The sequence below is a fragment of the Miscanthus floridulus genome, chromosome 18 (assembly GCF_019320115.1).
Source record: "Miscanthus floridulus cultivar M001 chromosome 18, ASM1932011v1, whole genome shotgun sequence".
NCBI lineage: Eukaryota > Viridiplantae > Streptophyta > Magnoliopsida > Poales > Poaceae > Miscanthus > Miscanthus floridulus.
The window spans coordinates 111,739,227-111,811,315 of NC_089597.1; the positions used below are offsets into that span (position 1 = coordinate 111,739,227).

The window sequence follows — 72,089 nt, forward strand, 5'->3', positions numbered from 1 at the left end:
AGCACTCTTTTCTCAACGCCACTCGAACCTAACACGTATGCAAAGTTAGATCGCTCAAGTGACACTAGATGACCGATATGCAAACAAGTTTACCCCTCTTGATAGTACGACCATCTATCGTAAACCTAGTCATAAACTTCTCTACACAACCTTTGAACGGTGAAATGAAATGCCCTAGGTTATACCTTTGCCTTGCACATTCCATTCCATCTCCTCCATTGTTGATGCAACACATGCACCAACCAATCACCAAATGATATGATCCACTTCATATCATCCCATGACCGTATTGGTTCATCAATCTTGACTTCACTTGTTCTTCATAATTGCCTTCATCCATCGGCACCAAGTCTTGCTCAAGCTTCATCGCCATGTGGTCCATCGCTCCAAAGCCTTCAACTTGCCCTTCACGCTTGCAATCGGTCCATCAAGCCAAGTCTTGTCTTGATCTTCTCCACCTTGGTCACTTGACTCCATGTCATGTCTCATATGCAATGAGCTCCTTCATCATATGTGTGAGCTTTTCAACATCTCCGAGCCATTTTAACCTTTACGGCATATGTTGCTCACACACATGTACTTGAGGACTAATCACCTGTATATCTCACTCAAACATATATTAGTCCACCTAGGTTGTCACTCAATCACCAAAACCAAACAAGGACCTTTCACCGTGCCCGTCCCTCTCCCCCAATAGTGGTGGGACATCCTCCCTGTGGCACGCGGAGCCTGGCTCCTCCTCCAACGACAGTGGCACATGGGGAGGTCAGCTCCTCATCCAACGGCGGGGCGGCGCATGGAGCCAGCTCCCTCTTCTCCCTCCCTAACCAGCGGCAACCGCACATGGGGAGGCTGGATCCAGTGGCAGTGAGGCTAGATTTGGCTCCGCTGCCTCTTCTCCATCCCTAAGTGATGCGGAACTAGCGGTGGCGGCATGTGGGGAGGCCAAATTTGGCGGTGGCGGCGCTTCAGGAGGCTGGATCCGGTGGTGGCTCCCTCTCTCCCTCCTAAATGACGTGGATCCGGGTGTGGCTCGATGGTGGTGACGGTCTATGGATGGGCTCGGCAGGCCTATGGATGGGTTTTCCTTTTTTCCTTTTTTTATTTGATTTACTAAGGTGGGCGACCAACTGGCTTGATTAGGTCTGGATTTACTGTGACCTTTCGGTGGAGGCGGTTGGCATGTCCGCCTCGATTAAGCCTTTTTGCTCGCCTCAGTTAAGATTCATGTAGTAGTGTCGGATTCTAAATTGAATTGCAACCTACAATGTATTCATGGTGCATAGTCTAATCCCAAATCAAATTGAAATGGATGATGCGTCGTTGAATAAATCTTTAAGCCACAAATCATCTAATTAACTGGTCAGCAAACTATATATCTTGTTGCAAACTACAGACATGTTTGCTAGTGTTTTTAAAAAAATAGCAACCCGTTCTTCAATAAGCTTGTGTCGGCAAGTAGTACGTGCTAGTTTTTTTTTCAAAAAAAAATCACACCACCATCTGAGATGACATATATGGAAAAGTTGTTTCAATATACTCTCGGCGATGAGGCTGCATGTGGCCCAGTTTGGTGGCATGGCTAATTCTAACCCAGCACCAGCAAGCCGCTGCTCGCAAACTAGCCCAAAACACCGCGCCATCCCTATCGATCGAGCCGACGCCCGCCTCCACCACTCAGGGTGGGCACATTTAAACCGTCAACCAATCACCGAACTGAACCAAACCAAAACTGAACCGAAGTGTTGGCTTTTTGGTTCGGCTTCAGTTTTCATATCTGCTGACTTCGGTTATCGGCTCGATGATCGGTTTCTGCCTCAAATCGAATCAAGAAGCTGACTTAACCGAAGTACACGAAGCGTCAAAGCCATCCGCAATATGCAGACCCCTCCAAACTCCCCCCTCACAGCCTAGCTACAGCCCACTCGACGTTGGCCCACCTAAACAGCCAACACCACCGGCCCATAGGTCGAGATGGCAGACTAGAGGGAGGGTGAATAGTCTTTTCTAAAATTAAACAAGTCGGCTAACCAAAACAAATGTGGAATTAAAACCATCGGTCTAGCCAAGACTACACGCCTTTATCTAAGTTATCAAGCACCTTACAAAGATCCTAATTAGGCAATAAAGGTGTCGGGCTAGCTAGAGCTCACCTAAACAAATCTAGCTTGCAAGGTCACACAAACCTATGCAACTAATACTTCAAGCAACCGGGAGAACTCCTACACAACTAGTGAGCAAAAGCACAAAGCTCCTAAGCTCACTAGCAATGCTCAATAACAAGGCAACTAATGCCAAATTAGAGAGCGCAAATTAGTTAGCTACACAAACTAAGCAAAGTAACTAACAAGGTTACTAAAACCAAATTAGTTACTTCTATGCTAGACAAGCAAGAAGGTAACTAGCAAGCTACACAAGCTAAATAATTACAAGAGCAGCTACACAAGCACAATATATATGAAAGTAAATACAAGCTTGTGTATAGGGGTTGTAAACCAATGGGAAGAGGATGACACGGTGATTTTTATCCCAAGGTTTACTTGGTTGCCACCAATCTAGCCCCGTTGTGTCGACCGCTCACTTGGTGGTTCACGTGGCTAATTGGCATCAGTAGCCAAGCCCGCACGTCGGGCACCGTAAGAACCTACCCTAAAAGTGAGGGTAGCTCAATAACATGCTCTACTAGAGTTGCTCTTCACGATCCCTATGGGGTGAGCACAATCTGCCTCACAAATCCTCTTTTGGAGCACCGCAAAATCTTCACTCGTGCTTCAATGGAGTCACAACCCACCAAGTCGTCTAGGAGGTGGCAACCTCCAAGAGTAATAAGCACCTGTAATACCCTTGGTGTTACACTATAAATCATTTGCTAAAACATGTCATGAGCATCATGTTTATGTGTTAATGCATGTAATAAAGAGTGTAGATCAATTTCCCTAACTCAAAATGATCAACCGAAGTGCAAAACGAAAGTTAATTCCATAGTCATGTTATATCACTTAGGGTTTAAAACCAATTTTTATTAAGCAACAATGCTATAGAACATGTATGTGACACTTAAATAAAGTTGAAGTTACAAACTTTGTAGATGGCAATGAAATACTTGTTGTTAGATAGTATTTCTAATAGCTTAGAGATGGAACTTGGATTAAAATTCAGCCCAAGACTTAACAAATTTTCAAAGTTGAAAACGGTGTGACAATGCTATATTAGCGAATTAATTCTGAAAAATTTAGCTAAAGGCTTGTGCTATATTTTTGCTTGGTGGGTTGCATCCAAGTAAGTACTTGTCAATGGTATAGGGGTTGGTTTAGTTAGTATGTGCTTTGGCCATCAATTAATTGCTACAAAAAGTTCAAAAATGTTGTTTGGGCGTCGATTGACAGCACCAACTTGGCATGCTCATATTTTCTTCTCTAGCCTACCATGGTCCATGTATATTGCTCCATTCAGTAGCCCTAGGTACCATCTTTAGCTCGGCCAGGTTGGTTGGGTCATAACCAAGTTAGACGGTCGTGGTTGATGCTTTAAAAACCGTGCACAACACGTACTCGACCGGTTTTCCAGTGTGGGCACGGTCACCGTGCCTCGGGGGCACGACGTCCAAGCATCAGTGTGTCCAATGCACGAATGCACACATGCGTGACACCGCGCTCGCTGGGTCGCTAAGGGCCAATTGGCCTGGCCGCACGGTGCCGTTGCCGTCGTAGGCCCGACGCCCTGGCCGATCTGCTGTCGTCTGGCCGCCCTACCACGTCATGTCGTTGCTGCTGTCGTTGCATCACATCACATTGTGCCTACATGCCTGCACTGCGCTGCCTCTCCCTAGCCGGGTGGATGCCTTCCGCACGTGGCCATGCACGCCGTCGCTATGCCATTAATTGCGCTGCAGTGCGCGGGCCATGGCCTGTCGCCGATGCACGTGCTCATCCCCTACTCTTGGACGAGGGTCCTTCGGCCATGGCAACTGCAACCTGCCAAGGCGCGCACCAGTTGAACCACTGATTGAGCCCCCGTGCGCCCCTGCTTTTCCCCCGCTGCCACTACTACGCCAAGACAGCGCCCGGATGCGAGAGACGCCTCTCATCAATTCCACACGTCTGCACCTGCGCTCTCTTGTCCTCTCACCGCCTGTGCCACCCACAACCTTGATGATGGCTGATCGGGCACCAATTTGGCATTTCCGCCCCTGACGAGATGTTAAGGCCATGCTTAGCCGTGGACACGGACAGCTCGCTCATGATTCACCCACTGTCCAATTCGCCATACCACTACCTTCGCCTAGCTCTTTCCTTCGCCCCACGTACCTCGGCCCAATCATTACTGGCTCGCCTTCATCACTGACGCAACCTTGTCACTGTGGTGCACCACCGCCTCCCACCGGCATACGTGGTCAGCTTCCCACCGTCACCCTTCGCTTCAACAATTGCCTCGGCCATCTTCGCTGTAAGCCTCTAATGCTCATATGACAGCTCATTAGCACCATAGCCTCTTTAGTTCGTCGGAATAGCTACGTCGCCATCATGGAAAGCCGCTCACCGGTGCAGCTCCTCCCAGTATACCCCACAACCCCTAACAACCACTCATCATCATTGTTTCAGCCTGAGGTGGAGGTCGGCCCCTTGGATCGATCGGCGTGAGTCCCGAGTGGCCGGCATAGCCGTGTTATGCCGACAGATGCCGCGCCATCGTGTGCTCGGTTGTCGGGAAGGTCATGGGGAGAATTAGAAAAGACTAGGGGGGTTAAGTGGGGGAGTCAGTGAGAGGTAGGAATAGTAGAGAGGAACGTGGGTGAGTTTGATAGGAAGCCGAGGGGTCTATTGCAAAAGCGCTAGCGCATGGGCCTTCCCCATTGTGGGCCGCGCCAGCAGGCCATGCTCACGCGTGTGTTGTGCCACGTGGGCCACGCATTGCGGGTCGCGCAGAGAAATTGGTTTTCCTTTTTCCAGGGAATTAGTAAATGCTTTTCCAATTTAGTGTTGGGCTGATCTTTAGTAAATTATATAAAATCAGGTAGGTGTCCAAAAATTATGTAATAAATTTTGTTAGATTCCTAAATTTGTGATCTACCTGTTAGTATATTTAGTTCATATAGTTCTATGGTATTTTTAGGGTTACTTTATTTATTTTAGAATGCTTGTTAGTATTATGATTACTTAAAGAATGAATTTTTATGATGAAATGGTAGAAATGCTAGCTTTGAAATTTTTATAGTAGGTTCATTAGATTATTATGTGCTCATTGTAATTTTTGTAGCCTTGGAATAGGTTGAGAAATGGGGTAGCTAAGTACTCTTTGTTTCAGTATATATATTAGATCGGTAATAAGAACAAGGATGCCTTTAGTTGCTAAGATAATACGTGAAATGTTTCATACCTGTTTAGTGGAAATAATAGGTAACTTAGCATCTTAGTCATTAGAGCTAGCTTAGTAGCTTGATAGATGTATTCTTATTTTTGGAGTTGCTGTTGCCGTATTACGAAGTGTTGCATCATCATTTTATGCATGTAGATAACGAGTTGGTAGAGTTTATGACCGCAGGCGAGCCAGAGTATGAGGAGATAATTGAGGAGTACAAGGAGGAGATCCTCGTCCAGGAGGGAGCCTTGGAGCCACCAGCTGTTGACTTTGATGACACCCCGCCTGCTCAAGGCAAGGCCCGATGCATAACCCTTATTTTGAATAATCACTAGATATATATGTGATGTGCATTTATGCTACAGGCATTTTATGGAAACTACATGCATATATAACCTACCTAGGAGTCCTACTAGCATAGGTCGAGTAGCTGCTATGCTTAGGATTTTCGGTAGGTGATTATTATTATCACTCTTATGATAAAATGGTGAAAGAAAATGGAGACTGGGTAGGGATATGGTTTGGGTATTGGTGGGTGTAAGAGGTTGTATCCCGCTACCAATGGGGCATAGCTTGGTTACACTGTTTTCTCTATCCGTGTCAATTAAGGACCGGCCGTTGCATTGAATTCTAGTCAGGTTACAAACTTATTATCCTGAGCACATACATGTTTATGGAAGCAGGGAAGGCTCGTTGCTCTCTTGTCGTGGGTTCTAGCTCTTTCTAGACTGACTAATTGGAGGCAGGGATGGTGGAGGTCTAAGCACCACACTAAGTCCAGAACTCAGGTGTGGGGGCTTGGAGTCTAAGTTTGGACGAGGACCTGGACCCCATGATAGGAGAGTGATGGGTTAGTCCTGCTTGTGCCTAGGGTACAAGCGGGGTGTGTGTTTCGGGGTACCCAGCTAGGCATATTGATTCACGAATCACCGGGTAATCCGGTACGACTTGCTTACAATCTAGCACCATAGTAAGAACTAGAAGATGAAAGATGGTAAATGGATATGTTTGCTCAACTCTTTCTTGAAAGTAGAATAGGTGCTTACCTAGAATGGTTAGATAATGAACTAATCATGACTGCTAATAAGAAAGATACATAAGGATTCACTACTAGTATTGCTTTCCGCAAAAAGGAAACCCAACAAACCATAAAGCTTATCATATCCTTTGGAGTCAGGAAATTATTCCCACTAGTTAGGTAAGTCTTGTGAGTACATTGTGTACTCAAGGTTTATTTACCCATGTTGCAGGTGCAGCTTGAGGAGTAGCTGTTGTGTGAAGGATTCTTCTAGTGGGCACAGACGGATCCTTGTATATCATCGACATACGTTTATTTTAATTCCACTATTTAAATTCTGCACTCTGAACTTGGTACTATAATAATGTATTCATAAGAACTCTGATTGTATAAACTGGACTAAGTATTGTAAACTCGTTCTCATTATTGGATCCTTGGGGAAAACGAGGATTATTCGAGTTCCCCCTAGGGGTGTACTCGATGGAACTGCTCGAAGTATCTCGCTCTCAGGGTGCTTAGTGTCTAGTGGAAGATGAGGTCTTCCAAAGGTGTGTTATTTTAGGTGGTTCTACCATAGCACCACTAGTTTGCAACATGATCACCTAGTGCCATTCAATGTGACCTCATGATGCAATCGCACTAGAATCGCTCTCTCACTCGATTGGATGAACACTACCAAGCATGAGTTAGTTAGAGGGCTCCCAAGCACCACCACATAAGCCACAAAGGCTCTAGTGTGCTCAGTAACCAGCCCAAGGCTGGCCAAGTGCTCTATTTATAACCCCACGAACAAATAGAGCCGTTACCCCTTCACTGGGCTTACTACACACTGACCGGACACGTTCGGTGTGGCGACCGGACGTGTCCGGTCGCTGTGTCCGGTCATAGCCCTACTGCCACGTGTCTCGTTCAAACCAGTATAGCCGTTGGCACCCAATGGCTCTTTCTACACCCATTATTAGACATGATCGGACGTGACGCTAGAAATAGATCGGACGTAGGTGAGGCAGCGTTAGGTCGAGTCTAGAGAGCTCCCAGAGCGCCTTAGGACCGATCGAATGCGTTCGGTCCTCCTAACCGGATGCCCCCTGTGTTAGGTCACACACAAATGTGTGTTTCACCTCCTCTAACAGGAAGCGACGCGTCAGGTCAAAAAACTACACCGAAAGGTCCTGACTATGATCTAACGCATCAGGTCATAGTCGATCGGACACTCTCGTGAGTCTGGTCACAACTATAGCCACTTCTCAAGACTAGGCTAAATACCGAACATGTCCGGTCGCAATACCAGACGTGTCTAGTCATGTCTGCTTGTCCACACCTAGGTAAATACTCGACGTGTCCGGTCGCTATGTCGGACACGTCCGATCACCCCATGACGAGTGCTTTCAACTCCTTTTGTTCACCAACTTCTTCTCCTTTACAAAGGTGCTAACACCACAAAGTGATCACCATCTTGTGCAAGTGTGTAAGCTTTTCACAAACATTTTTCAAAGGAGTTAATCACTCAATTCACCACGCCACTCGATCCTAGCAATGATGCAAAGTTATATCACTTGAGTGGCACTAGATGACCGATATGCAAACAAGTTTGCCCCTCTTGATAGTATGGCCATCTATCCTAAACCTGATCATAAACTTCTCTACACACCTATGACCGGTGAAATAAAATGCCCTATAGGTTATACCTTTGCCTTGCGCATTCCATTCCATCTCCTCTGATGTTGATGCAACACATGCACCAACCAATCACAAATTATATGATCTACTTCATATCATCATGTGACCATATTGGTTCATCGATCTTGGCTTCACTTGCTCTTCACCATTGCTTCGGTCCATCGGTGCCAAGTCATCACTCAAGTTGCCCTTCACACTTGCAACCGGTCCATCAAGCCAAGTCTTGTCTTGATCTTCTTCACCTTAGTCACATGACTCAATGTCATGTCTCATATGCAATGAGCTCCTTCATTATCACATGTGTAAGCTTTGAAACAAGTCCAAGCCATTTCACCTCCATGGCATATGTTGCTCACACATATGTACCTATGGACTAATTACATATGTATCTCACATTAAACAAAATTAGTCCACCTAGGTTGTCACTTAATTACCAAAACCAAACAAGGACCTTTCAATCTCCCCCTTTTTGGTAATTGATGACAACTTCTACAAAGATATGAAAATTAAGCTATTTTGGATTCATGTTGCTTGCCCAAACAATTTTACCATGTGTAAATGATTTTGGACAAGTACCACAAACCCGAATTGGTAGTATTAGCTCCCCCTACATATGTGTTAGTGTGTTTGGTTTAAAGGTTGCACATATGTATAGATTGGAATTATGGGAGAGTAATTACTACCAATGATGCTAAGGTGTAAAGAATTAACCTTTGAAACATGGTACCAATCGGAGTTGCACTTTTAACACCATCCTTAGCACCATGAGTAGCTAGACAACAAAAATACTAGAAACCCCGTGAGATCAACATTATCAACAAGGTTCTAGTACCATGTGTAGCAACAAGTCTAGCTACCATCCTATGCATGCTAGTTATCAAGTCATCAACCAAGTTCTATAACACACAAGCATGCATATCAAATTTAAAAACTTATGCAATGCATGCAAGCACATGAATATGCACATATCAAATGCAACCAATCAAAGTTCATGAGCGTGCTCCCCCTACTTGTGTACTTCTCTTATCCAAGAATTTTGATCCTTCTCAATTCCTCAATGTTGCTCTCTCTTTGTCCATTGTCCATGTCCAAATCCCCATTTGTAACATCTTTGTCTCAATCTCTCCCCCATTGTCATCAATTTCCATAAAAGGTATGTCTCTTTTGATACAAAAGGTTGCATTGGGGTAGGTGGTTGACACTTGAATCTTGCATTTTTTATGGACACCACTTAATTGTTGGAATGACACCACATGTAGGATCTTGTGACCTTGATACCAATTGTAGAGGGGCTCCTCCCCCTATGTCCAAGCATGGGTCATATCACTTAATAATCTTGAGCTCTTGTGTATGAGGGAACTTTCTTCACTTGATCACTTAAAGTTGAGGATCACTTGTGGAACCACCATCTTGTCTGATTGATATCACGTGTAGAAAGCCACGTGAAAGAATTTTTCTAGCATGGAACCACTTGTTGGTTTCGTCAATGAAAACCATTTCTTGAACATTTTCTATCTTCATGAGTACCACTTGTAGGATATCAGTCGTAAGTTGATCTAGACACCACTTGTGAATACCACTTGATAAATCAATTAAGTCTAAATACCACTTGAAATAACCAAACTAGATATCCATTTACATTGTTGTCTTGTGCTTGTACTCTTGTCACTTATCATGAGCTTCTAAGTTGACTTGAACTAAATTAATTTGCCTAAGCTTCCAAGTCCGGTTTGAACCAATGACAATCTTCTTCACATGTCTTGCAAGGGTTGTCTTGCCAATGTTGTACTTGTCACTTGTTAGCAATCCAAATTAAATCAAGTACTTGTGTTCACTAGCTTATGAACAAACTCATACACTACCACTAGATTCAATTAATCATTCAAGAAATAGTGGTAGGCTATAAATTTTAAAATTTCATTTGTAATGCATGATCCTAGTAGGCATGTACTATATGCACTAACTGCATACTAGTAAGGGATGAAATGATCATGCATATTACAATGATACCTTTGCTATGTTGGAGTAGAGGATAGTCACATAGATTCCAATTCATTACTCCAATAGCAATGTGAAGTCTAATTATAAGCTTGGTGAAGACCAATCATCAATAATGAAATCCATTCTTCACCCATATGATTTGAGAACCACTTAAGATCAAGTGCACTAGCTCTTGTTGTGGTTGGCTTGCTTCTTCTTTTGATCAATGCTTGCTCGAGAGAACTATTTGGAATATCACTTGAATTATTATGACTAGCTTTTTTTGGGTGTTGCTTGCTCTCTATATCAATCCTATTGATTGCTTCAACTAAGCATCTCAAATGTCCCTTAGATCACCACTTTCATGTTAGCCTTCCAAGTACCACACTTGGTTTACCTACAAAAGGCGGTAAGCCCCTATACTAGGGAGAAGTGACCTCTCTCCAAAGAACCATTCTTGATACTCACTTAAAATAACTTAATTGATTGATCCAAGTGATGGACTTAATTTGATGAGTAACCTTTAATTCTTCTTTAAGTCCTTTTATTTCTACCAAATGATCTTCAATTGTCACTATAACTTAAACTTCATCTTCATCTTGAGTTTGATCTTGATCTTCCAATTTGAGTACCAAATGTGTGCCAAATACACTCCACACTTAAATAGCCTTGTAATCTTTGCTTGTCATACTTCTATATCAATCCAAAACCAAACTTAGGTACCTCAACCACTTATAATCATGTTTCCAACTTGAGGACCTTTCAATAAAAGTGACTCTTGATCAATTCAATAATTGCCACTTTTCTAGCAGATTCTGTACTCTCCAAAGAGAAATCCATAACTTGCAATGTACATATCCAAATACCATGAAATTTGGTGGAGATGTGCCTCACTAAGTCAAATAGCAGCTGTAAAAATTTGAGCTTCATTTTACTTCATATGAACTGTCAGCAATCAAATCTTCCACCATTGCTCCATGCTGAAAATTGCTGCATTATATCTGACAAGATCCACTCCAAAACCAAAGCATCGCTTACCAAATTCTCATGAAATTTGTACAGCACTTGATATCATAAGTCTAGAGCATGTATACCAAATTTTAAGCTAATCCAAATAGATTTGATCACTCAACTCAGACTTGATCTCAGCTAGCTCAGATTTTCAATAATGGACAGATTTCAATACTTGAGCTATACTTCATCAAAGGTGAATCAAACTTGAAATCAACTTGTTTGAATACTTTTACAAGACATATATCCATTTAATTCGCTTACTAAAAGTGATCTTATGAACTTATCCAACTCAAATCAATCCAAACTTGATTACTAATCAATTAATCCATTTAATCATCTCATAGCAAGTAACATATAAATATATATCCAATTCAATCAACTCATATGCACCCAAATGAATGAGATCAACTAGAGATATACATTAGTTAGCTCATGATCATCCAATAGCAAGCTTCAACTCAAATATACAAACCACCAAATAATTTCAAACAATCACCACAACTTGATAAATTACACTTGCATGTTGTAGCACTTGGACTTCACTCATTTTGACTTGGCATTAGGTTTGGATTAGCACTAGGCTTCAATGCTTAACTCAACATATGATGAACAACAAGAATTCAATTGAATCAAGCCTTTAATGCCAATGGTACCTACACACATTCATCCACTTTTTGATGGTACCCAACTTGTTTAGGCCCTCTCAAGTTAGGTGCAACATACTTAGGCATAGCCTTAGTATGAATAGCGGAATGTTTTACAATTGCAACCAATGAGGTACCATTACCATCCTTCCTAAGCATAGAATCATCATTAATTAAAATATGCTTAGGAGTGTTACCTAGGGGACATGAATATGCCATGTGTCCCTTCCCAGCAAGAGTAGCACTTTCTCTTTAACCGAGCCTTCTCTTTCTTGCTCATGTGGTGCTTCTCATTGCCTTGCTTCTTCTTGTTTGCTTGAGCTTTCTTCTCAATCTTGTTTGGACAACCCGAAGCTAGGTTGCCCAATATATCATAACTATGGGACTTGATGTGAGCAATCATCTTCATCTTTTCTTCTTTGTTATTGCTCACTTTCTTTGTATCTTGATTAATCCTTGGACGCATTGCTCTTTCTCTTGCTTTTCCATCCCTTCTTGTTTTCTTCTTATTCACCATCAAATCACCACCATCTTTATGGTTGATCTTGATTTGCTCTTGGGGTGTCTTTTCTTGCTCAACTTGTGGCTTTGGTTGAGGCTTCACTTGTTGCTTCACCAATTGCTTGGTTGGACACATAGAGGTGAGATGACCCCATGTGCGGCACTTGAAACATTTGACATGCTTTAGCCTCTTTTGTTCTTTCCTCAACTTGAGCTTTTCTTTATTTGAGCAACCATTGGCAAGATATCCCGCTTCATGGCATTTGAAGCACATGAAATGAGATAGCTTCATTTGTTCTTGCTTCTTCATCTCTCTTTCATATCTTTTCTTGCCCCATCTCTTGCCTTTGATCTTGCTCTTGTTGAAACCAATGCCACTCATGTCACCAAAGTTTCTTTGACTCTTCAACATATGCTCAAAGATGACTTTAGAGTTGTAGAATCTCTCTAACTTGTTGCTCAAATTCTTCACTTGTTCATTGAGCTCATTGTTCTTCTTCAAAAGGTTAGTCTCACAAGACATAGAAGTAGAACAAGCGTCTATTTGTGAAGAACATGACATAGCTAATAATTCATCACAAGAGGTGGATACATTCTTCTTGCCTATATCATAAGGGTTAGCAACATTATGTGATTGATCATTTGACCCATGTGAAGAGCTCTCACTAGTTTTAAGTTTTTCATTGGAAAGATCCTTAGTGAGAAAAGCATGGTCTTGTACCAAGTTATCATGAGTAACACTAAGTTCCTCATGAGACAATTTTAGCTCCTCATGTGAACAAGTAGTAACATAAAGTAGATGCTTTTGTTGTTCACATGTTTTCTTTAGAAATGAGTTTTCATTTTTCAATTTCTTTGTTTTAGCCATCTCATTTTCTAAAGCTTTGATCATGCTACCATATATATATATATATATATCTAGAAGCTCCTCATATGAATCAAGATCAATCACATTTGTATTAGATACCTTGGTGTCACCTTGTGATATGACACAATGTGATGTAGTGGATGAGCTTGTAGTAGCAATATCATCCGGGAATGAATCATTATCATCACCATCAAGTGTGCATGGAGTACCATCATCATTTGCATCACTTGAAGCATCATCATCAATCTTGTCAAGTGAGCATGTGGTAGAATTATCATCATCATCACTTGACCATGAGGTGGAGCAATCTTCCACAATCACCAAATCATGGTCATGCTCAATACTCTCATGCACCTCCTCCTTGAGATCCTCCTCCTTGACCTTATCATCATCACTTGTGGAGGAGTCACCATAGAGGCGGTTGATTGCCTCCCACAACTCATGTGTGGTTCCTTTGCAATGCACCCTATAAAACATCTCCAAACTCAAAGCATCTATTATAAAGCAATAAGCATGGGCATCGAGTTCAAAGCAAACCCTTTAAGCTTTGGTTAGATTTTTATGGTCTAGCACATGAGAAATGCCATTCAAAACCATCCACCAAAACTTGGGTCCCTTTGCACGAAAGTGATCAAGCATGTGGTGTTTCCATCGTGCAAAGTGTGTGCCATCAAAGACATGTGTGTCACAATCATCTAGCCCACTAATCGCCACACTCTCGGGTCGGTGAAGACCACAAATGAGAGATCTAGCTCCGATACCACTTATAGGGTCGAGATGACAGACTAGAGGGGGTGAATAGTTCTTTCTAAAATTAAACGCATCGGCTAACTGAAACAAATGCATAATTAAAATTATTGGTCTAGCCAAGACTACAACCCTCTATCTAAGTTATCAAGCACCTTACAAAGATCCTAATTAGGCATCAAAGGTGCCGGGCTAGCTAGAGCTTACCTAAATAATTCTAGCTTGCAAGGTCACACAAACCTATGCAACTAGTACTTCAAGCAATCGGGAGAGCTCCTACACAACTAGTGAGCAAAAGCACAAAGCTCCTAAGCTCACTAGCAATGCTCAATAACAAGACAACTAATGCCAAATTAGAGAGCGCAAATTACTTAGCTACACAAACTAAGCAAAGTAACTATCAAGGTTACTAAAACTAAATTAGTTGTGCAAGGGAGCTACTTCTATGCTAGACAAGCAAGAAGGTAACTAGCAAGCTACACAAGCTAAATAATTACAAGAGCAGCTACACAAGCACAATATATATGAAAGTAAATACAAGCTTGTGTATGGGGTTGCATACCAACGGGAAGATGATGACACTATGATTTTTATCCTGAGGTTTACTTGGTTGCCACCAAGCTAGTCCCTGTTGTGTCGACTGCTCACTTGGTGGTTCGACGGCTAATTGGCACCACCCACCAAGCCCGTATGTCGGGCACCATAAGAACCTACCCCAAAAGTGAGGGTAGCTCAATGACATGCTCTACTAGAGTTGCTCTTCATGATCTCCGTAGGGTGAGCACAGTCCCCCTCACAAATCCTCCTCTAGAGCACTGCACAATCTTCTCATATGCTTCAACGGAGTCACAAGCCATCAAGCCATCTAGGAGGTAGCAACCTCCAAGAGTAATAAGCACCACCGACTTGCAACACGATCACCTAGTGCCACTCGATGCAACCTCACGATGCAATCGCACTAGAATCGCTCTCTCACTCGATCGGATAAACACTACCAAGCATGAGTGAGTTAGAGGGCTCCCAAGCACCACCACATAAGCCACCAAGGCACTAGTTGCTCTACAACTAGCCCAAGGCTGGCCAATGCTCTATTTATAACCCCATGAATAAATAGAGCCGTTACCCCTTCATTGGGCTTACTGCGCACTAACCAGACGTGTCCAGTGTGGCGACCAGGCACGTCTGGTTGTAGCCCTACTGCCACATGTCTCGTTCAAACTTGTATAGCCCATTGGCGCCCAACACGATCGAACGCGACGCTAGAAATCGATCAGACACAGGAGAGGCAGCGACAGGTCGAGTCTAGAGACATCCTAGAGTGCCTTAGGACCGACCGGACGTGTCTAGTCCTCCTAACCAGACGCCCCCTACGTCAGGTCACACACCACCGTGTGTTTCACCTCCTCTGACCGGATGCGATGATTAGCATTAGGTCAATCAAAGTACTGAGCGTCCGGTCATGTCAAAAAACTACATCGAGAGGTCCTGACTATGATCTGACATGTCAGGTCACAGCCGATCGGACGCTCCCGTGAGTCTGGTCACAACTACAACCACTGCTCAAGACTAGACCAAATACCGGACACGTCCAGTCACAATACCGGACGTGTCTGGAAACGTCTGCTTGCCCGCGCATGGGTAAATACTGGAAGCGTCCGGTTGCTATGTTGGACACGTTCGGTGACCCCGTGACCAGCGCTTTCAACTCATTTTCTTCACCAACTTTTTCTCCTTTGCAAATGTGCTAACACCACCAAGTGATCACCATCTTGTGCAAGTGTGTGATCTTTTCACAAATATTTTTCAAAGGAGTTAATCACTCAATTCACCACGCCTCTCGATCCTAGCAACGATGTAAAGTTAGATCACTCGAGTGGCACTAGATGACCAATATGTAAACAAGTTTGCCCCTCTTGATAGTACGGCCATTTATCCTAAACCCGGTCATAAACTTCTCTACACACCTATGACTGGTGAAATGAAATGCCCTATAGGTTATACCTTTGCCTTGCGCATTCTATTCCATCTCCTCCAATGTTGATGAAACACATGCATCAACCAATCACAAATGATATGATCCACTTCATTGTAGGGTTATGAGGATGCTACGCTAGCCGGAAAATAAAAATTTGACCTCATAAACCAGGATCTACTGCTAGTTATAGATCACGGGATTACCACTAGACGCGCAGGTGCAACGGAAGTGACTCGATGTAGTTGAACGCGTCGTAGCAGTGCTGTGCAGTTGCAAGGTCATCCGTATGTCCGTCCCCTTCATGCGGTTCATCCTTGTGCTCCAGATGCAGCACCTCCGAGCTATCCACACGTATAGGGAGGAAGCGTCGTGCCTCCAGACTGCTAGGTCCGCGAGGAGCAGTAGGCGTGGGCGTAGGATGGGCGGCGGCGGCTGCCAAAAAGGCATGGATACCTAGCCCCGTTGCTCACCCCACATATTTATAGGCGTTCCTAATGAGCTCCCGAGTTGGAGGTCCATTAGTAACCCTAAGCCTTGTCTAACTCGGATCCAATCCGAATTAGGCTTCTAGCCCCTTAAGCATGTGACCCTATGGGTTCACGCACACATAAACATGGCCCGAGTACTCCTACTCTGCCATTAGTTGATAGCGGCCTCTAGCATGGCATGTCAACTCCTATGCGTATGCAAAGATCATATCAGACGAACCACCACAAAACCACATACTTGTTATTCCCTTGCCTCACAATATTTGGGTCCAACTCATATGTTAACACTTAACCCAAGCATGGCCATGCATTTCTTGATCTAATCATTACAGTGATCCAGTGATATCTCTCTCATACAGAGAGGGGCAAATTCCCTCTTGATTGTCTATGTTTCATAGCATATTTCCCGACAAACCCAAAAAACCACCTTTATAACTACCCTATTATGGAGTAGCGTTTCATAGTCCCTGAGTAGGTCGTTTCACATCTTGAATACATACAACAATCTCAGGTCTAAGGACATAACGTACATGATGTGTATAGAGATAATAACAACATCTCACGTTGGGTCAGTCCAGCCCCATGTCATACATGTGCCCACATTATTAGTTTAACATCTCCATGTTTGACTTGTGAAACATAGTCATCAACTAATAATGTGCTGATCCATTATTCATGTGTGTCCTCACACGAACTCTGACCAGGGACAACATTAGAATAACCATACAAGTAAAAGAGTTTCACAAACAATTCACATAATTGCTAATCAATACAGGTTGTCTTTAATTGAAATTCAATGAACTCATAATATATCATGGATACAAGGCAATATAATCATCTCCATGATTATCTCTAGGGCATACTCCCAACATTCATATCATCACGTGACCGTATTTGTTCGTCGATCTTGACTTCACTTGCTCTTCACCTTTACTTCGGTCCATTAGTGCCAAGTCATCACTCAACTTGCCCTTCACACTTACAACTGGTCCATAAAGCCAAGTCTTGTCTGGATCTTCTCCACCTTAGTCACATGACTCAATGTCCTGTCTCATATGCAATGAGCTCTTTCATTATCACATGTGCAACAAGTCCAAGCCATTTCATCTCCATGGCATATATTGCTCACACACATGTACCTATGGACTAATTACCTGTGTATCTCATATTAAATACAATTAGTCTACTTAGGTTGTTACTCAATTACAAAAGCCAAACAAGGACCTTTCAACCACCACTCATCCCCACTCAATCAGACAGCCAACCCCCAGCCGCACACGGCACACCCACGCCAAGCCCTATCTAGGAGCGGCTGCGGCGACGCGTGGTAGGAGACGAGCAAGGAGCAGGGAGCGCCGCTGTGCCGGAGCGGGGGACGGCGAGCGAGGAAGGCGAGCTGCGAGCAGAGCTACGGGGACAGCGCGCCGGAGGAGTTATGACGGCCGCCGAGCAGGGAGCGAGCTCGACCGCGCGGGCGCGTGCGACCTGCGGCGCCACCAATCAGGGTGCGAGCGTAGCCGGCGGCGCGACGCTTAGCAGCGCGGCTGGGAGGTGTGGCGCGCGACGCTTCAAGGCGGAGACGGTGCGGCGCTACACATCGCGCTCGTGCGTATCTGTTCAAGCGCGACGGTGCCGGGGTCGAGGGAGACCTCGGTTTTTACGATTTAAAACCGAAAACCGAAGTAAAAAACCGAGACCGCAATCGTCGGTTCTGGGTTCTTTAATAAATCGAACGGTTCTTGTTTCTTGAAAATTGAAGTTTTGAAAAAACGAATAAACGAAACCGAAGTTTCGGTTTAAACCGATTGCCCACACTGATCCCGATGACTCATCTTCCGCTCTCGTTGCATGCAAAATTTTACCAGCCTAGACCCCGGCAAAAGAATTATTTGACCCCGGCAGACAGCGGTGGATGCCTTGACGGTCAGCGACTCAGCGCCCAAACAGCCCAGCAAGGTGGGGCCCGGCCAGCCAACCTTGCAACAGAACTACGTACTCAAAGTCGCAAGGGCCCAGTAGGCAATAGCCCAATTTATGAACGTGCAACACCAGCACAACTGGCCTTTGTACAAATCCATGATTCCTCAACCTGACTCACCCCTTCCACTGATCCCCGTCGTATTTTTCTGATTCAGCTATCTAATTTGTAATAGAAGCAAACACCAAACAACATTATATCATATTTTGCTGCTTGTGTTCCATACCTCTAGCAAATTAAGAGCTTGCTGCCTTGAAGCCCTTGATTTTGTACATCAAGACGTTTGGCAAACTTGAGTTCGCCTTTTTGTCTCCTTTTCTATGGTTGCTTTTTTTTTTCCTCGAATACGCAAAAGCATTGCGTATCATTTGCATTAAGAAGGAAGAAGCAGTTTATGTTACAAGAGGCAAAAGCCGGCCCGGCCAAAAAGGAGGTAATGGATTACATGATGCTTAGGAACAAACTGCAACGCTATGTGGTCGCATTGCTATCCAGCGTTCGTTGCTGCCAAGCTGGACAGACCTGTCGCTCCAGCTTGAGCCCAGCATTTTGCCTCTGCTATGATGATTAAGAGGAGGTTAGCTGGTGTAACAGCGGCATCTCTAAAGCAGCGCGCATTTCTTTGCTTCCATACTTCCCAGCGCGAAGAGTGAGTCGATACCGGAGCGCTGAAGCCGCTCTAGTCCGCGCGAACTCGCCGCCACCATTTGATTATGGATTGGGTTGTCGGAGGGAGCACCCGACCAAAGGCTTGATAGATGAGGGTCCATACCTCCCTAGTGTAAAGGACAGGATACGACTATGTTTACTTTTTGAGAGTGTGTTTTCTATGGAAAACATGTTTCGCTTGCCAGACGTATTCTAGAGGCTGCAGGTGAGGGAGACTATATTGAGGACTTCTACTGACTTGCAACTTATATAATTTAGAGAGTGATGTAATGAGGTGAATTTTTAATCGCTTACTATCAATGTTTTCAATCCCAAAAATTCTTTACAGTTTTTAGAGTATCAAAAGGTTGGCTAAGTCGTCATATCTATTTATTTCAATTTAACACTACTAAAGGATCTTAGTCGATCTTAGTCGTGATAGTAATATTATCCGCAGTAATATATTATTGGTTACTAATATTATCCATAGTGTTAGTATCACAAGCTAAAAGTTATTAGTATCGTGTGTTTGGACCGACCCCGGCGGCATTTAATCCTAGCTTCGCCCCTGCACTACCTGCCGCGCGCGTGCCCAAAAAACGTAGCCTCGCGATGTGGAGCTCTACATATGAGCTACACCCCGACCGAGACCGCGCCTTTGCGAGACATTCCAACCGTGGGCTGCACGCCGCCGTCGTACAAAGCGGCCGGCGACCGATCCCATGCATGCATCGACGTCGGTGCCGAGAACTGGAACTCTGGGAAGCTTGGCTTCCACGCTGAAAGCGCACCGCCGGGTGACGTGCTCCGAAGAAAAGAGATCGAGCTAGAGGCCGGGCACCGCTGCCTCTTCTCTGATGGCCAGCTTTTTAGGCTTTTCTCTCCGTCTCCTCCTCACGTCGTCTCGGGTGAAAAAGGCAGTAGAAACCAACGCGCAAACACAGTGTGGACCGTGTGTGCCATACGCAAACACACTTACATGTTCAACTTTGCACTGGATCGATCGTATGAACTGCAACTTCATCTGTTGCCTTGCTTAGTAAATATATAGCCGCGCGCCAACCAAGCTAGGATCGGAGGGCCTATATGAATGGCCTAGTTTAGCACAAAAGCAGAAGGTCTCTACTATGTGTACTGAGTTCTTTAGCAAAGGGAGACGACATTATGTTGACAAGCAACTCAAGTGTGTTCACACAATAATATATAATCTGGCCATATCAAATATCTTGAGAGATTTGCATTTGGCTGCATCATCATTACATGCATATATGAGGATCCAAATGGACGCATATGATACGAACTTTGTGGTCTGAATCATTTCATGTAAAAGAGCAACTAGCAGCTAGCTCAATCTCTTGTGCTTCTTTGAGGAAGAAAAATAAAATTAACTAGGGCTTATCTAAAATATATATGACTTTTTTTTTACTTTTTATTATGGTCTTTGAGAGACATGCGATTTGACCACAATTTTCTATTAAAATATAATTAATAATGTCTACAAAATGTATTTGTGATTATGAAAGTGTTATTCAACAGAAATATGTGCCCATATCATTTTTATATCTCCAAACTAAATATTTTGAGACCTATAACTGGTGAAAGTTTAAAAAAATGATATATTTATGAAAGGGAGTATGATCTAAGCAAGGTCACAAGATCCCTAATATGGTAAAGAAGAAAATGGTGAGAATACTAGCTAGCAAAATGATTATTTTGCGTGAGTGAAGGCAGCGAGCAAAAGAAAATTCCCATTCATGCATGGTCACATGCATATATATGTCGTTATTATTATTATTATTAGCTATGTTAAAAGCAGAGTTATTCTCTTTTATTTTTTTAAAAAAAATATTAGCTATATGTTATTTGTACGCTTAATAGTAAGTTTCCAAACACGTTTCTGATCATGTCTTATCTCAAAGAGCATCTCGACACAAAGCTGTGCTTGAAATGCAAGCTACCACGCACCCGTAGTGGACAATATGATTTCTGAGCTTGATCGATGAGAGATAAAAGTAGTAGAACGCAACTTTGCGAGGCATATTTAGTAGTCATGCTTATACGTCGTCTCTCTTCCGTCACGTGGACGTACTTTCGTAGCGAATCTGTGTATCTCATGGAGTCATATGGATATGTACCAGTGTTTGCTAGCTGCATGTGTACTTGTACATATGCATGTTTGGCCTGAAATATCCGACTTTCTATGCAACAATGAAATATCCGACTTACATGCATATATATATGTGTGCTTAAAATATCCGAATTGAACATATCGGTAATTAATCACCCGGCGTGTGTTCTGAAATTGAGTCGTTAATAATCATTATAACCTTATTATTTAGGTGATGCAGTGCTTCATGTTTAAATGAAATTATGCAAAAAGAATAGACAGAAAATTTTATATCTACTACTCCGTACAAATTATACGCAATGCAAAATCCAGCGTATTCCTTAGGAGAATCTTTGCTTAATTGACAAAGAAGAAAGCATCTATTCCCTATGTGTGGTAAAGAAAATGCCATGCCTCTCCTCTCTGGCCCCTTTCGTGGAAGAATGTGTAGGGGGACGGCTGACGAACAAGCTGGCTAGCTTTATAGTGTTGTACCCTTATCCTCTCTACTTTCTTCACCTAATTGGTGGGCTCAATTTGCAACTTGGATATATAGTGGTGTTTTCATATTCGTATTAGGGTGGTTTTACTATAAACTTTGCATCCATATGTAAAGATAATCACCAACTATGACAAGCGCTTGGTATTTATGGTTTAATTTAACTCAAATTAGGCCTCGTTTGGATCCATCCAACTAAAGCCCTATTTGGAAGGGTTTCTCTTCTAAAAAACGGCTCCGGTTTCTAGGGAATATTCTGCACCATTGCAAGGGTCATTTTTATCTCTCTTAAAAAATGAACTAGGAGCCGGTGAAGTCAATATTTCTGGCTTCACCAGCTCTCGATATTAAACAGAGCCTAACTATATATTAAATAGCTGTACGTGTTATCTGAGAAAAGCTAGTAACATCTAATTGTTAGTTGGTGGTAGAGTTAAGACATAACTAAGTTATTAACTGAGGATACAAACAGGACCTTAGCTAATTTGTAGCAGCTATTGTTAGCTGAATGGGATCCCAAAAGACCCTTAATTAATGAAGGTTATTTTTTGAAGCTAGCAATATTCTAGTTCATCCAAACATGGCTTATTAACTAAACTGCAGAGTAAGACTATAAATTGAACTCGTTCACTTTTGATTATCTGAAACATGCATCAACCTAATTAAATGGATCAATCATGCATGCATGTGTGTAGTTTGCTCTCTATGCCACCTGCTCATCATATCTGCATCTGTGAAGATGATAATTTGGTCTGGGGTACCAACAAAAAGGAAATATGACTGCTAGCTATAGGTCTCCCATCAGTGGCTCCACTATATATATGATGGAGGATAGATGTGTATGTGGTGACTTTAGCCTCCTTTTGATTTTTGTTGGGTACGTTCTGATATCTGTCTACTTGGCTAACACAAGTCCCGGGGCTCAATGCAAATGCGCATGTTTTAAATTCCCTCACAATCTGGATGCCATCATTTGGACATGATGGTGTGTGATGAGTTTACTCCTTTTTCATGCACTGATGATGATTCATTGCACTGATGATTTGATCAAGAAGGCCTTCTTCGTTCCAAAGTTATCGTTGATGCATGCACCAGCTTAATTACTACCATAATCTTGAATTATTTTTTTCCTTTTCTAACAAAACTAATCCTGTATTGCACCTTCTGAAAAAAAAATACTATCTCATTCAGTTGCCCTACAATCTTCTTCAGAGACCTTATATTGCAAGCATATGATATATGTACGAAGTACTATTTGCTATTGGACCATAATTACCAGTAAAAGATGCTGGCGGTGTGGCTTTTCTCCCGGGTAGAATAATACCCGGGGCCTGGGAAGCTTTCTGCTAGGAGACTACACACTATACACACAGAGAGAGAGAAAGAGAAAGAGAAAGAGAAAGAAACAAAGCAACGAACTAAAGTCTAAAGCACAGAGCGAGAGCGAGAGCGAGAGAGGGAGAGAGAGAGAGAAGAGCACATCTAGGAGGAAGAAGAGACCAACACTAGTACCACTTCTACTGTGCACTCCTCGTTCTGTGTGCGGAGCGAACCCTGTTCCATGTTCTTGAATCTCTGCATCCAGTCGTCCTTGTAGCAGATCAGATCGCTGCTCAGCCGGAAAGAGAAGATTGCCCCAGCAGGATCGATCGAGATCTAGAGAGAGAGAGAAAGGTTTAAGAGGGAAAGCCGCAGCAAGGAGGCGAGAGAATAGAATGTTCCCTTCCTCCAAGAAGCAGGCCAGCACTGGCGCCGCGAGCTCAAATGATCGGCCTACTATGTGCGGGCAAGGCGGCGACTCCGGTGGCCTCGTCCTCACCACCGACCCCAAGCCCCGCCTCCGGTGGACGCCGGAGCTCCATGACCGCTTCGTCGATGCCGTCGCCCAGCTCGGAGGCCCAGACAGTACGTAACATAGATGCTTCGATCAGTTACGCGTGTTGCTAAGGAATTTTGATGGGTTCATTTTGATTCCTTCCATGCTTTGCTTCCTTTCTTCCCCGTACGTGTAGAGGCAACGCCAAAGACCATCATGAGGGTTATGGGAGTCAAGGGCCTCACCCTCTACCATCTCAAGAGTCACCTTCAGGTACGTATACCTGCATGATGATCCGGTATGCATAAGTTGAAATTAGGTTTAAGCTGTTCTTTCTCTGATTTGTACTGTGTTTCACTCCGCCAGAAATTCAGGCTAGGGAAGCAGCACAAGGAGTTCGGTGACCATACAGGTTAGGACTGTAAAGATACGATGTACTAAGACTTCTATATGCTTATTATTATCTAGAGATCGAAATCATTAGAACTTGTTGTATAATTTTTGTGTCCTTGCCTTCTCCTATCTACCTATATGTGTGTGCCTTTTCCATACTTTTGTGAAAGCTAAGCTATCCTGATATGCAGCCTGTTCGTTTGGCCGTGGCTTGTCATAAACGATCGTAAATTTTCAGCCGGAACAGTATTTTTCTCTCACACAAACCAGCCAGTAGTACTTCTTCACGAACCAACAACGATATGAACCAGCCAACCGAACAGGCTGATGATGTTCTCAAACCTATATTATGCATCCTAATTTATTTCTGTAGTTTAGATTCATTCATCACGTACACAAACCTAATTGCAAAGATCATCATTTTTGTATATATCATGTGTCCAGTACTTTCAGTTGTTCACAAGGCAGATAATTCTAGTATATATATAAACATATATTTTTCAAAAGTAGTAACATCTATCGTCCAATGAACCCAGCAATGGAGATGCAACGTAACGTGGCCTCTTCTTCAGGCGTGATAGCAAGAAGCATGAACGAGTGAGCTGATTTGTTCACAATTCCTAGCTACTCTTACTCTAATTCTTGTGAGTGCAGTCTTCAGATCATAAGGTTCTGATAATACCTTCATTCTGTTTTCTTGTTAATCATTCAGCCGCAGCGTGAATGTGAACGAGGCCCTAAGGATCCAAATGGAAGTCCAAAGAAGGCTCCATGGTGAACTAGAGGTACATGCATTTACATGGTAGCATGTGCTTTAGGAAGTTTACTTACCACGGCTTTGGTTTCTTTCTTCTGGCCTTGCACGTTGCTCATGAACTTTGCATAAATGCATCAATGAACGTTCTTGGGAAGTTTACGTACACTTGTCACCTGGTATATATATGGCAATTTTTTTTGGTTCGCATGTTCCGAATCATAGACGCTTTTGCAAGAACAATCTTGGGAAGTTTACTCGACACACAACTTTTCTGTCCTTCTCATATGTGCGGTGGTCATGAACTCAGCATATATGCATTTTCCTTCAATCATCTCAACAAAAGTAAAAGGGTGAACTTTGCATGCATGCATGACATGCAGGTGCAGAAGCACCTCCAGATGAGGGTTGAAGCCCAGGGGAAGTACACGCAGTCCATCGTGGAGAAAGCATACCAAGCCCTCGGGTCCAGCGACTGCGCCACGTGGCCCGCAGGGTACAGATCTCTAGGCAGCCAAGCGGTCCTTGACATTGGCACCAGTTCCACGAGCTTCTCTTCCGTCCAGGACCTGCAGTGCTTCTATGGAGGAAGCAACCACATGGACCAGCTCCTGCACCAGATGGAGAGGCCAATGGATGGCTTCCTGACGTTGGGCGAGAGCTGCTTCATTGGGTCAGCAGACAACAAGAAGGGCCCTAACCATTGCAGCTCCAGTGGCAAGAGCTCGATGACGATGTGGGCTAGCGAAGAGCAGCAGCGGCAGGCAAAGAGCGGCAACGATCAGCTCCAGATGGGGTCGTCGACGAGGATGGAGGGTGCAGGCACTGATGTCATGGATCCGATCACCGGCCTGTACGAGGGTGCCATGTCGGGAGACTCCATGGACGACAGCAAGGGCTTTGAGGGTTCGAGCTCCAGGCTTGAGATGAAGCCGCCTGCACAACAAGCACCTGTAGGAAGTCAGAGGATACGTATATAGTCGTCCAATGGTTTGGAGCTCACGTAAAGAACTGTATACTATATATGGGTAAGAAAGATCAAGCTAAGGTATTTAAATGCATGTGTCAGTTTTGTTGTGAAAGCTTAGCGTGTGAGCGGAGTGTAGTACATCCAGTCATTAGTTTTACCGGATACAAGACATTATTATGGAGATCAATGCGTCATATATATGTTTGTTTATTTTAGGATTAAGATTATTACCTGCTATATTCCGATGAGGATGGCTATGGTGATCTATATATATAGTTTAACACCTTACTGTTGGTTTGAGTTCAGATCGAGTGATAGCTCATTTTAGTTGACATTAACGATGGTTTTCAGACATGTTATATTGGATTTATGTAACACTAACATTGACCAGTGATCTTTTGTCGGTGCAGTGTTATGCATATGATAATATATGAACAGTGTTGTTTGTGCGCTTTAATAAATCAACATGTGTATATCCAAATAAGTTAACTATATGAAAATATATGGTGTGATTAATTTAATGATATTAATTTGGTATCATGAATATTAATATTTTTTGGTATATGTATTGGTCAAACTTAAGATTAGTTGACTACTCGAAGTACGAGATATGTATATTTATTTTGAGACGAAGGTAGTAACTAACTAATGATGTGCATTTTCTTTAGTCTATGACTTAGCTGATCTATCTAGTGATGTACGTGCATTTCTTTAGTCTATGACTTAGCATATTGCATCGAGACATCTCCAAATTAAGATCATCGAATATAGTATATATTAGTACACACTCCCATTGCATTGCATGGTCAAAGACATATGGCTAATCTATGGCCAACCATAGAACAACTTATTCTATAGCCATTTTGATTTACGATAATGTTTATACTAATTTATGATAAAATGAATACACATTTACGATACATGTGTTACTTTAATTCATGATAATATTTACCATAATGTTATATAGTAAATCACTTAGGAGGGAGTTACAATAATCTGATAAATGGGCCATGCTAAACTGTGGCTAGCCATAGAATAACTTATTCTATAGCCACTTTGATTTATGGTAATGTTTGTACTAATTTACGATAAAGTAAATAAACATTTACGATACATGGGTTACTATATATTGTTCCCGATCCACTGGTAATTGGTAAGAGCTCCTTACTGAAATAAACCAATTTAACTACCTTGAAGACAAGTCTATTTAACAACCATGAAGACAAGTCTATCTAAATAATCATCAAGCTCCTAACATACTGCAGTGCGTGTAGGGTTGTTGAAGTAGGTGTGTAGCAGATCGCTTAAAAAACACCTCAGAGAGAGAGAGAGAGAGAGAGAGAGAGAGAGAGAGAGAGAGAGAGAGAGAGAGAGAGAGAGGGGGGGGGGGGGGGGGGGGGGGGGGGGGGGGGAAGGTTTGTATGTCTCTTGTTTTATCTATGTGTTCACCCTATATCTTATAGTTTGTGTCGAATGTATGCAATCTCTAGCTAAGGCCACCCATCAACATGACTTTGGATGTGCAACTACTGTAATTGCAGCAGTTTGGAATATTTGTTTGGTAAGAAATAGAAAAGTCTTTTTATGATGTTACATCCTTATGCTCACCAATCATTGATAAACCCATCATATGGCTTTGAATTTGCAACTACTGTAATAGGGCGCAGCAGTTTGGAATATTTGGTTGGCAAAGAAATAGAAAAGACTTTTATGATGTTACATCCTTATGCTCACTGATAAAAGATAACGATCTGCAAACATTAAAGCTTTAGAAACATAGAGCCAAGAATGAATCAAAGAGAGAACACTACAGGAGTGGCATGAACTATCTTTCCCATGTATTCATCTAAACATCATCCATGGTTGTTACCTACGCAATATAAATCCATTTCTAGGCCCACATGTTACTAGAACCTCTCTTCCATTGTTCCACACCAACAAGCTACCATGAAGCTTACCAATGCAACATTTGGCACTACCTGCACCTCAGGCAGTGCTGGAGCACTACTACCATAATCATTTTCTGAGGCAGACAAAAAGCTAGCATTAACGGAGGTGGGCAAGCCGTCCACCTCTACTTCTGCTTCACTGTAAATCCTGATTTACATAGGCATACATAATGCCCGCCTCTGTTAATAAACTGAAAAAACAAATGAGCCCGTCGATGGGGCCGGCTAAGCCCATTCACAAGGCCCACCGATCCCATAGAGGTGCCACCACCACTACTCGCCGGATCTGTGTGCTGCCGCCACTGCTCCTTGCCAGATCCATGCGTGATGTCATTGTCCCTCGTCGGATCCATGTGCCGCTGCCACTGCTCCTTGCTAGATTGCGCGTCGTCGCTCCTCCTGTTGGATCCTTGCACGTCACGAGCCTCGGCCCTGGATCTCAGCCACAAGCCTCGGCGCCACCCTTGATCTGCATCGTCCGCCGCGACCGAGCACTATGCTGTCGCCATTGGTGGAGCCTTGCGCAAGGGCGGAGGGAGGGAGGGGCCGAGGGGGGTGAAGCACCCCCAATGCTAGATGTATTTCTCTTATACACATGATATTGTGCTATATAATTTAGTGAAAATGGTTGAATCCCCCTAATAACATGTCTTTTTAGCACTTGGCCCCCGCTATCAGAATTTCTGGCTCCGCCCCTGACCCTGCCTGAGTGCCGCCATCGGTGGAGGCTCATCTCCAGCGGTGTGTGTGTAAGAGAGGAGGGTTGTGCGGTGTGTGTGTGTGAGAGAGAGAGTGAGAGAGAAAGGAGGGAGGTGTAGCGTCTATGAGGGATGGGAGTGAAGGGGCTAGCAATTAGGATGTTTTATAGTTAGGGTTTGCTAAGTGGGCTAGGGGCTAGATTGGGTCGAATGGATTTGGCCCTATTAGCAGACACGGATCTGAAAATGGCTCCAATTTTTAGTGGGGGCCTCTTAAAAGGCCCGACTCTATAAGTTGATTTTGGGAGATAGACAATTTTTTGGCGTCGTCTTAAATAAAATGATCGCCTATGAAAATTGTCACATGTTTTAGGGTATAGTACATTTTGTGTCAGCCTCCCATTAATAATGACACTAGCATGTCCCTAAAATCAATTTTGTTGTAGTGGAGATTTCATAGCCCACGATGATCATATCTAGTTTGATCGATAGTCTTGTTTGTAGGTAGCAGAGGCATTGGTTCATGAGGTGATGAGAGCAGCCCAATCTCTTTGGTTTCTCTAGTTTTAGGACACCAAACATAGACAAGTCATGTCATTGACATTGCAGGGTGGAGTGAAACCAACGCAAAACTTAACCAACCACCACACACACACCTAGGTGGTAACTACGTAAATGAAATTTTCTACTAAATATAGAATAAGGTTAAACTGATATCAATTATATGCAAAAACATCACATTTAAAATTAAAATTCTAGAATTGTAATGAACCAGCTTGCAATGTTGCCTAAACATGATCATCATACAACATCATTTTCTCCAAAATTCTATTTTGAAAATCAATGATCAATTTGAGTTATTGCTGGTAGTATATGGATTGTTGGATGATCCGACGTGAGCCCCCAAACAGTCTGATAATACAATGTTTGCAGTCAGCATGGCTGGATCAACTAATTAGACCTTATAGTTGTCGGACAGTCCAACATTGCTAGTTGACCAGTCCAACAGTGTCTAGTTAACACATGTGGCATGTAAGTTTCTTTGTTGTCCACACCAACTCAATATGGACCCACACACACAAAACACTCTCCCTCTCCACTCAATCTCTCTCTAGAAGCAAGAAAAAGAGAAAGGAAAAATGAAGGCGAGATGAGGAAGGAGGGAATCCCCGTAGGCTACCCATCCTCCCTATCACTATGGCTTGAGATTGTGCTTCCATTCCCTTGCTCTCTCTCTCTCTCTCTGTAGTTATTGAAGAAGGGACAAAGAGCAATCTTTACCAACTCCACTTTACACCAACTTGAAAACCTCACTTGTGCTCTACAATCCTAGTGGTAAGACAAGTCCAAACCATAGCCTGGCTTAATGCATAGGACAAGCTGAAAGTCCTAGTTTGGTTTTGGTAATTGAGTAACAACCTTAGGTGGACTAATGTGTTTCATATGAGATGAATAGGTACTTAGTCCATAGGTTTGGGAGCAAGACATAGAGCCATGGTGATGAAGTGGCTTGTGCATGTTCCAAGTGCTCAACTAGTGGAGTTGAAGGATCTCATTGCATATGAGACATGACATAGTGTCATATGACTAGGTAGAGAACACTAGGAGGTGAGGTGAGGCTTGGCTACGAAGGACCCGGTTGCAAGTGTGAAGGGCAAGGTAGAGGCTCGGGTGCGATGGAACATGGAGGCAACGAAGAGCAAGTAGAGGGCTTGGCACCAATGGATCGAGGCAATGGTGAAGAGCAAGCGAAGCTATGATTTTTTAATGAACCAGTAAGACCATGTGAAGCTATGAAGTGGATCATATCATTCATGGAAGATCAAGCCGAGTGTTGATTTGTGTTGATGATCAATTAGCTTGATGGAGAATGATGAAGGAACTTCATTCTACGGGTAATGGTCAAGGTAGCATGGTTGGCTACATGAAATGATGAGCATTGTTCATCATTTGATTAAGATGGAGGTTGGATGCTTGTGTGGCATCACCACTGTGGAGAAGGAAATGGAATGCACAAGGCAAAGGTATACTTGTAGGGCATTTGATTTCACCTGTTGAAGGTTGAGTAGAGAAGTGCTTAACTGGGTTTAGGATATATAGTAATACTATCAAGAGGGGTTTTCTTGTAAGCTAAATGGTTATCTGGTGCCACTAGGTGAGATCTAACTCATGTTTCATTTAGATCGAGTGGTGTGTAAAGGAAGCATGAGAAAACCTTTGAAAATGGTTTTGAAAATGCTAAATTAGTGCTAAAAGAGTTGTTGTCTTGCTAGACAACATTTTGGAGTTAGTACATTTGAAAAATATTTCTGAATGGAGCATAGAGTTCTATTTTTCACCCACCAGAGTTGTCCAGTGTGGTCACCGGAGTGACCACCAGAGCTTCAGCTGAGGGGTTGAAAAATTGTTAAAATCTGAAGCATATATATACATGTTGCGTTCCTATGCGCACTAGAGTGGACGTTGGCACAGGAACTACCGGTGTAGTTCTAACCAGAGTACGGGAGAGAGCACTGGAGCTTGTTATCTAACGACTAGTGTTGTTAAAACCTGAAGCATATATAAATACGGTTACGGTTGGCACCAGATCTCTCTGGTTTAGGATAGGAGTGCTCACCGGAAGATTCCACTAGAGAGGATGATGGCGCGTGGTTTTGCTCGTTGCACTCACCGGATCTCTCCATTGGCCTCACCAGAGAGGGCACCGGAGTGTGCGTCTAGAGAAGGTGTTTTGGCGTGGCTTGGAGGCGTTGTACTCACCGGATATCTCTGGTGCTCCACTAAAGAGAGTGTTGGTATAAATGAATGCACACATAATAATCCACAAACGCATGGATATTATACCGATGTAGCACTTCACCGGGAGTACCCAGTTCTATATTGAACTCGAGGAAACATGTGTGAGAATAACCAAATCTAACTTAACCCAACTTCACAATCAAGGCTAGATAATAGGAGTGTAGAGGGGATTGCTAAGATCTTCTAGTTCTAACTTCGGTAAGCTTTGTCTTCTATTGTTCAATTATGGGGATATTACTAGAGAAAACACAGACAAAGTATGTTTCCTATAATAACAAGATCCTGCTAGGCCTACTAACGGGAGGTGGACTACAGAGGATTCAACAAGGCTATAAGAGTCACCCTCGCGAGCTACCACCGATCTGAAAAATAGGGTACATTCATGAGTAATCGAGTCTAAGCACCACACTTACACTACGAATACTACTTTAACCCAGGAGCTATAAGGATTAAAGTTCTCAAAAGAGAGTCACAAACCTAAAGAACAATATGAACAAGATGCTTACCTAAATTAGAAGTCGATTACCAGAGAAATCTCAAAAGCAAGCTCAAGGAGAACTTGATTCTGCCAGGGTACAAGCCATAGAGAGGGCACCGACAACCGAGACTCCTCCAAAACTCTTCCCTCTTACCCTATCTCACTATCTCTAATATAAGACTAGATCCTATTGAGGACTAATCTTCTCTTGATTGCTAGCTCTAGATCTGAGTGGATATATGAATTAGGGTTTCTAGCTTCACAGCTCTCAGGATCTGACTTGGCCTAATAATAATGCCCTCAGGGGTGCAGCCAGTAGATATAGCCCTATTGAATCATCCTAGACCCTCGGATCAAACCGACTTGAATAAACGGCGTAGATGCATCCTAGGAGGTGGTGGAAAACCAACATAGCAACGAGGCTGATAGGTGGGACCCACATGCAGGCCGCCTGGCCCCACATGTCAGTGACATGTGTCCCGCTTCGGTGGAGAGCCTCCTGGAGTCTTCCCACATCGGTTACGCTATGGATTTCTATGATTTCCTTTGACAAATAGGTCCTCCTTGATGGTTTTCTGATTAAATCTTGCTAGAAACACAGATTCGCTAAAACACATGGAATTTGTTAGTTTAAACCCCTAAGTCTATGTTGGTGATCCATTTTAGTCATTTATGCAAGTTATATTGATGATGTATGATGAATTAACTACCGTCAACAAACTCTCCCACACTTAGGCTTTTACTTGTCCTCGATAAAAGGATGGGTTACTCAAGACATAACCTTGGGACAAGACATCAACATAAAACCATTTCTAGTCATACATACACTGCGAGATTCAAAGTGTCTACCATGAAACTTTGGGCGGTTGAAGAATGGAACAGCTTGAAACATTTCACTATCCCCCTTCAGTCAAGTCAATTGGAGAAATATTTTAAGATTTTTAAAAACAAAGCATAGCTTACCTTCTCCTTTTGTGGTACTCTCAAATCACTATGTATATGTGGTATTTTTGGATCCTCACCAAGGCAATGATGACTTTGCCTTCTTTTTGCCTACTTCTAAAAGCTTATGTGGAGCTCAGGTAGGGATAAATATGAGAACATACTTGCATTGCATAATTGTAAAGTCAAAACAAGGATCTGAGGAGAAAAATGTCATACTCTTAGATCAAGATGTGCATGTGTGTGGATATGTATATAGTGGCTATCCTAATTGTACTATGCTCCTTGAAACATATCTCTCTTGATTGAAACTTTGAAAACTTTTGCAAGAAGTCATGGGCTATCTTATTCATCTCTCTTTTTTTCAAGCGGGTATCTAAGTACCCATTGTTTTAGATATCTCGGACACTTGTCCATTTTTTCAACACTTTTTCTTTCTTTTGCTCTTTTTTATAAATAACTTTTGCATTGCCCATGCCTCTTTTTCTACAATTGAAACTTTTCAAGAGAGACATTTACAAGAACTTGGATCATTTATCCTAACATATTTTGTGTCTATTCCCGGTGTAGGAGTAGAACATTTTTTGGGTGGATAGAAAACATTTTTTCGCGTACTCCTAGTGTAGGAGCAGTGGATATATGTGGAGTGTACGTGCTCTTGATCTTGAGAGCATGATAAGTTTCTCAACAAGGATCACAAGGTTTGACCAAACTCAATACAGATACAAGTAGTATATGTAGAAGGGTTTCTCTATCCTATCATGTATGGCTCTAGTGAGATATTGCTTACCACAAAGGAGAGGTGTAGCTATTCTTTTAACTTTTTTTGAAATAAAATTCTCCAATTAACGAGACATCAAGAATCAAGTTCTCATTATTCTACTATATTTCATTTCACAATAACTTAAGTAGCACAGGGTCCCTAATAATAAGTTCCCAATAGTACCATGACTTCTAGGAAAAGTATTATGTGAGTTATCCTTTAGTCATGACTGAAATAATCTTTCCTCGGGTTTTAAATTGTTTTATCAAGGGATTTTCAATTCAGTTTGAAACGGAAAGCGAAACTTATGAAAATAGAACATATGGGCCACAAACCTGGCCGTGGACAAAGCGCAAGGTGAGGTGGCACTATAGGAGGCTGGGTGGCCCACTTTTAGGCCCATTCGGGTCCAACTTTGGCGAGCGTGGTTTGTGATCCATTACTTCCCGAATTTCATGATTTTCATAATCAAATCCCGTCTTGTTGTCGCGGTGTGTCTCTCCCACACTTGTTTTCCTATTTACCTATATGTACAACAATGTGGAGACAAAACACATATCCAAAATAGAGATAGGAAGCAGGTAATAATAACAAGACTCCATTAATATATATATAAGGCACTTTATTACACAAACCAACCTAAACACAAACTTCAATCACTCTAACAATCTGAGCTAAGCGAGTAACCTAAACATACTAACTTTAAACACTTAACCTAAACACTCGTGCCTTATTATTGACTACCTAATTCTCACTTCCTCATCTTAGCAACAAAATGATTCAAGGTGTTAAGATCATGTTGTAGGCTGTTGCGGTAGACGTGTTCTTCGTTGATCCTTTGTTCTAAGGTATAGATGACATCGGAGAGGTCTTCAATCTTCTTCTATAAAAGAGCAATGGTCATCCTTGGATGCTTCTCAACCTCTAGGATAGGTGGTGATGGTGCCTTCCTCTTCCTCTCCTTGGGAGGAACAACCTTGATCTGCTCCGACATAGCCTAGACTCCATCAATGGTGGTACGAGGGGTGACTGACTTGTATTTTGCATATGTAACATCTCCAAACTTATTGGTCTTGACTCCAGTCAGCACCTCGTGTCCCTTTAGAGGAAGGTGGTTGACACCTTCATCACCTTGATCAGTTTCTAGACGTCTAGACAAGGCTCTTGTTGACGTGACTTGTCATCAAGAAGTGGACGTGGTGGTGGTGGGACAAGGATCAGACGACGAATGGCTTCGGCGAAGTAAGACTGGCTTGAGCGAATGGGGGTAACTTCTGGAGGAACAATGGTCAATGCAAGCACATCAGGCTTCTTTCTAAGATTGACACCGTAGGGGATGATTTCTTTGTTGGCCATGGGGACTAGAGAGGAGGAGAGCTTTGCTGCTGTTGGAGAAAGGAGGCTTTGATGGGATGGCTATCGAGGCAAGCAGGGGCTTGTTTATATAGGGGGACAACTTGCAGTAGGGGTCAAGATCTATCCATAATGGTCTCGTAATGAAGGGATATGCGAATGTGACGAAAAACTATGGGATTCTAACGAGGAAGGGTCTAGAAGATACGAGAGAGTTGACCGCTCATGAGGAGACAGATAGGTGGGTTGGCCGGCATAGGGGTGGGGTCGGCCAGCCCCACACGTCATCATCTTACCTAGGTTTTTCTCATGGCGGTTTCTTATCCCTATCTAATCCCAAAAAGTATATTTTCACGTTACGAAACGTAAAAAGGATGGCAGAGGTGTAAATGTATGGTAAAATCAGAAAATCTACATCACCCAAATGCTCAGGTGGTTTTCTAGGTTCTAGAAAGATCTTGAGACAGTGGCCATTTACCTTAAATAACATACCTTCATCATTTTGAAGTGTTACTGCTCCATGCGACGAAGTGCTTATCACCTTGAACGGTCCTTCCCATTTGCTTCGAAGTTTTCTACGCCCGTATAATTTAACCCTAGAATTAAAAAGTAATATGATATCTCTGGGGGTGAACTCCTTCTTTATCCTCTTGTCATGCCATCTCTTGGTTCTCTCCTTATAAATCTTGGAGTTGTGATATGCTTTTTCACGCCATTCATCCAACTCAGAGAGTTGCATCTTCCTCTTAGTTCCTATGGCTTTAAAGTCCATGTTCCATCGCTTGATGGCCTAGTGAGCCTTGAATTCTAGCTCAATAGGTAGATGGCAGGTCTTCCCTTAGACAAGTTGGTATGGTGGCATCCCAAGTGGCATTTTATAGGCCATTCTGTAAGCCCATAACACATCAGGTAGTCTATCCTTCCATGCAGTCTCCATCTCGTTGACCATCTTTTGCAGAATGTTCTTTATTTGTTTATTTGATGTTTCTGCTTGGCCACTTGTCTGAGGGTGATACAGAGTAGCAATGTTGTGATGGATCCCATGCTTCGTCAAATAGTTGTGGAAGTTCTTGTTAGTGAAGTGAGTGCCTCCATCACTAATCACCATCCTCGGAACTCCGAATCTTGGAAATATTATCTCTTCAAACATTTTCTTGGAGTTCTTTACATCAGCAGCTTTGCATGGCATGGCTTCAACCCACTTGAAGACATAGTCAACTGCCACCAAGATGTACTCATAGCTCTTTGACTTTGGAAATGGTCCCATGTAATCAATTCCCCATACATCAAAGAGCTCTATCTAGAGGTTGTTGGTGAGTGGCATGGCATCTCTTGAATTAATGTTCCTGTGCCTCTAACATGCTCCACATCTCTGAATGAAGTCCTTTATGTCTTCATACATGGTTGGCCAAAAGAATCCACTTTGCTAGATCTTTGAATGAGTGTAGAATGCGCCATAATGTCCTCCATATGGTGATGAGTGGCATCGTTCGATGATCTTGATGCCTTCTTCCATCGGTACACATCTTTTGAGCAGGCCATCAGAGTAGACTCTGAAGAGGTACGGTTCATCCCATATGTGGAGACGACTTTCATGGATGAGCTTCCTTTTGTTCTTCCCTGGTGGTACATAACCTGCAACCATAAAGTTAACAATATTTGCGTACCAGAGGTCAGATTTTGTGACATTGAAGAGCATGTCATCCCACAGCGAATCATTGATGGGCAGTTCCTATGCATTCTCAAACTACATTCTGGACAAGTGATCGGCAATAGAATTTTCTACTCCCTTTTATCTTTTATTTCTAAATCAAATTCTTGGAGTAACAAAATCCATCTTATGAGTCTAGGTTTAGCATCTTTCTTAGTGAGCGGGTATTTTAAAGTAGCATGATCAGTATAAACAATCACCTTAGCTCCTACTAAGTAAGATCTAAACTTATCAATAGCAAAAACAATAGCCATGAGCTCTTTTTCAGTTGTTGCATAATTAAGTTGAGGTCCTATCAAAGTTTTGCTAGCATAAGCAATTGCATGATGCTTTTTATCTTTTGTTTGTCCCAGAACTACCCCCACAGCATAATCACTGGCATCACACATAATTTCAAAAGGTAGTGACCAATCAGGGGGTTGAATGATTGGTGTAGAAATGAGTGCTTTCTTAATAATTTCAAAAGATTTCAAACATGCATTATCAAATTCAAAGGGAACATCTTTGCCCAAAAGATTTGTAAGTGGTCTAGCAATATGTGAAAAATCTTTTATAAAATGGCGGTAAAAACTAGCATGACCAAGAAAACTATAGATGCCGCTGATATTTACGGGAGGAGATAACTGTTCAATTACTTCAATTTTAGCTCTATCTACCTCAATCCCTCTTTCGGACACCAAATGTCCAAGCACTATGCCTTCTCTAACAATGAAATGACATTTTTCCCAATTAAGGACTCAGTGCTTTTCTTCACATCTTTGCAAAACCTTGTCTAAATTTTCAAGACAATCATCAAAAGTTTTTCCATAAATAGAAAAGTCATCCATGAAAACTTTCATGATTTCTTCAATCATATCAGAAAATATAGACATCATGCATCTTTGAAAAGAAGCTGGAGCATTACATAGCCCAAAAGACATTCTACGATAAGCTTAAGTTCCATATGGACATGTAAAGGTGGTTTTGCTTTGGTCATCTAGATGAATCGAAATCTGGTGATAACCTGAATACCCATCAAGGAAACAAAAGAAAGAGTGATTCGCCAGTCGCTCCAACATTTCATCAATGAAGGGCAATAGAAAATAATCTTTATTTGTTGCCTTGTTAAGTTTTTGGTAGTCAGTGCACATCCGCCATCTAGTGATGGTTCTTTGGGGGATTAATTCATTCTTTTCATTTTTAACAACAGTCATGCCTCCCTTTTTAGGCACAACTTGAATAGAGCTTACCCACTCACTATGCCACACAGGATAGATGATCCCGGCGTGCAAGAATTTCAAAACCTCTTTCTTAACAACCTCTCTTATCGCATTATTAAGCCTACGCTGGGGCTCCCTAGAAGGTATAGAATTAGGATCTATAGGGATACGATGGGTGCAAAGAGCAGGGTTAATTCTCTTAAGGTCTTAGAGTGAGTAGCCAAAGGTAGAATGATGCTTTTCTAAGATAGTTAGCAAGCGAAGGGATTCTTCCTGATAGAGTTTATTACTTATAATCACATGAGAATCCTGATCATTATTGAGAAAAGCATATCTAAGACCAGAAGGCAAGGGTTTTAGCTGAATGGAGGGCTTAGGTGGTTCTAACAATTCATCTAGAGGTTTAGGGTCTGGGATTTTCATCTTCCTACTCGCTGAAGAACTAGGCATCATCTTCAAGGTTGGGTTCAATCAAGTCATCAAGAGATGCAACCTTAACCTCTTCCTTTGGGTCTTCCTTGGGAATTGGCTCACTCTCAGCATTTAGAGAATGAGTGATGGGTATAGAAAGTTTAAAGTTTTTCCCAAGTCTTATATTCAACTTCCCTGATTATCCTTCTTAGATAAGTCTTTCAATTGGTTATTCTATCAATAGGTCAAACTCCATGATATGATAGATATAAAACCTCAAATGAACCTTGGTTCCTTTTACCTGGATAGGGAGGACATACAGAATCTCCAAACTTGGGAGAATGTGTCCTAAAAGACCTTTTAGCAACTTGAATGTTGAGGTTAATGGCATGTGTTTCAATAAATCAGGAGCAAAAGATGTAGACATGATATTAACACCCACAACTGGATTATAAAGGGCATCGAAAGGAGCTTTGTTGATTTGGCAATGAATAGAAATAGAAGGTGAATCGAATCACATCAGAGGAAAGCTCTAATTCTTCTAGCCATTCATTGCTTATAATAGATACTAGCTCTTTCATAGTCTTTTTAAGGAAAGCTTCCTCAGAAGGGTCTAAAGGTTCTTCATGCAATGATGATTTCCTAGACTTCTAGGGTCTCCTCATTGTATGGTAATTTGAGGTATTTCCATATTCATCAAAAAGTTCATCCTCGAATTCAAGCACGAAATCTGAAATTAGAGTTTCCTCCTTTTTCGGTGATTTAGGATCTGGGACAGCTGAAGTTGGTGATGAGTTTGGTAAGGATTCAAGTTCAGCTATCTGAGATTCTTCCTCTAATGGCTTCTCTTCTAATTCTTCAGGGATGTTCTCTAAGATTTTTGTAAGAATGCTTCTCCCCGAATTGGCGGAGACATGCTAAGAACGAGCCTCTTGAGGCCATATTAAGAAGCTTTGAGGTTTTTCTATCAAGACCCATATAGAAGTGTTGAAGAAGAATGGGGTCTTGAATGAAAAGGTTAGGGCCAGTGTTAATGAGAGTATTAAAGTGTTCCCATGCCATGCCTAGAGATTCTTTTTTCTTTTGTTTAAAAGAAAGAACCTTTGAACGAAGTCTGACTACCCAAGAGATGGGAATGAATTGCAAGCAAAAGTTAAACACAAGGCTTCCCGATCTCCTTGTCTACTCCATATAGTGAGGTTGTACCAATGTTTTGCTTTTCCCATCAAAGAGAAGGGAAAATAATGGGGATGGGGATCTCGATCTTCTATTAGGTGGAGGTAACTATCGTTGTGGCGGAGAATGACACACCGATCTAGCTTCAGATCGAAAGATCAAACCTGCAATCTTAGCATCACAACTCCTCTAGTTATCAATCGAGACATGGATCTGGTTGACCTCACTAAGAAGGCTAATCCCTGCCTATGCAACGAAGAACACAAGCAAGAACAAGAAAGAAAACAATAAAATTACAGATGAATGATTAATATCACGAAGTTGGGGTCTCACAAACTGATGAACGGTGAAACTGTTCTTGACAGATTAATCTAAGCAAAACCTAAAACCTAATGATGGTGGTGGCATATGATTATAAAGGTCTTAGGGTCATCTCCTACCCTAGATGCGCCCCCTAATGGGCCCAAACACGATACACGGTCTAACGGACCAAAAGACGGTGTCGCAGCACCCTAGCAGATTCTGGGTGCTGACTTGTTTCGATGATTCCCATTGATTCTGAAGGGATTTTGATCTGAGACCACTTGAATTGACTTCCTTATCAAATTAGCTTTCCAACCATATATAGATCATCAAAAATGGAGTGGGGATACGTCCTGGGTGACCAGTTTAAGGCAGATTGGTCTTGTAGGCCGAGGCAGACTCGAACTTGAGGTGCTTGGGCCTCCACCTCAGGGACTCAAACCGAATTAGCCTCGGGCCTTCTTCTTAACTTGGACATCCTTGCTGGCCTTCTACCCCTCCATATCATGCACCAAACATGGTCATATGCATGGGTATCATGTCCTCATCATCCTTCCCTTCTTGACAAAAAGTCGTCCTCGACGTCGATTGTGCTTGAAACTGATCCTGCACAACACAAAGGAGAACGGGGTTGCGAAGATAAAGGGAACTGAAATAATTGTGAGAAGGAACGTGACCATGTTTCCAAGTTTCTAGCATGTTATCTCGCATAAAAATTTTAGCAAGCATGTAGACTCCATGATCTGAATGCACACGATGTATGCCAACACTATCCTGTAAAATATTAGAACTAACAAAAGACAATACAGGAATAGATGGTCTAGCAGACATAGGTAGCAACCAACAATGCTCCCCTTCTTGGAAGTGAACTTGTTTCTTTGAGGAACATTAGAAAATGTTTGTATTATTATGGCTGCCCTCTAAACGATCATAATCTTGTACAATAAAAGGAGAATTTATATTACTATGAATGTATACTCGATGTATCATATATTGTCCCTTGTTGTTATATATGCCAATAACATGATATGTGTATTTAGAAAACCAAGGCAAATCAGTATATTTAAAAAGGCTCTCCTCCAAACAATCTAGGTTACACAAAACATCAAATTCAATGTAACCCAAAGTATGTAAAGATGACAACAGTTTGAGCTCATCAGTTTTAGTAGCAATATGAATAACATGTGTATTTTTAGCACAAGTGATTGGTTCGAAAACATGTAAAATTAAAGCATCATCAACCAATTCATCTTTATCACAAGGAACATCAAGCAAATTATCATGGGACAGAGATAAATCAAGAGAGGGTTCCACTAACAATTGCTCTATGATAGCATGGTTTGTGAAAAAATTTAGTACATTAAAACAATTCTCACCTTCCATGAGTGTAGCACCATGGACATTACCTGTGTTCTCAGTAGGAGTAATAGGTGCATTGTTAAGTGATGGTTCTAAATTTGCATATGAGGTTGTGAGCTCCTCATTTTCTTCCATGTCATCCTCTTGCTTACGTACATTATCCTACAGAAGGTTAGTCATAGCAAGAGGAATAACAACAGACCCTTCCTCTAAATGGTGCACCTCAGCATATGAAGTCAAAACAGGAGGTGGATTAACAAAGGTTTCTCGCATAAGAAGTTTCATATCATTCCAAGTTTGAGGTTTATCAGAAGGATCTAAAGACTCCCACCAAGATAAAACAGAATGTCACAAAACACTAGCTATATTTTTTACCTTCCTCCTTGGACACATAAAGTGAGTAGCAAATATGTTATCTATGGCAATTTCCCACTCCATGTACTCATTAGCATCTATATCATCATAAGACGGTGGATATGAACAACCTATCATTGTTAGAAGATAGCAAAAGACAACACAAAAGTATTATCCCTATCAAATGACTACGTGGTAGCAGTGGTGTCATTTTTCATAGCAAGTGAAAGCGTCTTACCAAGCTCTTACAAAAGTTGGGGTCTCACAAACCGATGAATGGTGAAACTATTCTTGACAGATTAATCTAAGCAAAACCTAAAACCTAATCACGGTGGCGGTGTATGATTATAAAGGTCTTAGGGTCATCACCTACCCTGGACGTGCCCCCTAATGGGCCCAAACACGATACACGGTCCAACGGACCAAAAGACGGTATTGCAGCACCCCAATAGATTTTTGATGCTAACTTGTTTTGATGATTCCTATTGATTCTGAAGGGCTTTTGATGTGAGACCACTTGGATTGGCTTCCTTATCAAATTAGCTTTCCAACCATATGTGGACCATTGAAAATAGAGTCTAGATGCATCCTAGGTAACCAGTTTAAGGCAGACTGGTCCTGGAGGCTGAGACAGACTCGAACTTGAGTTGCTTTGGGCCTCCACCTTAGAGACTCGAACCGAATTAGCCTCGGTCCTCCTTCTTGACTTGGACACCCTTGCTGGCCTCCTACCCCTCTATACCATGCACCAAACATGGTCATATGCATGGGTGTCATGTCCTCATCAGAAAAAGCTTCCATCGTAAGGTTTTGTCTGACATGCCTGCTATACGCAAGCATGCATAGGTCTACTCAAATTCATTTAGATAGGAATAGGGGTTTTGATCATCTTTGCCCGAAAAGGGTTGATCTTGAACCATGTTAATTAAACATGGGCGTAGCTCATAGCCAGGTGTTAGGATAGGCTTTGAGGATTCTTGTGGCTATAGGTGTGCGCTTGTGGGTGCACCATATTGGTAGATAGGGGTGGATTCTAGATCCATGGTAAAGAAAAAGATAAAAGAATAATGATACAAGGTTAAGCTAGGTTCGAAGTTAACCCAGCAACTGTTTCCCCGGTAACGGCGCCATAAATGTTTGTTGGTATAAATTAATGCACACAGAATAATCCGCAAGCGCACGGATATTATACTGATGTAGCACTTCACCGAGAGTACCCAGTTTTATATCGAACTCGAGGAAACATGTGTGAGAATAACCAAATCTAACTTAACCCAACTTCGCAATCAAGGCTAGATAATAGGAGTTTAGAGGAGACTGCTAAGGTCTTCTAGTTCTAACTTCGGTAAGCTTTGTCTTCTATTGTTCAATTCTGGGGATATTACTAGAGAAAATATAAGTAGAGTATGTTTCCTATAGTAACAAGGTTCTGCTAGGCCTACTAACGGGAGGTGGACTATAGAGGATTCAACAAGGCTATAAGATTCACCCTCACGAGCTACCACCGATCCAGAAAATAGGGTATATCCACGAGTAACCGAGTCTAAGCACCATGCTTACACTATGAATACTACTTTAGCCTAGGAGCTACAAGGATTAAAGTACTCAAAAGAGAGTCACAAACCTGAAGAACAATATGAACAAGAAGCTTACTTGAATTAGAGGTCGATTACTTGAGAAATCTTATAAGCAAGTTCAAGGAGAACTTGATTCCGCTAGGGTACAAGCTGTAGAGAGAGTACCGATAGGCCGGGACTCCTCCAAAACTCTTTCCTCTCACTCTATCTCACTATCTCTAATATAAGACTAGATCCTATCGAGGACTAATCTTCTCTTGATTGCTAGCTCTAGATCTTGGTGGACATATGAATTAGGATTTCTAGCTTCTCAGCTCTTAGGATCTGACTTAGCTTAATAATAATGCCCTCAGGGGGTGCAGGCAGGTATATATAGCCCCATTGAATCATCTTGGACCCTTAGATCAAACCGACTTGAATAAACGGTGTAGATGCATCCTAGGAGGCGGTGGAGAACCGACATAGCAATGAGGCTAACAGGTGGGACCCCCAGGGGCTAGGCGGCCTGCATGTGGGGCCAGAGTGACATGTGTTCCGCTTCGGTGGAGAGCCTTCTAGAGTCTTCTAGAGTCTTCCCACGTCAGTTACGCGACAGATTTCTATGATTTTCTTTGACGAATAGGTCCTTCTTGGTGGTTTTCTGATTAATTCCAGCTGGAAACACAGATTCACCAAAACTCATGGAATTTATCAGTTTAAACCCCTAAGTCTATGTTGGTGATCCATTTTAGTCATTTATGCAAGTTATACTGATGATGTATGATGAATGTTAACTACCATCAACAGAGAGCACTGGAGCTTGTTGTCTAACGACTAGTGTTGTTGTAATTCGACCATTGGTGCACTATTGGAAACCTCTAATCTAAACTTTAGTGAAGCACGAGATCTCTTTTCTGGTTCATGCGTAGAATCTGCATCTTTGGCCCAATGGCTAGTTTTCTTTGGTGGGCTATAAATAGAGGGGTGGGTGGTTGGAGTGGGTTGCTGGTGCCAAAGGGTGTGCCCCCATCTATTAGAGTCAAAGTGGAGCCCTCCACTCACTTTCATAGTTGAGATTGCGATTAAATGTGAGAATGGAGTGATCTAGTGCTTGTGGTTGAGTGAGATAGCATCTAGTGGCACTAGGGGTTGGTTAGCAAGCTTCAAGGCATGTTACTCTTGGAGGTTGCCACCTCCTAGATGGCTTGGTGGTAAGAGGCTCCATCATAGCATGCATAGAGATTGTGCGGTGCTTCGAAGAGACCACAATTGTGAGAGGGTGTTGTGCTTGGCCCGTGGAAGATCAGAAGAGCAACCCTAGTAGAAGCGAGGTGTGAAAAGCACCAACTGGTCTGGTGAGGTCAAGAGCTAGTGCTCATGCTGAGAACGCACCTTGAGGGGTGATCATAGGCTTGCGGTCTTGTAACTAGCAAGAGGACCAATGGCAACCTTGAGGGCTTGACTCAATGGGGATAAAGTGGTTGGCAAGGCAGTTAACCTCAGGATATAAATCACCATGTCATCCATTGTGTCCCAATAAGTTTCACAACTACACAAATCTTATTGGAGGCAGGCGTTTTAACTTAACAAAAGTGGGCAACTCAACCGCCTCCATGGAAAGGTCACAGTGTTAGCATTTCTTAGCGCAATCACCAAGTGTGGAGGTTTTAAGTCCATCCTCGGCAATGGTGTCAGAAATGCCTATTGGTATTTCTTAACACCATCACTAAGATTGAGTTAAACTTAGTGACACCACCAAGAAACACCAACTACGATAGTTCTTAACGATTACAGAAAATATCCACAAGCGCACAGATCTATCATTATAGCATTTCACCCGAAAGTATTTAGGGTATCATTATTTATATTTTTTCCAAAGAAGGGAAAGGTGTGTGGAGTCTAGCATGAGCATGAACAAGATTACATACTTGCATTAGTGGACCATAATTCATGACAGGGGTAAAAATAGTATTTCAAGGATAGTGGACACACATCTAAGCCAACCTCAAGGATAAAAGGAAAACAAAGAATAAAAGAATGTTTCTACATGGAGTCGGCATGTTCTAATATAGTCGTGCAAAGAACAAGTGATGATCATACAAATTATATGGTTAGAGCTAGAACTAAGTTCAAGATAGGTCAGGAGGCCACTGAGTACTGGTCTGCCAGCAACCTCATGTGATAATTTAGACTCCTACACCCTACCCAAATGTGGGGGATTATAAGGGACGGACAGGGTTGTCACCACCTGCCGCCTACCCCTCAACCGAAGAGTAGGAAATGTATTCACATGTTTCTCCATACCCAAGCACCATGCTTGTGTACATAGAAACTACCCAAATTCCCCCGGGTCCCTAACCCTATAGATTGACAGGTAAAGAAATTGGGCACACCAGAAGGCACGATAAACCAATGATGAGGACATCACTACTTCGTCGCATACAAGCCAAGGAGAGGAGGAGGTCCAGCATGGGCATCCAATTCATCTTTTTCATGGTGGAAGCCTAGTCCAACTGAAGTTGGAGCCCATCTCGGGTTCTAGGACTAGTCTACCTCAAACTGGTCACCCAAGACGCATCCGGACTCTGTTTTTGACGATCCACATATGGTTGGAAAGCTAATTTGATAAGGAAACCAATGCAAGTGGTTTCATATTAAAAGACCTTCGGAATCAACAGGAATCATTGAAACAAGTCAGCATCCAGAATCTACCAGGGTGCGGCGACACCGTCTTTTGGTCTGTTGGACCGTGTGTCGTGTTTGGGCCCATTAGGGGATGCGTCCAGGGGGTGACGCCCAAGACTCTATAAATAGCAGTCGTCACTCTCCTTAGGATTTGAGTTTTGTTTAGTTTTTTATTTCCTCATGAAATAGACATCGTTTTGCGGCAACTGTGCTGTCAAGGCTGCTTGCTGTGAACTAGGGCCCCAGTTCTTGATCTTATTCGCCTATGGCGATTAGTCCTTTCGAATAAAGACTAGAACTCCTTCTTGTTATCATAAGCCTCATATTTATTTGCAATTTTAGATTGTGTTTATCCTGTTCTTGCTTGTGTTCTCGATTTGCTTGCAAGAAAGCCTTCTCAGCGAGGTCAATCGCGTTCGCGTGGTTGATAACCAACGGAGCAGTGGTGTAATGGTTGCGGAGGTCCGAATCAGTCTTGGTTCAAAGCCTAGATCGTGAACGTCAAGTCTCCACCAATTGACGCTATCATACCTTTTGGAAGATCGGGCCTAGTCTACATCAAATGGTATCAGAGACCTTGTTGCCCGTTAGGTATAACTTTGTTTTCTCCTTTAGATTGTTACTGTTTTTGCATTACCTATAGTCCACAAAAAGCCAAAAACATATACATCATCACATATTCCCTATCCTATAGCCTCATTGTACCGTGCAATTTCGTCTCTGTTTCACGTTGTTGAGTTTGTGCCCAAGGTCAAGTTCTGGTTGCTGGTTTTAGATCATTTTTTAGTCCAATTTGTGTTTTCTCCTTTGTTTTTCATCATAATCCGTGAACATCTCCAAGTCTTGTTGAGTTTTCTTTGTATCCATCAAACCCTAGTCCATGCCATCTAATTTCCTACACTTGTCTTCACTGTTTCCATCAAATCATTGTTGCCGTGACCAATTTTACGCGTATTGTTCTCATTCTGTCCTCTAATTCGGAGTGCGTTCATAAAACTGGTCTAGTTTTCGCATACGAACTCGGATTTCAACGTTCCATATATCAACATCGATCAAAATTTTTTTTTGGATCCATCCATCCCCTGCGTTGCTGGGGTCGGAGATTTTTATTTTAGTCAAAAAGTGGTCACAAGATCCTCTTTTCGTGGTCACAAGGTTTTTGTCGATTTCGAGCACATCTTCTGAAAATTCCACAGGCCATGTCTTTCACTTGTTTAAGCTCATATTTTCTGTGGTTACTTCTTTTATGCTCCTAAGTGAAGAAAAAATATCAAAAAAATAAAAAGAAAAAGTTGAAATTTCTCAAAAAAACAACAACAGCCTAAAAAATAGAAAAAAGAGAGGGGCAAAAGAGAAAAATATCTAGAGGAGCACATAGAGAACGCCATTTGAGCTGTGTTTGCGTGTGCTGATTTCTACCTTGTTCCTAATCATATTCTTTCTGTTCACATCACTTGATACATCTGGTACTTGGAACGTGAGTAGGCCAGCAACTAAGACAAGTACTCGGGATACTTATTCAGCTTTGCTATTCAGTTGCGAATATTGTTTTTCCTGGCTACTATATTGTGCCTGTCCAAGCACCACTTTCTTCTAACCAAGTACAGGTTCGCCTTGCAACTGTTACACTCAAGCTACAACGATATCACAGTCACCGACCGATTGCACCGCCTGTTGCTTTGGTAAGAACACTTATAAGACCGTGGTAAGACGCTTGAGAGTTGAGTGCCTTATTTTTTCTTGTCCACAACCTAAGTAGTAGGTAGGGATAATATTATTTGTGCTATCTTTTCCTTTCTACTAACCATGTTAGAAAAAGTCAGAGGCAGCAGCCAAGGAAACGAGGACGCACCTACAGATTTCAATGGCTGTGTTTCTAAGAATGAGCTTCGTGCCATTCTTGATGACAAGTTCAATGAGATCCTTCAACAAATCACTAATTTGGCCAAGAGGATTGAAGATGTTGAATAACGACATCCTGAACCATGTCCTGAAGATGATGATGATGATCTCTCTGAGGAGGACGATGGCGATGTGGAGGCTAAAACCGAAGCTCAACGACATGCTGAGGATGCATGTAACCGTAATCGATTGAACTTTAACCGACGCGGTATGGGAGGTAACAACCAAGGTAATAATGATCCTTTCTCTAAAACCAAGTTTAAGATACCTCCTTTTTTTGGTTCTGCTGATCTTGAAGCATATTTAGATTGGGAGATGGCTATAGATAAAAAATTTAGCTCCCATCAAGTACCTGAAGAATATAGAGTTAGACTTGCTACTAGTGAGTTTACTAGTTTTGCTCTTTTCTGGTGGAATGATATTTGCAATAATGCTAATGCTAATGCTCAAATACCTCAAACCTAGACTGTACTTAAACAATGAATGAAATTGAGATTTGTTCCTCCATACTATCAGCGTGATCTATGATTAAAACTGCAATGTTTAAATCAAGGTAGTAAAACTATTGAGGAATATTATCAGGAGCTTTTAATTGGTCTAGCACATAGTAACATACAAGAGGATGAAATGGATAAGTGTTCTAGATTTTTTGAAGGTTTGCGTCGTGAAATACAGGATGTTCTTGACTATAAAGAATGGACTAGATTTTCCCAATTATATCATTATGCTATTAAAGCTGAAAGGGAAGTACAGGGACGACAACCTAGGCGATCCATGACTCTAGCAAACCATTAAATAAACCTTCAAGTAACATGAAAGAAGTTTGATTTGCTCTAAAATCTGTTGTTATTGTTCATGATGAACCATGTTATGCTCTAACTTGTACATCGTCTATATGTCCACTTGGTCCTACTCCTAGTGCTATGCCTCTTCTTGGTACTAACCTTTTGTAGGAGAAGGAGGATGAATTCCCAATAAGGAAGCCACCATGGCAGCCGCCTTTGCGAAGGATGGGGCGCCAAGATGAACGTCTTCTTCCAGAACCATCATTGTTGTCATCCAATGGAGGAGACGATCTACTTCAGTCGAGGATGACTTCAATTCAAGAAAGGGAGGATGATGAGGACATCACTACTTCATCGCATACAAGCCAAGGAGAGGAGGAGGTCCAGCATGGGCGTCCAATTCATCTTTTTCATGGTGGAAGCCCAGTCCAACTAAAGTTGGAGCCCATCTCGGGTTCCAGGACCAGTCTGCCTTAAACTGGTCACCCAGGACACATCCAGACTCCATTTTCGACGATCCACATATGGTTGGAAAGATAATTTGATAAGGAAACCAATCCAAGTGGTTTCACATAAAAGACCTTCGGAATCAATAGGAATCATCGAAACAAGTCAGTATCCAGAATCTGTCAGGGTGCTACGACACCGTCTTTTGGTCTATTGGACCGTGTATCGTGGTTGGGCCCATTAGGGGACGCGTCTAGGGGGGTGATGCCCAAGACTCTATAAATAGCAGCCATCGCTCTCCTTAGGGTTTGGGTTTTGTTTAGTTCTTGATTTCCTCGTGAAACAGACATCGTTTTGCTGCAACTATACCGCCAAGGCTACTTGTTGTGAACCAGGGCCCCAGTTCTTGATCTTGTTCGCCTATGGTGATTAGTCCTTTCGAATAAAGACTCGAACTCCCTCTTGTTATCATAAGCCTCATATTTATTTGCAATTTCAGATTACGTTCATCCCGTTCTTGCTTGTGTTCTCGATTCGCTTGTAGGAAAGCCTTCTTGGCGAGGTCAATCGCGTTCGCGTGGTTGATAACCAATGGAGCAGTGGTGTAATGGTTGCGGGGGTCCGAATCAGTCTTGGTTCAAAGCCTAGATCATGAACATCGAGTCTCCACCAATCAATGCTATCATACCTTTTGGAAGATCAGGCCTAGTCTATATCAACCGCACCTCAACTTATCTCTAATTGCTAGTTCATATATTATAACATGAGAACTATAGTCTAGTTCATATGCATTGCTATATTGTAAGTAAGAAAGCATGACTATGGAAGAACTGTTTATAGTATTCATACCAAGATGCCACTCTTCTTCCAAGGAGCCAAGCCCTCCTTGATAGCTTTGCTAGCTCACAAAACTACTACTAAAAGCTAAAAGATTACAAGAGTTGCAGGGTAGTGAGGTAGAGGCTCCAAATCATGTGTGTTTTGAAGGTGAGATCTACCCTCTCTTTTATACTGAAGTGTGGTCGGTTTGGTGCCGGTAAATTAGGAAACCGACGTGGACCGCCTCTACATGCCGCCATGCAACCGCACCCTAGGTAGCTCCGCTCACCATCGCCTTGCTCTAGTGGGCTTCTGATTAGGCCTGGGTCGCCTCCACATCGGTGCTCGGCCTAGGTTTGGCATGTAGGTAGGCTTTTGCTTTTATTTCCTTCATGCATTTCTGCTTTACGCTTTCTGAATTGCGCCTTTTGCTTGGTTTTCCACTTGTATTCAAATATTTGTCCTGCAAAACATGTTTCTCTAATACAAGTGGAACTAGGTCAATAGTAAAGGCATATGTGTCAAAAGATTGTTTATTTCTCCCATTTTGGACTTTATTTGGCAGTCAGATTCGATCGATAGTGACTGCCAACACACGGTAAATCACAAACTACCAAGGTGGTTGATATGCCCACCAGGGTTAATCAATAAAAAACAAAAAAATATAGCAAACCCATTAATGAGGACCATTGAGTCCATTGACGAGCCCATCGAGCCTTTCCACGTGTGTCACCGCCGCATATGGGATTCGTGCGTGTGCCACCACCGCTCACCGGATCTGGATGTCCCTAAATAGGATTTGCTTCACTAGTGCCTAATCCACCATACCCAAGCAGGATCCATAGCTCCCATGCCAGATCCGACGCTCCCATGTTGGAGCCGCCGCTTCCATGCCATAGCCTGCTGCAGGAGGCCCCATAGCCTCGCTCGTGCCACCGCAAGAGGCCCCATGTTGTAGCCCGCTATAACACCCTTACCAAACCATGTCATGAGCATCATGTTTATGTGATAATGCATGTGATGAAAGGTGTAGATAACATTTTTGTAACTTCAGATGATCAATAAAAATGTTAAATGATAAGCTATTCCATAACTCATATGTATCAAGTAGGGTTTAAAACTAATTTTTATTGAACAAAAATACTATAGAACATATATGCGGCGCTTAAATAAAGTTGGAGTATGGACTTTGTAGATGACAATGAAATCTTTGTTGTCAAAAATAACATTGCTAGCCAACATTTCTAATATCCTAGAAATGCAACTTGGAATCAAATTCAGCTCATCGACTTAGAATATTTTTAAGTATATAGACAGCTAGACAATGTCATGTTTGGCAATTTATTTTGCAAAATCGGGTTAAGAAAAGGTGTTAAGTTTAGCTTGGTTTGGTGGCCTCATATGCCATCTTGAGCATCGTGAAGATGGTTTAAGTCCAGAAGCAACCGTTTAGTTGTTATAGGTGCTTTAAAATGCATGCATGACACGTTCTTAGGTTGGTTGGCCAGTGGATGCGGTCACCACGCTTGGGCGCATGTTGTTGCCATGCGTGGCTGGCTACAGCTGCCTCTGGCCTGGTCGCCACTGGCTTCTACCGCATGGAGGTGTTGTTGCTGCTTGCGTGGCCATTCGACACTACTGGCTGTCCCATCGCGCTGCCGCACTACCGACTCGCCCCGCACCACGACGCAGTCACTGCCAGTGCCGTCACCTCACCGTCACATCCTCGCTTCTCTCTACACCTCTATGCCACTACTGGCCCTATTCGAGGCTGCCACTACCGCATGCACGTGGCCACGCTCGCTATCGCCTTGCCATTTATGGAGCTACGCCGCGCTTGTCCATTGCGTCTGCGCGCATGCCTTCTCGGTCACACCGAGCACATCCCTCCAAGGCGAGGTCATGTTGTGCCACCTACCAACACATCTCTCTGTCTGCTGCCACTATCAGAGTCATGCCCCCACGCAATCAACCAGCGAGTGGTCATCTCCTTTCAATTTCGTGCGCCTATGTCTCCACCATCAAGTCCTGTTGTTGTCCGACCCCACACCGCCTTGAATGGTGCCCGGTCGAGCTCCAATATGGTGTTTTTCTTGCTGCCATGCCGATAAGGCTACATTCGGCCATGGACGAGGGTAGCCCTCCTACCGACCCTCCCGAGCCAATTCACCTGTGCCACTAGTTTCGCCTTGCCTCCCTCTCCACCTTGCGCATGCTAATGGAACCGCTACTGACTCCCCATCGCTGTTGATGTGATCACGCCACTATGGTGTGCCGCCTCATGGCTTGGCTACACATGGCCACACCTCCTCCTCCATCCTCCACCCCACCCATCACCTTAGCTAGGTCCATAGTAGTCTACTGATGCTCCCTTGCTAGCCAATTAGGTTCTTAGGTGCTCTGGATCGCTAGGGCAGTTGTGCCATCGTCATAGATGGCTACACGTCGCTGCAGCTCACTACAGCGCATCCCATCGCCCCACGTTGCTTCTTGGTGTAGGCAGTTGGACTGTAGTTGAAGGTCAACCCGATAGATAGGCCAACGTGAGCCTCTGGTGGCTAGCACGGTCGCGCTGTGTCATCACCCGCCGCGTCGCCATGCGCTGAGTCACTGGGGTTGCACACGGGTGAATTAGGAAAAAGCCATGGGGTTAAGTGAGAAGGTCTGAGAGAGGAGAAAATAGTGTTAGTACTTAGTTGTAAATTGGGAGAAGTTCAACGTCTCTTTTGTAAAATCACCAACGCGCACGGGACTCCCCCGCCATGTGCCACCTCACGAGCAGGCCGACCTCACGTGGGCCGCACCAGCGGGCTACGCATGTGAGCCGTGTGGGAGATTTAGTTTTCTTTTTTATGAGGAATTAGCAATGGTTTTCTAATTTAATTTTTGAGCTGATCTTTGGTAAATCATATAAAATCATGTAGGTATCCAAAAATTATGAAACAAATTTGATTAGGTCCCTAAATTTTTTCTCTATCGGTTGGTGTATTTAGTTCATGTTTATGCATGTTGACTTTAGGAGCTATTAGATCATTTGAGGATGCTTAATAATATTAAGTTAATTATTATAGGATTTTTTGTGGCAAATTGGTGATAGCTTTAGTCCTGGAATTTTTATAGTAGCTTCATTGTATTATTATGTGCTCCCTATAATTTTTGTAGCCTTGGAATAGACTAAGCATTAGGTTAGTTAAATGCTCTCCATTTTAGTGTACATTAAATCATTAGTAGAAATAAAGATATACCCTTAAATTGCAAAATTGAGTGTTTGTTAGTTGAATCCAACACCTTGCTTGATGAAGATGATAGTTAGCATAGTATCTTAGTCATTAGAGCTAGTTTAGTAGCTTGGTATGTGCATTCTTAGTTTAAGAGTTGTTGTTACCCGAATGCTAAGTGTTGCATCATCATCGCATGCATGTAGAGAATGAGTTAGCGAAGATCGTGACCACCGGTGATCATGAGTTCGAGGAGATCATCGAGGAGTACGAGGAGGAGATTTTCGTGTAGGAGGATGTCCTGAAGCCACCATTGACTGACTCAGCTGACACCACGCCTACCCAAGGCAAGCCCCGGTGCATAACCTCTATTTTATAATTCACCGTATATATATGTGTTGTGCATTTATGTTATAGGAATTTTATAGAAACCACATGCATAGATACACCTGTCCTAAGAGTCTTACTAGTACAGGTTCGAGTAGATGCTATGCTTAGGTCATCGATAGCCTGAGTCACCTATTGTTGCTCATAATAGGGGATTATTACTACTCTCATAATAAAATGATGAAAGTTAAAATGGAGACAGGGCAATGATATGGTATAGGTATTGGTGGGTGTAACAGGTTGTGTCCCGTGGTCAACGGGGCTTAGCTTGGGTTACACTGTTTTCCCTGTTCGTGTCGATTAAGGACCGTCTATTGTTGTGGATGGTAGTCAGGTCATAGACTTATTATCCTGAGCACATACTTGTTTATGGGAGCGGGAAGGCTCGTTACACTCTTGTCATGGGTTTCGACTCTTTTTGGACCGACTGATTGGAGGCAGGGAAAGGTGGAGGTCTAAGCACCATACTGAGACCGGGTCTCAACTGTGAGGGCTTAGAGTCTAAGTTTCGATGGGGACCTGGACCCCATGATAGGAGTGGAATGGGTTGGTCTTGTTTGTCCCTAGGGTACAAATGGGGCATGTGTTTTGGGGTACCCAGCTAGGATATATTGGTTCATGAATCGCCTTGTCCATGAGATGGTATGACTTGGCTATGGTCTAGCACCGTAGTAAGAACTGGAAGATGAAAGATGGTGAAATGGTTCTGATTGCTTAACCCTTGCTTGAAAGTAGAACATGTGCTTACCTACAATGGTTACCTAATGAAGTAAGCATGACTGCTAATTAAACTTGATCTTAAGGATGTACTTCTAGTAATGCTTTTCACAAACAAAAAGAAAATAGCAAACCCATATTGCCTATCATATCCTTGAGAGTTAGGAAACTATTCCCACTAGTTGGGTAAGTCTTGCGAGTATATTGTGTACTCAGGGTTTATTTTACCCCTATTGTAGGTGTAGCTTGAGGAGTAACTCTTATGTGGAGGATTCTTCTGGTAGGCACAGACGGATCCCTATATCATTTCTGCTAGATATTTATTTTCATTCCATTGTTTAATTATCGCACTCTAAAATCTAGTATTGTAATAAATAATTTCTAAGAACTCTTGTATGAAATAGACTAAGTATTGTAAGCTTGTACTCATTATTAGATTCTGGATGTAAAACGTGGATTGTTTGAGTTCTCCCTTGGGGTGTGCTCGACAGAACTGTCTGATGTAGCTCACTTTCGAGGTGCTTAGTGTCTAGTGGAAGACGAGTGCCTCCAAAAGCATGCTATTTTGGGCGGTTCTGCCACACCCGCCGGGGGTCCCACGCACCGCTCCACCGGGGATCCCGCTCGTTGAGCCACCCCTAGGGCTCCAGTGCTTGTTAGTCCTCTAGATTTACTCTCACTAGGGCTCGATAGATGGAGGGAGAGGCACAGCCACCGCTATCTCTGCTATGGGCTTGGGAGAGTGAAAGGACCGAGGATGCCGCCTAGAGGGGGTGAATAGGTGTTTCTAAAAATTTAACCCTTCAAAATGTGGAAACAATTAGTGTTGGAGTTTCTAAGAGATTGAAAACTCTTAATTAGAGAAATAAATCTCTCATGAGTTAGCCACTGAGTAAATAACAAGTACTAAATATGTCTAGGAGCCACAAGCCTACAACACAAGAGTTTGCTGGATCAGCTCTCGATTTCCTCTGATGGACTTCTCTTTTCAAACCAAGTTGCTGGCACCTCTTAGTGACCTATCAACAAGCTCAAGGAACACAAGTAGATCACAAATGCCAAGCAAAAAGAGAGATCGAGACATAAGAATTGTTTTACCGAAGTTCAACCTCCATTGAGACCTACTCTCTGTTAAGGGGGCTACGAGTGACCCAACAAAGGTCAACTCTAGATGACCACGAAGGCCACTCTAGCTGGAGTCTTTTCCAACTCCTTTTCCTCCTTCCACTAGTTGATTCCTTCCCTTGCAGCGGTGGAATCAAACCTTTACAAACTTTCTGAGGCACACCACAAGCTCTTGGGTGCTCTTCGGCAATGCCTTGCCATCTAGGACCGAAGAGTCTAAGAGTAACAAATGCAAATCACGAGATCGATAAATATGCACAAGTGCTCAAGTGTGGTGTCGGGGACCTAATACTAGGGTACCCCAGAAGGTGGAACCAATATCATCTGCTAGGATGCTTAGGGACTATGCCATCATCATCGGCCGCAACCCTGATAATGGTGTCGGGGTAGGAAGCGCCTCCTGCTAAAGGAAGGCCACAACCAATGACGGCAAAATCGACAATGCTCAGCACCCTCCGGCGCCTTTCCTCCTTCGATAGCGGTGACCCCTCTTCAGCACAAGCAAACCGCGCCATCTCATCTACATTGGATGACCTCTAGCTCGACATTGTGCTCTAGATTCATGAGGGGATCTGTGAGTTCTTCTCTCTCTGGCATTACCCTCTCTTACTTAGGAGACGATATATTCGGCGAAAAGGAAGGAGAAGAGGTGGCGGCTCAGGGGATGGTGGGGAGGTAGGGCGAGAACTCTTTCCCCCCCTATTTAAAGAGGGGGCTTAGCAGCTAAGGAAAGGTGAAAGGTTCAGACAAAAAACTCTCTGCCTTCCCCTATTCAATACAAATGTGAAATCAATGCTGACAGAAATATGAGGGGATGCGCCAGAAATGACGGGACGCTCTTTGGTCAATGGGACGCGCCTGGTAAGCCAGAACATCACCTAGGCATGGCCCGCCACTAATGCATCCCGGACACAAGAACTGGGGCACGCTCACCTACAAGCGACTCTCCGCTTCCCTAGGTAGGACCATGGAATGACCCAACGACGGAACCTCCCTCTAGGGGGAGCCCAGTGGGCCTCCTAGGTCAATCAGGCGGCCTAGGCAAAACAACGAATGAACAACCAATTGAAAGATAAGCACCCCTGTTTACTTACTTTGAGTGTTGAATTCTTTACTGAGCCTCCGACCCTAGCAACGGTAGGGGCACGGATATCGCTCAGGGCTACCAAGGGCGCCTATTTGTTTAAACACCCTCTTAGCCTAACCCCTCCTTACTTTTAAAAAACAGAAGCATAGCGTGTGGGAATAAAACAATGAATACAGCTGGATGAACCAACAGACCCTACGCCCCGACGGCTATGGTGTTTTTTGTTCACCAGCATAATCACATTCATAGTTCCTCACATTACTAGCCTTAGCTCCTACCTTCCCGAAAGGAGTTTGGAGGGGTCCACCTACAGAGCCCCCCTTTAGGGGGAAGCTAATAGATCGCTTAAAATCAATCGAGTGGCTTGAATCGCCGCCAAGAGACAAAAACAAAAGTTGCAATACTTATGTAGGTTACGCCGGCCTCGTCGAAAACGTCAAACACGAACCTGGCATAGACATGTCTGGTAGGAGCTTCCCATGGTTCATACCACCAAGGTAACATTACCGACCCCCGCTTTCGTTTCGATTAAATTATATGCTAAATCCATACATCCAAACATTGCATACGTAAATTCTTGCATCCCAACGCTTCATGTCGCATCACGAAGCGGTAGCCGCCTCACTCAATATGAGCGACGCCTGACCGGGGTTCGAAGGTCAGCCCAGGAAGGGCACGAGGCCGCCTCATGTCAAATAGAGCCAGGGGAGGAAAACTAAAATGAGCCCCAGCGGCCTCGCCCGACCCCGTTCAGAAACGGACAGGGACATTTCGACCTTTCTCGTTCAATTCTAACCTCGAGCTAGACCCACATAATCTCCATCGAGGAGAGGTCAACGGGCCACCTGAGCCCAGCAAATGGCTCGGGCATCTGTCGGGAGGCGGGTTAAGAACTAGTGGAATGCCACATGAGGGCTCTATCGACCCCGTCAGCAAATGATGGATCCGGATTCCACACGAACATACCTGTTAGCGAGCTCATTGAGCGCGACACTCGAGCCATCGAGGCAAGTGTCATCAACTTAGCCCCTCCGGTCACAGAAACTGAGGATGGGGTAGCGTGCAAAAACACGGCCGACCCCTAGCATACCATAAAGGGCTTAGGGGTTCGAGCCGCTCGATCCAAGATCGAGAGACCGAGGTTCGAAGGCTGACCATTGAAGGGCCCAAGGCCACCTCACGTCAAACAAGAGCCAGGGGAGAAAACACAGATAAGCCTCAATGGTCTTTGCCCGACCTGCATTAAGGCGAATAGGGTCATCTCAACTTTCTTGTTCAATCCAGCCTCTAGCCGAGCCCATAGAAACCCCGTTGAGGGGGAATCTGTTGGAAGGCGGGCCAAGGAGTAACAGAATGCCACCCGAGGCCTTTGCCAACCCTGCCACGAAGCAAACGGGATTGGATTCCATCTAAACATCCCCGTTAGCAAGCTCGATGACGACAACGAACGAACCGGCCCTTAACCAAATCCCCACCACACATGGGGGCTCGGGGAAGGCCAGACCAATGATAAGACTGAACGCACGGTCACGCAGTGATCATCAAGGTCCTAGGTAAGGGGTACGATTAAATACAAAACATAAGTTTGCCTCCCTTGCTCCGGTCTCCAGTCACATTCGACCCCAGCAACCGCAAGGGGTTGGATCTCACTCGGGGCTGATAAAGGTGTTGGTACCTCCTTTCTTTTTTTGAAAAAAAAACATTACAGAGACAAGAAGGTAAAATCAAACAAACGAAACGAAAATTACAAAACCGTTTCTAGGACACAAAAGTACTAACACTTGTTCACATATTACAAATAAGTGTTTATCAAGCTAACTACTTTTGCAAAGGGAGAACCTCTTATTTCAGCTTGTCCGCCAGGTTCCGCACGAGGGGAGTCACTGCCTTTTTCATCTCATCCAGCTCATCATCATCATAGACAGGCGTGAAGCCATGGCTCATTACCTCCAGGTTAATCTCCTGATTGTAATGGGAATGGGCTACCGCAAAGGCTTGGGTGATCCCAGCATGAAAGGCGTCCTCCTCAAGTTGGCCTACCCACGCTGTGATTCCCGCAGCACGAGCTACAAGCGAGCTAGATCCTTCTGGCTGTGCCACCCTCAGGGCATCAGTGACCACTCCAACAGTGGCTTGCAAAAGGTTGTGCTCATCGCTCTCAACTCGGAGGATCCCTCGCACTTTGGTAAGCTCCTTCTCCAGCCTAGCAACAACATTCTCAAAGTCCAACCTTCGGTTCACTATGTCTCCAAGATCCGCCCGAAGGGAGTCGGCCACCCCACGTGCCTCATCGCGCTCCCAGATGGCTCGATCATGATCCTCATGGGCTACACTACGCTTCGAGTGAAGTCTTTCCTCGGTCCGGTGTAGCTCGTCCTGCTCCTCGTGCAACTGGGTGATCGTCTCGGTGTCTCGGTCCGCCCTCTGTTGTAACGCCACGGACCTCTCCTCAACCTTTAGCTTGAGGTCTCGCTCCATCTCCAGCTCTGCCAGGAGCTCGCCAGCCCGCTCACTGGCTGTGGCGCCCTTTTGTAGCAGCTCATCCCGCTCCTTTCGAAGCCTGGTGGCATCCTCCTTGTCCAGCTTCACCCTCGTTGATAGGTCCTCAAACATTCCATGAGACTCCTTCACGTCTCAACGTGCCTCAGCCTCCTATTACTGGGTGGTAGAGAGTTGCTATTGATGCAAAAGTGGATCTGCAAACACAAAGGGCTAATACCCGAATCGATATCCAAAGCGTGCCAGTCGATTTGACCTGCTAATCGACAAGGATGAAGATACGAACACTTTGGTCCTGACAACAGCGATACGCCCGGAAGTCACGGCCAAGAGGTGCTCACGCGGAACTCGAGAATCGCCGAAGATCGCACTGAAACGATGCAGCTCGCCGAATCAATGAGAACTCGTAAAAAAGGAAAAATATGCAAATTGACGAAGTCGCCGAAAAGTAAGTAGATGCAAATAGGAGTAAAAATTGGTTTTGATATTGATTGATATATCTATTACATTGCCCCTTACTCCATATTTATACCCTGATCTAAAGAGACACAACCAAACACAACTAGGACACCAATCCCATATCTAAGGAAACACGTGACTCTTACATGAATCATACCCTAACAAATATAGAAAAGGAAATCAACTCCTATCTATTTCCCTGTCCGCCTCAATTACGATGGAAATCTCACCGTCCTCCTTCCCATCGGCATACTCCCTATTTCATCGGCAGTAGTCTTCAAGTCTTCCTTCATTGGCATACTCCCTGTTTCATCGGCAGTAGTCTTCAAGCCTTCCTTCATCGGCATACTCCATGTTTCATCGGCAGTAGTCCTCAAGCCTCCCTTCATCGGCATCGACAATAACACCTCCAACCTCATCGGCAACGCCCGAGTCCAAATCAACCTTTCCATCGACCATCACCAGCTATCGGCAACCATCTTTACAAACTGGCTTTCATCGGCTATCAAAGTATTCAATAACTTTCCCCTTGCCGATTAGTCCACTCCGATTATTTTGACACGTGCAAAAAACGGTGTCAACACATGCCCCCCAATTTCGGAGTATAAAACCATTAATGCTCCGAAATTTACTCCAGATAACGCTTGCCTTTGCCCGATTACCGTAACTCATTCTCCAAGCCAAACTTGATTTGTTATCAAATCCAATCAAATCTAATCTTGATTCACGCACTTCAGTAAATATCGCACAATCGCCAACCACTCTTGCCTTGATTATGGTTAAGATACCGAAACAATAACCCATCGGCAAGATCTTAACATGATAATGCTGCCATTTTCAGAATTAAAATATCATGTATCGATATCCCCTCCAAGTCATGATTACTTGTCATCAACTCATCTGTACAATCCCCTGATTATCGCGCGAACAGTTACCATATCCCTCTGAACCGCCTTGACCTATATGCGCGCGACATAGAGATAAGTCCAAAATACCCTTATTCTGGGCGGCTTATAAATAGATTTCTCCGGAACCCTCATTTTCTACCTTCAGCCTCCAATCCTTGGCATTCTCTCTCTCCGGCGGCGACTCCGATGAACAACCGCGCGACCTCAACCAACAAGAACCCTTCTCCGGTGCTAACTTCAAGTTTCCGGCTCGTACCTCCACCTTCCTCAAGACAATGGCCATCAACTTCGATGTCCCCGCGGTTCGCTCCACTTCCATTACCTTTTACTTTGATCTTTTTGCAAATTCATTCAGTTGGTGATTTTTCCTTTCTTCTGTCTTCTGGATTCCATAACCTTAGGAACTGCGCAACAAATTAGTTATCCCAACCGATCAGCCGCACGTCCAATGCCTTGGACCAATGGGCAACCCAGATCCAACCGATCTGATCAATGCAGAGGTTAACAGAATCCCCTTTAGAGCCCAAAATTTCTCTCTAAATTTGTGGAAAGACACATTCCGATCTTGGCCCAAAACCACCAAAGGGTGGAAAGATTGGTACTTGAGGGTTAATAGATCGATGCAAGTATACTGGGCAGAACGAAGGTTAGACCAATGCATTAGGCTCTCTATTGCCGATATGCAGAAAAATGAATCAATGATAATTGCAGCTGCTTATTTCTGGTCAGACACGACCAATACTTTTATGTTTGGACATGGCCCAGCTACTCCTACCCTTGCCGATATCCACATGCTTACTGGCTTGGACATCTCAACTGCCGATGAAGGCTCCATCTATGGTAGAAAGTCTGAATATAGGGTGAATACCCGTAACATCGGCGGTTGGATAGGATATATTCAAGAATACCAGAAAACCGGGACACTTAGCCAGAGGGAACATGCCACATTCCTGAATATGTGGTTAGAAAAATTTATCTTCTGTGGTCGATCAGTAGGACCAACCAACGCCTTCCTCCCTGCAGCTGAACTTTTGGCTAATGGCGTAAGGTTTCCTCTTGGCCGATACCTTCTGAGCTCCACTTATCATCTTCTTCATCAAGTGTCTCAGAAACTTTTGCTTGGCGAACCCATCGGCAACCTGGGAGGCCCGTGGTGGTTTATCAACATGTGGCTGAATGCCCATATGCACAAACATTTGCAATGGGACTTTTTTGCTCAACAATTCCCACGAGAAATTGCTGAAGACTACGTGCTTGGGGATGATGAATCGGCAACACGCTCACCCCTCAATTTTGGTGAAGCCATAATTGTCCTTCCTGGAACAGAAGCCAACGAAGACCAAATCGGCAGATTCTTTCAAAGCTTCTACAATGGTCTTTCTCGTGATCATAGGGCCTGGGTGCCTTATATTGACGAAGAAAACAGATTCCCCCTTCTTTTCAACTTTGCCGATGACACTCTGAATCAAGATAATGAGCTCATGATGGCTATCATCACTCCCAAGGCAATTCCAGTAAACACATTCGGCAGCGGGAAAAACACCAACATTACATATGAATTTTACAACCCATCGGCAGTATCCCGCCAATTGGCTTTTGGGCAACTGCCAATCAAACTCTGCTTTGCCGATGTGATCAAACCCAGGGAAACAATCACCTGCGGAACAGATTGGAACAAGGTAGTACAACTCTCCCCCGATGCCGATACTACAGATGTTGATATATCCACCTGGACACCAATATCTTTCATCACCGAGTCACATAAGCAATGGTGGCGAGAGTGGAAAGAACAACTGTTCGCAACTTCTGCTCACACATATCGGCACATGATCGACCCTGAATATGCCATCCCTGACGACGCGGTAAGTTTCCTTTAACTCCCTTCTGCTTTTCCCTTCATATATCAGTAACTGATTCTCTTGTAACAGGTTAACAACCCAGCACCATCGGTGAGCAAAAGTGGGAAACCCTTCAATCTCCGGCCTGTTTCCCCAACATCGCCGATCGGCTACAACGCTCCCACCTTAGCCGCTTTGACCCACCAGAAGATTCGTACCAAGACCATCACTTCTAAGTCCAAATTGGCTACATCCAGGGCTACTCCATCGGCCGCTGCTACAACCTTGGTCAAAGCATTTAAGGTAACAACCTCGTTTATTTTCACTTATGCCGATCACAAACTGTATTAACCTTAATCATCAGGGGGTAAGAGCTGCTACTGGATCGTCATCGGCAATTCCGCCGATATCAAGCACCACTTCTTTCGATGAACCTTCAGAGGTAGCTTCTTGACTTTACATTTTATCTGTTAAATATCATATCTTACACTTGTTTTGCAGCAACAATTGGGTACATCGGCAAACGTACCAGATGTCCAAGCTTCACAACCAACAAGTGTCGATGCCCCCCAGCCAATCGTTGCCGATGCCTAAGCAAAGCGCAAAGCTTTAACAGATACTGAAGCACAGCCAAAACGACAAAGGTCTATGCCAATCCCTACATCTGCCCCAATGTCATCGGTCATCATACCTCAAGAGCCCACCACCGATGAAGTCACAGAGGATATCCCATCGGCAAGCTCAGCCGATCCCCCACACGACATACTCCAGGTTGCTTCCTCCAGTCAAGCACAGGAAATTGCCTTGAAATAGGTAAACCAATCAACCTAGCTGATTTTACAATACTCATACTTACCCCTAACTGATCTCCTTTTCTCTCTCTCAGGAACAAGATTCCCTGAACAGCCTATTTTCCTTTACCATTGACATTTCTGACGACGATGGAGAGGAGACAAGTTCTTCCCTTGCACTGGGAACAATATCGGCAGAGACTAAATCCAAGTTGGAAACCCTCCTGAACTTGCTACAGCAAGGTACCGCCCAACTGGTAGATGACTCGGACCCCGCAAAGGCAATTTTCAAAACAATTCGTGGCCAGGTCCCTGCCGATGTTGAAGAAGTACTCTTCCCAGCAGCTCACTTAGAAAGCCGCCAACTGCAATATCAACGGGCTGCTCAGCGCATTGCCGATAGAGCAGCTCAAGCTCAACTCAAAGAAGAGATGCTACAACTAAAACAAATCGCTGATGAGAAGCACAAGGGCATCGTCAACTTGCAGACTTCGGGTGCTGCACTTAAGCAGAAAATCTTGGATCTATCAGCAAGGAAGATAGCTCTATTGGCTGAATTGAAAGAAATCGATGCAGCCTTAACTCATGCTCAACAAGAAGAAAGCCAGCTACCCAATGCCATCAAAGCCCTTCAGCAAGAAAGAGATATCCAAGCTCGCAAAGCTTTAGCCATGAAGAAAAAACTCAAGCCTGTGGAGGGTGCTGCCGATGACGATATCAAAGAAATGGAGGAAGCCGACCAGATTCGCCTGCGTGCGATATTAGCTATCCAATCCTTGTTGAACGTGTAATCTTATTTATTGTATCGGCACTTTATGAGACATTGACATCCTTGCATAATTCTAGCCGATAGTACTGTTATCGGCACTTATACTTTTATGCATCTATCCAGATACTAGGGTAATATTTCTTTAAATATTTTCCATTTAACGCTCTGGGAAACACAACCCCTTCGAGGGTTTCTAAAATATATGCATTACCAGGAACAGACTGATTTATCCGATATGGACCTTCCCAATTAGGAGACCACTTTCCAAACTTTGAACTTTTAGTCCCAATCGGTAAAATCAATTTCCAGACCAGATCTCCATCGGTAAACTCTTTTACTTTCACCTTCTTGTCATACCATCTAGCTACTCTTTTCTTATTTTCTTCGATACTAACTAAAGCCCTTAACCGATGACCCGCCACATCTTCCAACTCATCCTTCATAAGAGTATTATAATCATCGGCTGTCAGCTGATTTTGAGAACGTATTCGTCTAGAGCCAACCTTAATTTCCCAAGGCAATACTGCATCGTGTCCATATACTAACTGATAAGGCGTTACTTTGGTTGCACCATGACATGACATCCGATATGACCACAAGGCTTCATTTAATACTGTATGCCACCTCCTAGGATTTTCTTCAATTTTGCGCTTAATGAGTTTGATGATCCCTTTGTTAGAAGCCTCAGCTTGACCATTAGCTTGAGCATAATATGGAGAAGAATTTAAAATTTTAATTCTCATACCTACAGCAAACTCATCAAATTCTCCTGATGTAAACATAGTGCCCTGATCGGTAGTGATAGTCTGAGGAATACCAAATCGGTAAACAATATGCTCTTTCACAAAATCAATCATATTGACCGATGTCACCTTTTTTAAAGGAATTGCCTCAACCCACTTTGTGAAATAATCGGTAGCAACCAGAATAAATTTATGTCCTTTACTCGATGGCGGATAAATCTGACCAATGAGATCAATAGCCCATCCCCGGAATGGCCATGGTTTGATTATAGGATTCATAGCCGATGCAGGCGCTCTTTGAATATTACCAAACTTTTGACACCCCTGGCATCCCTTAAAATATTTAAAACAATCTTCAAGAATAGTCGGCCAATAGTACCCATTCCTTCTGATCATCCATTTCATCTTGAAAGCCGATTGATGTGCCCCACATACTCCTTCATGAATTTCACCCATCAAGCTTTTCGATTCATCATTGCTAACACATCTAAGTAAAACTCCATCTATAGTTCGATAATATAATTCATCATCGAGGAGCACATATTTGGTAGCTTGGAACCTTATACGTCTCTCAACCTTTCTATATGGATCCTTTAAATAATCGACAATCTCTTTCCTCCAGTCATCGGTATCAACTGCCGATGTTAGCACTTCCTGAATAGGCTGATACCCTGAAGCATGCTGAGCTAGTCGATTAGCTTCCTCATTATGCAATCGAGAGATATGTTCAAGACGAAAATCTCTAAATCCTTTCAACAATTGCAAACATCTTTCATAATACGAAATCAAAGCTTCACTTCGGCATTCATAAATTCCAGCCAATTGATTTATAACTAGCATAGAATCACCAAAGATTTCAACAACATCGGCACGTATCTCCTTTAGCAATTCTAACCCTTTTATCAAGGCTTGGTATTCAGCTTGATTGTTTGTCGCTGTAGCAACAATCGGCAATGAAAACTCATACTTTCTTCCTTGAGGTGAAATTAACACAATGCCGATACCTGCTCCTTCACCACATGTGGACCCATCGAAGAAAAGTGTCCAGGGAGCAATCCCCAGAGAGTCCACTGTATTACAATGCTGAGTGACAAAATCAGCCATCACTTGCCCTTTAACTGCCTTAGTTGATTTGTAGCGTAGTTCAAATTCTGATAATGCTAAAATCTATTTGCCGATTCTACCACTTAATATCGGCATCGACAGCATATACTTGACCACATCGTCTTTGCATATGACCGTACATTCGGCAGATAACAAATAATGCCTTAATTTGACACAAGAAAAGTATAAACACAGACACAATTTTTCGATGGCCGAATACCTCGTCTCAGCATCCACTAATCTTCTGCTCAAATAATAAATAACACGTTCTTTCCCTTCAAATTCTTGAATAAGAGCTGAACCGATAACTGTATCATCAGCTGACAAATATAATCCAAAAGGCTTCCCATGTTGAGGTGGAACTAGCACTGGAGGATTTGATAAATATTTCTTAATTTCATCAAGGGCTAATTGCTGTTCAACTCCCCATACAAATTCCTGATCAGCTTTCAATTTAAGTAGTGGGCTGAAAGCCTTGATCTTACCCGACAGATTAGATATGAATCTTCTAATGAAATTAATCTTACCGATCAAAGATTGCAATTCAGTCTTATTGGTAGGAGCAATCACCTTGTTAATTGCATCAATAGACTTCCTACTGATTTCAATGCCCCGCTGATGCACCATAAAACCCAAGAATTGTCCTGCCGATACACCGAATGCACATTTATTAGGATTCATCTTCAATCCATGCTTCCTTGTGCACTCCAGTATCTTTCGCAGATCGGCTAAATGTGCTGTGATATCTCCAGACTTAATCACTACATCATCAATGTAGATCTCCACTAATGTGCCGATGTACTCATGAAAAATAAAGTTCATAGCCCTTTGATAAGTAGCACCGGCATTTTTTCAAACCAAACGTCATGACTATCCACTCGAACAACCCCACATGACCTGGACATCTGAAAGCAGTCTTGGGAATATCTTCCTCAGCCATGAATATTTGATTGTAACCTGCATTACCATCCATGAAGCTGATAATTTGATGTCCAGCCGCAGCATCAATCAACAAATCAGCAATCGGCATTGGATAGCCATCCATCGGTGTGGCTTTGTTGAGATTCCTGAAATCAATACAGACACGAAGTTTTCCATTTCTCTTATAAACAGGAACCACATTAGAGATCCACTCTGCGTATCGACATTGCCGAATAAACTTTGCTTCAATTAATTTAGTTATTTCGGCCTTAATGTCAGGAAGTACATTAGGGTTGCATCGGCGCGCTGGCTGCTGATGTGGCCGAAATCCAGATTTGATAAGTAACCGATGTTCAACTATCGATCGGTCTAATCCAGGCATCTCAGTATAATCCCAAGCAAAACAATCTTTATACTCTTTTAATAAATCTGTTATTCGCTGCTTACACTTGGAATCTAACTTAGCACTAATAAAAGTAGGTCTTGACCTATCACCATCACCGATATCTACTTCTACTAAATCATCTGCCGATGTGAACCCTTGACCTAATTTTCCATCATCGGCAAACCTATCCATTAAAACTCCTCTTCAGAACCGACTGCTTGGATCGGTGGAATTTCATAATCAGCAACTCTAAGGAGCTCTTTTTCCCAAGCTTCTCCTGATATGCATTTAGTTCGCTCATAAGTATCTAATTCTGCCGATGCGATGATATAAGAAGAATCACCAGGGACGACCTCAATCTTATCCCCAATCCACTGTACGAGGCATTGATGCATTGTAGAAGGAACACAACAATTAGCATGAATCCAATCCCTCCCTAGAAGCAGATTATATGCACCCTTGCCATTGATAACAAAGAACGTCGTTGGCAAGGTTTTGCTGCCGATGGTCAATTCAACGCACGCTGCCCCTTTAGCCGGTGACACATTGCCTTCAAAATCTTTCAACATCATATCGGTTTTGGTCAAGTCTTGATCTACCTTACCAAGTTTCCGATACAACACGTAAGGCATAATATTAATCGCAGCCCCTCCATCAATAAGTACCTTAGACACAGGCTGCCCATCAACTCTGCCCTTCACAAATAAAGCCTTAAGATGCTGTCTCTCGTCATCGGTAGGTTTCTCAAAAACAGCCATCATTGGATCTAGTGTTAACTGAGCTACTTGATCAGAGAGAACAACTTCTTCCTCATTATCAGATAGTGCCAAAAACTCCATCGGCAACATGAATACCATATTAACATCTGCCGATGGACCCTTATTTTTGTGTTTTACCTGCCACTGCTGATGACCAGGCCTTTCATTGGAGGAATTTTCCTCTTGGTATAAATCCTCCTGACGCTCACGTTGCATCCTCCTTCTCTGCGTCTTTGTCAGACCCTCTGGGCACCATCGAGGAAACTTGGTTTTCCAAACCGGCTGATAACAAGTCCTAGTTGGTTCTACACGACGTATATTAGGGTCCCTGTAGAATATTTCCTCATTAGGAACTCTTGCGTTTGCCATCTCCTCAAGCTCCTCTTGATTCCTTGGAAAATATCCAGCGCGTTTACCAAGCCTCTCATGTACACTAAGTCTGCCCCCCAGCCGATCATGCACTGATGCTCTGCCTCTGATCGGCTCATTGATAGACAGACCCTGATTACCAAGTTGAAACCTCCTTTCTGAGCGATTGACTCCGTAATAACCATTACACTCAGGGCAATTTTCAACAGTTGGCAATTTAATACCTTCTTCCCAGCAATGGATGAAAAACGGACATCTCCAATGATCTTTATGTCGATTCCATTCTTCCTGACGTCTCATTTCTTGCTGTTGTCGATATCGGTCATTACGTTGACGCCAACCCTCCTGCTGCCTTCGATGAGTAATCACAATGCCAGGTCGAGGAGGATTTTTGGAACTACTGCTTTCTCCTAGCAAACCCTTACTCTTTGCATCATCGGTAGTTATCCGATGTTGGGGGTCCACTGACGCGTTTTTCTCAGCAGCCTCTGACGTCAATACCTTGGTCTTTCCTTTGGCATCCAACATATTTGCTGGAAAAGGGTGTTGATCAATTTTCATCGGCTTCTGGGCCTTGGAAGTACCAAACTTAATTCTCCCAGATTCAATAGCCGATTGTAACTGTTGCCTGAATACCTTGCACTCATTTGTACTGTGTGAAGTTGCATTGTGCCATTTGCAGTACAAAATCTTCTTCAACTCTTCTGCCGATGGGATCACATGATTAGGTGACAGCTTAATTTGGCCCTCTTGAAGCAGAAGATCAAATATTTTATCAGCCTTGGTGATATCAAAGGTAAACTTTTCTGGCTCTTTTTGACCAAAGGGACATGATATCGGCTTTTTATTCTTAACCCACTCAGCTAAGCCGATAACTGGTTCTTCATCAGAGTCAGAATCTCCTACTTCTTCAACAAATGATACCTTTTTACTCCAGTTCTTTTTAGGTTCAAAAACCCTAGTATCTTGATCAGAGATCCTTTGCACAAGATGACTGAGGCTTTCAAACTCCTGAGAAGCATATCTGTCTTTAAGATATGGCAATAACCCTTGGAAAGCCAGATCGGCAAGCTGCCGATCATCCAGCACCAGGCTGTAGCACTTATTTTTTACATCTCGTAGCCTTTGTACAAAGCTCTCTACCGATTCATCATTACGCTGTCTCAATTTTACTAAATCGGTAAGCTTCTTTTCATGGATTCCAGCAAAGAAATACTTATGAAATTGTTTTTCTAGATCAACCCAAGTAATAATAGAATTTGGTGGTAATGAAATGAACCATGTAAATGCTGATCCAGACAAAGATGATGAAAATAATCGAACTCTTAATTCATCTCTGTTAGCTGCCTCTCCACATTGAATAATGAAGCGATTGACATGTTCCATTGTTGATGTATCATCTTGCCCAGAGAATTTAGTGAAATCCGGTACCTTGTACCGATTTGGGAGAGGAATTAAATCGTATGCAGGAGGGTATGGAGTCCGATAAGAATAAGTATTGACCTTGGGCTTTATCCCAAACTGGTCCTTCACAATTTCTGCTATCTTATCGGCCCAAAAAGCATCAGCCTCCTGCTGACGAACTGGTTGAATTTCTACAGGAGGTGCCTGCTGACATCCCTCCACATATCTTTGTAGCCCACGATCTCCAGCAATCGGCATATTTGCCGTTACTTGTGGTCCATTAGCCTGTTGGAAAGGATTCATCGGCTAGGCTGCCGATGCTTGATTCTGGAAACCAGCTTGCATATGACCTTGTTGAATCCTTGCAACCTGCTGATTTCGCTGAACTGTATGTTGAACAGGTAACTGTCCTGACCAATCATTATTAGAACTCATCGGTACAAAACTTACCGATGGCTGGTAATTTGCTGATATTGTTGGATAATTATAACTGGTTTGAGGCATGAACTGAACCCCAGTTTGACTCATAGCAGGGGCTTTCTGCTGCATCGGCAGTAAGCTCGCCGATGGACTTGAATTGAATGTTTGAACCATAGGCATCTGGAAACCTCCTGGAGTTGGTTGCACAGAAGTAGTTGCGGCATATTGAGGCACTTGAGCCATCGGCGAAACGGCCAATGGTATAGGCGCTCTTCCTACTGCATCAAACACTTGAGGTAATCTAGGATTGAAAGCAGATGACTCTGGAGGCATGCCATATCCCCACCAATTAGTAGGAATCTGGCTATTCTGAGACACAGGGCCTGACATAGCTGATGCCGATAGATCTGTATTAAGCTGAACTCGCCCTCCTGGTAGTACCTGATCTGATTGTATCGGTGTAGATTGAATATTAGGTGAGCCTGCCAATACTGGAGGGGAAGTAACTTCTGTACCCACAACTGCCGAAGGAGCCGATGGAGTTTTGACAGATGCCGGCTCTGGTTGATGATAGGCAGGCCCAACGTAATGTGGTGCCGCTTGTCCTTCTTTGATAGTTCGAACCACAGCATTATGAATAGTATTGGACAGCACATTGGAATGATTAATCAAAGCATGATTTACTGCAGAATTAACCATCTCTTGAAGTTTACCAGGATTGGAGTCAAAGGTAACCTGCCGAGGCAACGGCAAATCTTGCTTCTGGATGACTTGTCCACTCTTGTTCAAGCTAAACGATCTCAGACAAAGCTGCTTGTATTCTTCTACAGCCTTTTCCATAGCCTGCCTCTGTTCTTCCTTGAGATCTTCTTCTGATACTGCGATAATGTTCCCTGAATCGATCTCGGGATTGAACATATTGATTGATTGGTCCCACCAGGCGTGCCAAAAGATGTGTTGATGCAAAAGTGGATCTGCAAACACAAAGGGCTAATACCCGAATCGATATCCAAAGCGTGCCAGTCGATTTGACCTGCTAATCGACAAGGATGAAGATACGAACACTTTGGTCCTGACAACAGCGATACGCCCGGAAGTCACGGCCAAGAGGTGCTCACGCGGAACTCGAGAATCGCCGAAGATCGCACTGAAATGATGCAGCTCGCCGAATCAATGAGAACTCGTAAAAAAGGAAAAATATGCAAATTGACGAAGTCGCCGAAAAGTAAGTAGATGCAAATAGGAGTAAAAATTGGTTTTGATATTGATTGATATATCTATTACATTGCCCCTTACTCCATATTTATACCCTGATCTAAAGAGACACAACCAAACACAACTAGGACACCAATCCCATATCTAAGGAAACACGTGACTCTTACATGAATCATACCCTAACAAATATAGAAAAGGAAATCAACTCCTATCTATTTCCCTGTCCGCCTCAATTACGATGGAAATCTCACCGTCCTCCTTCCCATCGGCATACTCCCTATTTCATCGGCAGTAGTCTTCAAGTCTTCCTTCATCGGCATACTCCCTGTTTCATCGGCAGTAGTCTTCAAGCCTTCCTTCATCGGCATACTCCATGTTTCATCGGCAGTAGTCCTCAAGCCTCCCTTCATCGGCATCGACAATAACACCTCCAACCTCATCGGCAATGCCCGAGTCCAAATCAACCTTTCCATCGACCATCACCAGCTATCGGCAACCATCTTTACAAACTGGCTTTCATCGGCTATCAAAGTATTCAATAACTTTCCCCTTGCCGATTAGTCCACTCCGATTATTTTGACACGTGCAAAAAACGGTGTCAACAGTTGCGCGCCCACATCTCCTCACAGCATGGCCTCCTCGGTAAGGCGGTCCCATTCTGCCTTTTGCTAACAAAGGAACCAGGACTTGTCCCGGCTATGAGCAATAATATTCTGAAAAGAGGACCAGAATCAGAAGACACGAAAACACAGAAATGTGTAAAGAAAGAAGAGAACAAGCGAGAAGATTAAGCAGATACCCAGCTAGAAGGAATGAGGATTTCGCACAAGGCACCACTAGCCTCATTCAAGGCATTCAACGTAGCCAAGAACCTGATGTCTAGATTTTCCCGCTCCAGGCTCTCAGCAGCAGCATCGAGCAAGAACAGAGCTAATGTTGGGTCCTCAGCGGCCATCCACTGGAGTGGTGGCTCCCCCTCGTGGGAGAGCAACTGCCTCCTGACAACAGGGCCAAAGGCGGCTCCCTTCGGGTCCTCCCCACCACCGTCATGATGCCCAAAGACCCTCTGGCCATGTCCTCCTCTATCCAGCCTACCTCGGGCACCATGGCCTGGACCACCGATGGCATGGATTGCACCACCCCCTCGGATGCCACCATGGTAGTATCCGACCTAGCTAGGCTTGTCGCGGTCACGGCCACCTCCGGCGACGTGAACTACGTTGCTCCGTCAGACGCCACCATGGCGGCATCCAACTCCGCCCAGCCCACGTCAGGCGCCGTCACTTGGGCCACCGGGGGCATGGAATGCACCACCCCTCAAATGCCACCATGGCTGCATCTGGCTGCTCTCGACTTGTCGCGGTCACGGCCGCCTGCTCAACAACCACCAAGGGCACGGGCGCCACCATGGGCGTCGGTGGACCAGCCAATGAGGCCACAGCGGTAGCATCACTCCTACCCGAAACAAGGGTGATGCTGGGCAGCGTGATCTGCCCTACTTGGAGAGCGAGGCTCTTCCTAGGTGCCAGCCCTAGAGAGCGGCCCATCCACAAGAATCTACACGAAGGGAAAAAGGGGCATAAGGTTGGAACAGAAAAATAAAAAAACGAGGGGAAGCGGTGACATACTCTGACGCTTTTGGGTGGCGGGTACGTTTCAGGGATGAACCCCTGGACCCCTGCTCCAACTCATGTGGACGGGACTGTTTTGAGCCTATCCCCTGCTCCGAGGCAGGGGGGCTCATCTCCCTTGACTCTAGGGGCGCGGCACCAGAGCCGCTCCCCTCCATCGGCTCATGGGGCACAGCGCTAAAGCCGCTCCCCTCCATTAGCTCATGGGGCATGG

At 43.5% G+C, this 72,089-nt stretch overlaps 1 protein-coding gene across 1 annotated transcript; it reads left to right on the forward strand.

The window, feature by feature from the left end:
* The first annotated feature begins 22,947 nt into the window (after positions 1–22,947).
* Positions 22,948–25,743, forward strand: LOC136521702 (myb family transcription factor IPN2-like). The gene is made up of 6 exons (XM_066515465.1): positions 22,948–23,410; positions 23,518–23,594; positions 23,688–23,733; positions 24,251–24,311; positions 24,427–24,499; positions 24,852–25,743. The coding sequence occupies exons 1-6, from the start codon at positions 23,221–23,223 to the stop codon at positions 25,446–25,448; spliced, it is 1,044 nt and encodes a 347-aa protein (XP_066371562.1). The 5' UTR covers positions 22,948–23,220; the 3' UTR covers positions 25,449–25,743.
* Positions 25,744–72,089: the final 46,346 nt, after the last annotated feature.

Bases quoted from the DNA above. Each gene is read 5' to 3' on its own strand.
- LOC136521702 (XM_066515465.1), top strand. From the start codon at position 23,221: ATGTTCCCTTCCTCCAAGAAGCAGGCCAGCACTGGCGCCGCGAGCTCA. The intron at 23,411-23,517 runs GTACGTAACATA...CCGTACGTGTAG, and splicing joins CCAGCTCGGAGGCCCAGACA to AGGCAACGCCAAAGACCATC. The intron at 23,595-23,687 runs GTACGTATACCT...TCACTCCGCCAG, and splicing joins ATCTCAAGAGTCACCTTCAG to AAATTCAGGCTAGGGAAGCA.